Below are 72,089 nucleotides of genomic sequence, written 5' to 3' on the forward strand. Positions count from 1 at the left end.
CCTAAAGCAATAGCAGTCACTGTTTTCAGAACAACTTTAGTTCATTTTAACTGTGCAGGCTCACCAAGCCAGTCTCCCACGCCCATGTCATAAATCAGAACCTTTATTTTTCTTTGTTTCTTACATTTGGGATAATTCTTTAGTAACCAAATCCTCATATTCAACCTTCCATAACAAACGTTCCACAAGCGTATACGTATACGGAGAATTGGGACTATAGGGAGTTGTAACTTACTTTATCTCCTTAAGCAAGGTACACAATCAACAAGAAGACAACTGCTTCATTCCACTCCTCGTGTCCCATAATAATGGAAAAACATCCTAAAGAGTCCCCCTTTAGGCTTGTTTTACAGCAGCAGAAAAACCCACAGAATTTTTAAACCATTTTCAGGAGGTTTTGGGGGATGCACTGATATAAACCAGTCACACACTCACACACACTTGGAGGTTGAACCAAGGCTCCAACAAGCTCCAACAACTTGATGTTTTGCACTTAACCTTTTGTATACCACCTAAGACAAAACTTCTTTATGTAAAAAAAAAAGATTACCTCATAGCCACAAGTTACATATTCTCCAAAACAACCACAGCAAAACATTCTTTAAGAATTCTTTAATTATTTTTCATTACACAAAAGAAAATTAAACAGGATGACTGATTATATATTTGTCATTTGAAGCTCATACCTAACTAAATATTTTCCATCTATCTTTCTCTCCACAAAGCAATGATTCTTTTGTCACTGATTAACATAACATTAACACGTATCCAGCATCACCATGCTAGATGTATGAGCAATATTATGGGACTGTAAAAGGTTAAGCTAAGGCTAGAAATCCCAGGGACCCTGAAGGGATGGTAAGAGTTTTGCCTAATTTCTGGGTACCAGGTTCCTGTCACTAGCCACAACCTCCCATATATTTGTGGCCATCAGTTATGTAAGAGCAGTGCCCCAATCTCTCCATGAATAGAGGATGTGACCTGTGGTCATGTAGGTCCAAGACAGATCTCCATTTTAATGAGGTAACTAAAGGCTGGAAGGGTTTTTCCAATAAACTTTCCTTCATAGACATTCCTCCCTGAGAAGGGTATTTAACCTTAAGCCCACCCTGAGAAGTGGGTATTATAGTGGTAAATATTAGAAAAAGCATCCACCGGTTCCATTGCTCTATGACACACTACCTCCTGCTCCTCTCTGTCCCTGGCAGCAGCTGCCCTCCTGTGACTCACTGCCTCCAGCAGTGGCAGCCCTTTTGACTGTGACTTGCTGCTCACATTTCCAGCATATTCCTCCTGTTGCTGTTGTCACAGTCCCCAATAGCCCAACAAAATCAAAACTCCAGACGTCTGTAACTTACCAATAAGATTTTTATTAGTAAATTCTCACCCCACAAAAACGCTCACACAATAAACTTAGAGCCTATTGATATTGATACAAACTGCCTACCTAGAGAAGGCAGACTATCCTATAATAATCCATTCCTTATAAGATATTTAGAGCTACCTGTGGCTATTTAAAGCACGGGGGGGGGGTGGGTCATCTTCTTCCTCCTCCATATTGACTTCTTCCTCTCCTCACCTATCTCTTCACCTTTCTGAAACGCTTCCCAAACCTATCTTTCTCACTGCCTAATCCCAAGCCTTGCCTCATCTTGTGCCTGCCCTCACTTACATAACAGCCACAGGGTATGATTCTACACATCCACTTTCCACCATGACAATAAATGCCCTAAAACCATGACTGCCTCTTTTCATCAAGATCCACCATGGGGAACCATGCAGCAGGCTTCCCCGAGCTCACAGCCACAGACACCACCAAAGCCCAAACCCATCACTGTCAATCCAATGACTGCCCCCTTAACCCCCACTGCAGGACAGCCCAGACTAGATCCAGCATTCAGAAGAACCTGGGTGTCTGAGAGTCTGAGAACCAGATGGCCCCAGCCTTTTTGCAGGAGTTTGGGCTATCCTCACCTCAGACTGTGTTTCCTCAACCCTGAGCGATGTTCTGGGGATTCCCTACAGCCTAATATGCACTCGGGGATGTCCTGCCTCCCGGAGTGGCCATGCCTTTTGGAGTAGCAGACACAGGACTCCAATAACCCTCCAAATATAATAATGACAAACATGAGAAGGCACAGCGGCAGCAAGAAGCAATCCAGCGACAAGCCTCCAGGGCTGTGCATTCACCTCAGCTGTGCATAAATGTAGGCTGTCTCCAGGACACTCAATTGCTCATCACAGTTTCTTCTACATGGTATCTGCCAAAATAGGAGCTTGGAGGATGGTTCAGTGATTAAAAATGCTTGTCCCTATTACAGAGGACAAGAGTTCAGTTCCCAGGCAGCCACATCAAGCAGCCCACAACCTCTTGTAACTCTAGCTCTGAAGAATGTGATGCCGCCTTCTGGCCTCTGGTCACCCACACACATGCACAGACTTACACATAAATTAAAACTAAATTAAATTCTCTTTTAATTTTCTACTATTCCAGTTAGATGATAACCCGAGCACTGGAGTTTTCTGGATCTAGGTCTTCAGGACATACTTTTAACAGAGTCTCCAGATATAATTCAGTTTTCCCACCTCAGTTAGCCTTCCTCACTAGGAATCCTCCAGACCTGAAGGCAAGGTACCAAGGTCCTGTTGAGAAGCTGTAGCACAGCTGCAATTTCCATTTCTGTATTGGCACCAAGAGCCCACATCTGTACCTGGGCTTCACCACTGACTCCCAAACTAACCAAATGTGAGATGTGTTGCAAAAAAATTTGCTCTCCCCTCATCCCCTACCAAAAGTTTCTTGGGAGTAGGGAGTAAGAAGGTAGAGAATCAACAACAGATTCACGGAGCCAGGTGAGGAGAAGAAGCAGAATCATTTGTTGTAATAGTGAGAAATACCTTTATAGTCTCTGCCATGCCCCTTCGGTTCGTAACTGTTGGTCCAACACAGCTGGCACCAGCTGAGTCAGGCAGGTTCTGGAGTTAGTGACCGAGGAAGTGCCTGTTATGCATGCATGGGCCATTGCAGTCAGAACATGCAGATTCACTTCTCCTGCCATGATGGATATCACACCTTCTCCTTTGGAACTTGGATGCCAGTCTCTTCCTGCTTTCTTCTTGCAAAGGGCTCAGTGTTGGATGCCCTATCCTAGTTTCTTTTCCCTAGTAACTTTTATATCTTGAATGTTCCCTAGGGTCTTCTTTGAGCTTTTCTCTGTGGCCTTTCTTTCTGGAACACCACCATTCATTTATTCTTATATTTGCTACCCTTTTCTTTCAGATCAATAGTGTTACACTGGAGAAATCTGATGTCCGCTGCCTCAGCCATGGGAGTAAAGTTAACGTCAACAGTGAAGTCTGAGAAGATAAGCATGATGCCCAACCCTACAAACAAAGTGCATGCACACCTTTCCTCCCAGGAGCCACATTTTATCACCCACATATGCGTATAAGGCCTCATGCTGGTTAACCTTCTTAACTCATCTGTATCTTCCTCTATGTCTACAGAGTGCAGGTGGCTTCATAGCAGTTCTCCAAGGGATAAAATGCAAAGAGCATCTCTCTCTCTCTCTCTCTCTCTCTCTCTCTCTCTCTCTCTCTCTCTCTCTCTCTCTCTCTCTCTCTCTCCTGCACCCGCATCACACCATACATAGTTACAATGTTTTTCCTCAAATTCACTCACACAACTACCTTCCAATAACCTCTTATTAGTTCAAATAAGGGCAGTAATACATGGTTAAAAGCATGTACACTAATTAGTTACATCCTTGAGCTTGTGACATTTCATCTTTCTGTTTGTATATCCACATATACACATTGTGAGTGCATATGCACACGTAGATGTATATGCACACATAGGTTGCCACCATATAAGAATGTCCCGATGCAACACCACAAAGCTCAAGACAGCATTTGCTTTTTTACAACTCTCATGCATTGTTGTAGTTTTACCATCAATTACCCAGTAGGTGGTAGCAAAGTATCTTGGAACAGAGCAGCAATTTCTACGTTATGAATAAAAGGGAATAGAAAACTAGAGGTGTGAGTGTTCATAGGAATAAGATGGGACACGGGCAAAAAGCTCTGTTCATTCCATCTCAGGTTCAAGGACAATAATCAACAGAAATTTGTGCTAACACTAAGACACGTTAAGGAAGAGGTAAAGTCTGCTCCTGAGACGATTAGAATAAAGAATATTTTCCTCATCCTCGCCCTCCTCCTCCTCTTTCTTCTTTTATGAAAGGAGTCTGCTATTACCAGTATTGTTGAGAATCACCTACATATGAATGTTAAAAGGCAGGTGACTTGTTTCAAATTTCTGCAAACAGTGCTGACCCTTACTTCTGTAACTAGAGGGAAAAGTCACACATTCTTTGTTCTTAGTAATCAGGGAGATGGCAATTTATAAAAAGCAACCTCATTCACTCAAAAAAAAAAAAAAAGATAATCACAAAAGAAATAACCAAAATATTTTTTTTCTGCATCCACCTATAACAGAATTAAATGATTAAGAGACTGAGATTAGGACTGAAATAAGGACTTCATTAGAAACAGGAGGGTTTTGAGAATGCTCTAGAATTTCCCTAGAAGAAACTTTTCACCTGGCCTGGTGACAGATCTCTATAATCCCAGCATTCAGAAGCTGAGGCAGGAGAATTTCTGAAAGTTCAAAGTCAGTCTGTGCCATACAAAGACTTTATCTCAAACAAAAATGAGAAAAGTGTTGAGAATGTATATGAGTTTTCTTTCTCCTGCCACCATAGAAAAACTCTCTTCAACACCAGCTCTGAGACAGAGGCTATAGTGGGAACTGTATGAGTCTGTCCCTGTTTATGGAAATGGTACAATTTTGTCCAACACACTCTGAAGAACAAAAGAAACTCAGGATCAGGGTCTTCTGCTCTTTGATCCATGTGTTTCTTTATTGCTATATAGTAAATAATCACCAGAGAGATGTTTAACATATCAATTCTCATATGGTCACTATGACCTCATACTCTAAACATGGCCAGATGGATTCCTAGCTTTGGGGCCTAATTGAGCTGAGATCACAATGCTTAGAGATCTCAGATCTAATCTTATGCCAGCCTTGGGAAATCCTACTTGAGTCTTCTGCAATTTCAGCAGTCACTCTTAACTGTTGATTCACTTTTCCGTGTGTGTGTGTGTGTGTGTGTGTGTGTGTGTGTGTGTGTGTGTGTGTGTGTGTGTAAGAGAGAAAGAAGAGAGAGGACAACTTAGAGGAGTCAGAGTTCTCCTTCCATCATCTGGATCATGAAGAGCCAACACAGGTCATTAGACTTGACAACACTTTACCAACTGAGCAACCTGAATGGTCCTGTTGTTTGAACATTTTCTTTGTTTGTTTTGGGTTTAATTTTTATATTTTGAGAATTTTACATGATTACAGTGTATTTTGGCTACCTCCACCTCTTTCTCCTGTTTTAATGCCTTTCACATTCCCTCGGAATCCTTTCCTCATATTAATGCCCCATGTTTTTTTCATACTTAGTATTATGACAAATATATGTGTGTTTGCAAATTAAACCTACTAACTCTAATTAGTGTTTCCCATATACACAGGGGTGTAGGGATGACGACTTTGTCAGGAGCTCATCAATGAAGAAGATTGACTCATTTATCCTCAGGAGCCTTTGACTTCCTATAGCTCCTAAACTAGGAGTGGAGCCTGTCCCCATCCATCCTGGCATGTTGACTGGTGTTCTCTTGTGCAGACAGCCATTGATATTGAAGGCTCGTGGGTACACTGTCCCTGTCATTTCCAGAAGACACTAATTTACAGCAGTCCTCCAGATCCTCTGGCTTTTACAATCATCCTGCCTCTTCTTCTGAGATGTTCCTTGAGCCTTGGGTGAAGGAGTTATTGTAGTGACATTTTTTAATTTTGGAATTTTTAAATATAAGAATTTGTTTTCATTTTAATCCCAGGCATAGGGATGTGGTGCTACTTTGGACATGATTTACCTCTAGCAGAGGCATTGTTTTTCCAGCTACAGATAGTTTCTGCAATTGTGTGATGTTTGGAATTTTGGGAACTTTTCTGAGGGTGTATAAATGCTAGGGTCTTAAGAGGTGAGGTTGATGGCTGGTGGTCATTTGGGGTGGTTCGTTGCCATTTGTTAGTAGTCACACTTGAAGGAGAAACAAAAAAAAATTAGATTCAAGAATATCTCTCCTCCCTATATCCTCCCTTCCCAATTAGTGATAAGAGGTGAAACTGGGGGAATACAAGATGGGACAAAGTCGCAAATAAATGTGCTAGTATATTTATTAGTACAAGTGTTGCATGTAAATTTGGTATTTTAAAATGTATTCATGTATGTGGTAAACATTTACCTTCAAAAAATTGACCTCAATGCAGAATGTACCTCAGTAAAATTTATTTTATACTTCAATCTCACTGTACCCTGTTCAATTTGCTGAGCTGAAGCCGAAAAATACATTTTGGACAATACACTTGTTTCAAATAGCTCATTTGGGCTCTCCAGTGGACTAGCTTTTATTCTGTAGTTGGCATGTAGTCTGAAGCATCTTTCTTTTCCTATATTTTATTATTCTTTGAGAATTTTAGAGCATGTGTTTTGACTGTAGTCACCTTCCTCCAATCTTTCAAGATCCCCGCAAACTCCCGTCCTCCCAAATTTTGTGTCCTCTGCATTCTTTTATTACTCTTTTCCTCAACAAATCCAATTTGTGCAGTCCAAACATTCTTCAATGAGTGCCCTTTTACTGGAGCATGGGTGACTTATGGAAGACACTTTTAGAGGAAACTGAGGTATGGCAAAATGTTAAGGATTTTATTGGAGTCATAACTTGAGAAGTTCCAAATGAGAAATGGTAAAAGTGTCATTGAAGAAACACCAAGGAGCTAGCTAGGCTTTCGCAACAGTCACTAAAATGTTGAGCAGAGAAACATTTGGTTCTACTTATACAGTTGCCTTATGTGTTATTAGAAAGTCTCTATTCTGTAAATGTAAGTTGGTTATATGTGTAAGGTACACTGAGCTCACTCCTCCCCTACATGATTCTCAGATATATGTCACAATTTGAAGTGGGTATCTCAAACTACATGGCTCTGTACCATATACCCTAGGCTTTTCTCCTATACATACATAGAACATTTATAATATGCTGTGGTTAACTTGAATTCTTGGTATGTATGTATGTATGTATGTATGTATGTATGTATGTATGTATGTATTCATGTATGTATACATGTCTGCCGGCCTGCCTGCCTGCCTACCTGTCACATTTATGGTACAATTTCACCACACTTCACATATTAGAAACTTAAAACTAGTAAATATTTGTTTTTACAATTACCCATGAACATGGTAATTTTAAACCATGGTGAACTGTGGATACTGAAACAACAGAAAGCAAGACAACAGATAAAGGGTGAGTGGTACCACATGGAATTAAAAATAAACAAATCAGATTAATTTATGCTTAGGTTTGCAACAAAGTCATGCTTACAGCACACATAAAACCTGAACATTGGTGGTTTGTATGATCAGAACTTCTAGGGGCCATGCTAATTTATGACATTAATTTTAGCTTCAAGTACACTAGTAGTGTATGAACATCTCCATGCACTGGGACCTCCATCATTCTATTCATCTCTACAGTATTCTTCTTCTGCTTCCTTCTGTCATTTTATAGGCCATCCTTTTTTAGACTTATGTATTAGATGTGGGTTGGATTTCTGCTTATTTTTGTTTTTAACTTATTTTGGAGATATTTTAAGACATGCATCTTTTTATTAAAAATATTTTATTGAAAATAAAAATTTGCTTTTTTACAGTATATTCTAATCACTGTTTTTTCTCCCTCTTTTCTTCCCAGGTGTCCTCTACCTCCTCACCCTTCCAGTTCCATATCTTTTTCTCCTTAGAAAACAAACAGGCCAGTAAACAAACAAACCAGAATAAAACAAAGAAAAGAGGAAAATAACGTAAATAAAAAGTAAAATCACAGAAAACACATACACAGGCAGAGATGTGCATACACAACCCCATAAAACCACAAAATCAGATGCCCCAGGACAAGCAAAATACAAGTAAGGTTAAAAACAACAGTGACCAAACAATGAATTATGAGATAAAACATCTCTAAAATACCTTTGAGTTCACTTTGACCATCTACTTCCTTAAGTGTGGTTTGTGTATTCACTGAGACTCTATTAGAAGAAACAAATATTTTCCTTGTGAGCAGTTATTGAGGTTTACTTTATAAAAGTGGTTTCCAACCACCTAGAAATTGTCTCTATGTCAGTAAGCCCTTTCAAATCTAACTGTTCTCAAATCCAGTCACTTTAATTTTCATAAACTTCTTACTTCCTTTCTCACTCATTCTGCACCAGCCAGAGGGAAAATTATTAATATCTTTCATTCCAAAGATAAGGAGACAGACTTAATGCAACCATGTAGAAATGCAAGGAATCATTCCCTACTCGACCACATCTGTATTGTGAGATGATTTTATTTTGTGCCATTTTGTTTAAACCTCAAACTTAAGAAAGGGGAAGCAGAGCAGCTTTTTGTTTTCCAACTGCTTGTAATCACTGCAAATTCACATCCTGTGTATTCATGAATGCTTCTGGGGAAAGTACACAAAATGCCTGAGTGTCAAAGGCACACAGTGAAACTTCTGGAGGGAACAGCTGGTGAGAGGTTGAGTCTGAGTTCTCCCAGAACAGAGTGAGGAGGCCCAGGAGCTACAGCACACAGGACAGGGCTGTGAGGTCAGGTAAGAATCTTGGGTTGGATTCGAACCACTGGAGGAGGTTGTGCTCTAAACCGACAGCCAGGGAAATGGATTCTCATCCTCTTTTCTGTTAACCACTTGCATAAGTTGGTGCATCACGTACCCATTTGGAGCCTTGGTTTACTTGTCAAAAAGGAATGCACCCTTGGGATCGATTGAGGTTTGAAGTTATAACCTTCTACAGTTCCCTTCATTTCCCCACTGTTGACACTCAGTCTTATAAAACATGTTCTCAAGGAAGACTGGGATTTGAAAAATTGTTGAATTTGAAAACTATAGTCCTAATCTAATATTGCATTGTGTGCAGAGGTGTTTGCCTGAATAGCAGAGACTTTGGAGCCTTTTTGGAAGGTGAGGGCCATTCCCACTTCGTGAGGACATGATGAACGCTGAAGAAAAACACATAGTTGGATTGGGAGGTGATGATGTCAGTTGCCAGACACAATATAAAATTTAAGAAACTTCATTATGTAGAGATCCAAAATGGATGCAAATTTAAGAATAGCTTAAATTCTGTAAATACACCTCTACATGCTATACTAAATAAATAACTGAATATATAAAATAAGCCTAAGTTCTATGTGCTCTAAAGTGCACAGGTGTTTCTTACAACATTGTTCATAGTGATTAAATAATAGAAGGAACCAAAATTGTCATAAATATGAAATACATTCATTTAAATTTACCATTTGGATTTTTAATTACAGTTTAAAATCTAATTACATAATTGTGACATTCTAACTATTGGTAGTGTGTGGTTTGGTGGCGTTAGGCTCATTCATGTGTTGACACCCTCAAGACTATCCATTAAACAGCTGCTCTTCAGCCCTGCCCCAGCCCTTGGAAGCCACCATTTTTCTTCAAAACTGAGTAGTTAGGGTACCTCACAAGTAGAACCACACAGCATCTGACTTTTTTATACTTCACTTAGGATTTTGTTTATGAGGTTGATCAATGTTCATGGCATATGTCAGAATATAGCATTTGACTTTTATACTTACAGCTGTTATATTAATTAGTCAAAGATTAATAGGGATTCTACATTGTTGGAACGGCCATTTGTTTGTTTGTTTTTTCTTATGTTTGTGTTTTTTTTTTTACACTCCAGATTTTATTCCCAGTCCAACCTCCAACTGTTCCACATCCCATACCTCCTCTCCAGACCCCTGCCCCACCCCTGTCTCCATAAAGACATCCCCACCACATCCATCCCACCAGACCTCTAAACCCCCTGAGACCTCCAGTCTCTTGAGGGTTAAGTGCATCTTCTCTGACTGAACCCCAACCATGTAGTGCTCTGCTATATATGTGTTGGGGTCCTCATATTAGCTGCTGTGTGCTGTCTGGTTGGCAATCCAGTGTCTGAGAGGACTTGGGGGTCCAGGTTAATTGAAATTGTTGGTCCTCCGACAGGATCACCCCTTCCTCAGCTTCCTCCAGTTTTTCCCTAATTCAACCACAGGGGTCAGCAGCTTCTGTTGACTGGTTGTGTGAAAAATCTGCATTTGACTCTTTCAGCTGCTTTCAGAGGGCCATCATGATAAGTCCCTTTCTAATGAGTGTTCTATAGCCTCAGTAATGGTTTCAGGCCTTGAGGACTCCCCTTGACCTGGATGCCCCTTTGGGCCTGTCACTGGACATTCCTTTTCTCAGGTTCTTCTCCATTTCCATCCCTGCAGTTCTTTCATACAGGAACAATTGTAGGTCAGAGTTTTGACTATGGGATAGCAACCCCATTCCTAACTGGATGCCCTGTCTGCTGCAGGTGGGCTCTACAGGTTCCCTCTCCCCACCATAGGCATTTCATCTAGGGCTGCCCCTTTGAGTCCTGAGGACCTCTCACCTCTCAGGTCTCTGGTACATTCTGGAACCTTCTACCTCTTGAGGTCTCCTGTTTCCATTCATTCTGCTGGCCCTTAGGGCTTCAGCCTTTTCTCCAACCCAATACCAGTTCATGTTCCCCTCTTCCCCCACTCCATCCCCCTTTCCTCCCAGTTCCCTCCCTTCCCCCTTGTGGTTGATTTCTTCTCCCTTCCAAGTGATACTGGGGTATCCTGACTTGGGCTCTTCAGCTTGTTGACCATTTTGAGTTCTGTGAACAGTATCTTGGGTATTCTGCACCTTTTGGGGGGGTCTAATATCCACTTGTTAGTGAGTACATACCATATATGTCCTTCTGGGTCTGAGTTACCTTGCTCAGGATGATATTTTTCTAGTTCCATCCATTTGCCTGCAAACTCAGGATATCTTCATTCTTAATGGCTTGGTAGTATTCCATTATGTAAATGAACCACATTTCTGTATCCATTCTTCTATCACAAACAAGGCCCCTTTGAATGTGGTGGAACATGTGCCCCTGTGTCATCATGAGGTATCTTTAGGGTATATTTCCAAGAGTGGTATTACTAGGTCTTTAGATACATCTATTTCCAATTTTCTGAGAAATCTCCAGATTGATTTCCAGAGTGGTTGTACCAGTTTGCAATCCCACCAGCAATGGAGAGTGTTCCTCTTTTTCCAAATTCTCACCAACATGTGTTATCACCTGAGGTTTTTTGATCTTAGCCATTCTGCTTGGTGAAAGATGGAATCTCAGGGTCATTTTGACTTGCTTTTTTTTTTTTTTTTTTTTTTTTTTTTTTTTTTTTGATCACTAAGGACTTTGAACATTTCTTTAGGTGCTTCTCAGCCATTTGAGATTCCTTGGATGTGAATTCTCAGTTTAGTTCTATACCCCAGTTTTTGATTGGTTTATTTGGGGTTTATTTGATAATTAGCTTCTTGAGTTCTATTTGTGAAGCATTATAATTTGTGTGGAATCATACACGAGGAGAGTTCTTTTTAACAAATGGTCGATTTAAAAATAACAACAGTAAATAAATGCATGTGATGTTAACAGGCTAGAGAGCACCAAATTGGCAGCCAGTTCCTAACATGGAGCTTAAAATAAAGTATGCAATATAGTCCTCGGATATGAGACCTGGAATATCCAAGAAAAAAAGAGAGAACCTGAGGGGATACTTAGCAACAAAGATCAAGTCAAAATCCAGGTGTCCCAATATGGGAGCAGTTATGGAAAGAGACTGAATTACCACACTTCCCCAGGATCACAGCCATTCCTAGGGGTAGACTTTGAACTCATGAATGACAGCAAATTCTTCAGATTCAACCAACAATTCAGCTTCCATTGCAGTGCCATCCCCATCTTCCCCACTAGTAACAAGAACCTGGGGTACGTTTTGTCTGTTGACCTGGTAGAGCACTGTTTGTTTCTTTGAGTGGAGCTGTTAATATTATTGGAAAGAAAGAAAAGGCAACTGAGGAGAATTAATGTCACGTAGATAAGAATATTGCAAGATCTTCAGCCCAGAAGACATAGCTCATGCACCTGCAAGTTCTGCAAATATAGACTAGCAATAATCACATTTGCTACTGTGTATTGAACACATGCAATGCAGCAGGTGTGTGCTTTCTGAAGTGTTCAGTTAATGAAATGAACTTATTAGTTCTGGATTGCTAATATATGAAATGAACCAAATAACACCTAGGACGTAAGACCCTTTGAAGGATTAAGACCTTTGATTTTCTAGTGCCTGAAATGCAATGAGACTCAAGTGTTTATATAGTTATGAAGCTGGTAGAAGGAAAGGGCATGTTATGGATTAGATATGTTCCTTTTATAATCTGGAGAGCACTTACTCAATAATTTAATGGGGATAAAAATGAAGAGTGGAGGACTGCACAGCATAAACATAGCTTCAGAGTCATGTGATAAAGGATTGCATGGTAGGAGAAGCTGAGGTACAAGAGGAAGAGAAATGGAGCTGAAAGTAAAGGCTTTGGGGGTCAGGCAGTGAGGTGGAAACACTCTGCTGCGGGCAAATTCTGTTTGGATTACTAATCTCCTTACTGTAGAGTTTCTGCAAATGTTTGCAATTTTCCCCAGTGTTTCTTGCTCATCGGGAATAGGGTGCAGCAAGCAGTCTTGAAAGCACACATCAGTTTTGTTTGTAAAACAAGCCAGACCATGGTTATCCCACCCCGAATATACTCAATTCTTTTTTTTTTTTTAATAAATAAAAACCAAGTCATTCACAGATTTATTTTGTTCAAGGTAAAATGCCAAAACAGTTATCATAAGAAAACAAACAAAACTCCACAGAGCAGTGTCTATAGAAAATTAAAATGTTTCCACCTAATAAATTTTTATCAGCAAATAGCCATATAACCTATGAAAAAGACATGTAAAAAGAAGTATCATATTATCTAATATTTAATTGAAAACAATAATATTTACAGCCAGCAAAAACAAAATGGGAAGTAATATCAGAAAATCAAGACATGCCGGAAAGGCGGCTCCAGCCAGAAAGGCGGCTCGTACAGGCTGAGCTACTGAGACCTGGAACAGATCTTAGGAACTTCTGTTCCCACCCGGAGAGGACTTCAGGTCGCAGAGCAGAGCCTGGCCCAACCACCAGCTGGAAAGGCGGCTCCAGCCAGAAAGGCGGCTCGTACAGGCTGAGCAACTGGTGAGTGGGAGACCTAGGCTGCGGGGGAGCAGAGGGACCTCTGCGGAGTGCACACGAAAGGGCACCCCCTGCCCTGATCTGCCCTGTCCTCCCCGATCCAGTAACCGGGAAAAGATCTTGGGAACTTCTGTTCCCACCCGGAGAGGACTTCAGGTCGCAGAGCAGAGCCTGGCCCAACCACCAGCCAGAAAGGGGGCTCCAGCCAGAAAGGCGGCTCGTACAGGCTGAGCTACTGAGACCTGGAACAGATCTTAGGAACTTCTGTTCCCACCCGGAGAGGACTTCAGGTCGCAGAGCAGAGCCTGGCCCAACCACCAGCCGGAAAGGGGGCTCCAGCCAGAAAGGCGGCTCGTACAGGCTGAGCTACTGAGACCTGGAACAGATCTTAGGAACTTCTGTTCCCACCCGGAGAGGACTTCAGGTCGCAGAGCAGAGCCTGGCCCAACCACCAGCCGGAAAGGCGGCTCAAGCCAGAAAGGCGGCTCATACAGGCTGAGCAACTGGTGAGTGGGAGACCTAGGCTGCGGGGGAGCAGAGGGATCTCTGCGGAGTGCACACGGAAAGGGCACCCCCTGCCCTGACCTGCCCTGTCCTCCCCGATCCAGTAACCGTGAACAGATCTAAGGAACTTCTGTTCCCATCCGGAGACGACTTCAGGTCGCAGAGCAGAGCCTGGCCCAACCACCAGCCTGAAAGGCAGCTCGTACAGGCTGAGCTACTGTGACCAGGAACAAATCTTAGGAACATCTGTTCCCACCCGGAGGTGACTTCAGTACGCAGAGCAGAGCCTGGCCCAGCTGCCACCCGGAACCTGGGCTGCTGGGGAGTAGAGAGATCTCTGAGGAGTGCACACGGAAAGTGTACCAGGGACACAGACCAGATACAAGGGAAAGGCAAGAACATATCACTGACAACAAAATGGCAAGAGGAAAGAGAAAGAGTATATCCCAAAAAAACCAAGACAATCTAGCAACACCAGAACCCAGATCTCCGATAGTAGCAAACATAGGAATTCCAAACACTCCAGAGAAAGAAGACACAGACCTGAAAACATGCCTCAAGACGCTGATAGAGTTACTTAAACAAGAAAGGGAGGAAAAGCAAAAAGATTCAGAAGCTTTTAAAGAAGAAACAAGAAAAACACTCAAAGAACTCAAAGAACGAGACGAAAACAGAACCAAAAAAATAAAAAAAATGGAAGAGGGAAATTAAAACAGAAATTGACACAATAAAAAAAAGCACTAAAAGAGATAACCCTAGAGTCAGAACACCAAAAAAAGAAATCAGGAGTCACAGAAGCAAGCATTTCCAACAGATTACAAGAGATCGAGGAGAGAATCTCGGGGGCAGAAGACAACATTGCAAACATAGACAAAACAGCCAGAGAAGATGCAAAAAACAAAAAGCTCCTAACCCAAAATGTCCAGGAAATACAAGACACAATGAGAAGACCGAACCTAAGGATAATAGGAATAGAAGAGGGAGAAGAGTATCAACTAAGAGGCACAGTAAATATCTTCAACAAAATCATAGAAGAAAACTTCCCTACCCTCAAGAATGAGATGACCACGAGCATAAAAGAAGCCTTCAGAACTCCAAATAGGTTGGACCAGAAAAGAAATACCTCCCGACACATAATAGTAAAAACATCAAGTGCCCAAAGTAAAGAAAGAATACTAAAAGCAGTAAGGGAAAAAGGTCAGGTAACTTATAAAGGCAGACCAATCAGACTCACACCCGATTTCTCAGCAGAGACTATGAAAGCTAGAAGAGCCTGGACAGACATCATGCACTCCTTAAGAGAGCACAAGTGCCAGCCCAAGCTGCTATACCCAGCAAAACTATCAATCACCATCAATAGAGAGACAAAGATATTTCAAGACAAATCAAAATTCACACAATATATGACCACAAACCCAGCACTACAACGAATTACAGGTGGAAAACCCAATACAAGGAGGGAAAATACAGCCTAGTAAAAACAAGAAAACTCCTAAACAAGAAAACTAAAAAAAGAAAAAAAACACGGACACAACTCAACCCAAAAAAGCAAAAATGGCAGGATACAGAAGCAATTATTCCTTGATATCTATTAACATAAATGGGCTCAACTCCCAAATAAAGAGACACAGACTATCAGACAGGATACATAAACAAAATCCAGCCTTTTGCTGCATACAGGAAACTCATCTCAGAGACAGAGACAGACACTATCTCACAGTAAAAGGGTGGGAAAAAAACTTCCAAGCATACAGCTCCAAGAAGAAAGCTGGAGTGGCTATTCTAATATCGAATAAAGTAAATTTCCAACCAAAAGTTATCAAAAAAGATAAAGAAGGACACTTTTTACTCATTACCGGGGAAATCTGTCAGGAGGAACTCTCAATCCTTAACATATATGCTCCAAATAAAAAATCACCCACATTCATAAAAGAAACTCTACTAAAGCTTTAAAAATACATTTCACCCCACACAATAATAGTGGGAGACTTTAACACCCCACTCTCACCAATGGACAGATCAGGGAAACAAAAACTGAACAAGGACACTGCAAAACTAGCAGAGACTTTGAACCAACTAGAATTAATAGATATATACAGAACATACTATCCTAAAGTAAAAGAATACACCTTCTTCTCACCACCCCATGGCACCTTCTCGAAAATTGACCACATAATTGGACACAGAACGAGCCTTCATCGATATAAGAAGATTGAAATACTCCCATGCATCCTCTCAGATCACCATGGTCTACGGCTGGTCTTTAACAACAACAAAGACAACAAAATGCCCACATACACATGGAAACTAAACAACACTCTGCTAAAGGATAGCAGGGTCAAAGAAGAAATAAAGAAAGAAATTAAGGATTTTCTAGAATTCAACGAAAACGAAAACACAACATACCCAAACCTATGGGATGCAATGAAAGCAGTATTGAGAGGAAAACTCATTGCTCTAAGTGCTTCCAAGAAGAAACTGGAGAGAGCTCACATCAGCAACCTGACAGCACAGCTAAAAGCCCTAGAACAAAAGGAAGCAGATTTACCCAAGAAGAGTAGACGGCAAGAAATAATCAAAATTAGGGCAGAAATAGACCAAATAGAAACAAAAAAAACCATTGAAAAAATCAACAAAACAAAGAGTTGGTTCTTTGAGAAAATCAACAAGATTGATAAACCCCTAGCCAGACTAACTAAAGGGCAAAGAGAGAGTATCCAAATTAACAAAATCAGAAAGGAAAGTGGTGACATAACAACTGAAACTAAGGAAATTCAAGAAATCATCAGATCCTACTACAAAAACTTATACTCCACAAAATTGGAAAATCTGGAGGAAATGGACGAATTCCTAGACAGATACAAGGTACCAAAGTTGAACCAGGACCAAGTAAACCATCTAAATAACCCTATAACACCTAAAGAAATAGAAGAAGTCATCAAAAGCCTCCCAACCAAAAAAAGCCCAGGTCCAGACGGGTTCAGTGCAGAATTTTATCAGACATTTATTGGGGATATAACACCAATATTCACCAAGCTATTCCAAAAGATAGAATCAGATGGAATATTACCCAACTCATTTTTTGAGGCTACAATAACCCTCGTACCTAAGCCACACAAAGACCCTACAAGGAAAGAGAACTTCAGACCAATCTCACTTATGAACACTGATGCAAAAATACTCAACAAAATCCTTGCAAACCGAATCCAAGAACACATCAAAACCATCATTCATCATGACCAAGTAGGCTTCATCCCTGGGATGCAGGGATGGTTTAACATAAGGAAATCCATCAATGTAATTCACCATATAAACAAACTTAAAGACCAAAATCACATGGTCATCTCACTAGACGCTGAGAAAGCATTCGACAAAATCCAACACCCCTTCATGTTAAAAGTCCTGGAAAGAACAGGAATCCAAGGCCCATATTTAAACATAATAAAAGCAATATACAGCAAACCAACAGCCAACATCAAACTTAATGGCGAGAAACTTGAAGCAATCCCACTAAAATCAGGGACTCGACAAGGCTGCCCACTCTCTCCCTACCTATTCAACATAGTACTGGAAGTCCTGGCTGGAGCAATTAGACAGCAAAAGGAGATCAAGGGGATACAAATCGGAAAGGAAGAGATAAAAACATCACTCTTTGCCGATGCCATGATAGTGTACTTGAGTGACCCCAAAAATTCCACCAGAGAACTCCTACAGCTGATAAACAAGTTCAGCAAAGTGGCCGGATACAAAATTAACTCAAACAAATCAGTAGCATTCCTATACTCAAAAAACAAACATGTGGAGAAAGAAATTGGGGAAAAGGTACCCTTCAAAAATAGTTACAAAAGCCATGAAATACCTTGGTGTGACTCTAACTAAGGAAGTGAAGGACCTGTATGACAAGAACTTCAAACCTCTGAAGAAAGAAATTGAGGAGGATCTCAGAAAATGGAAAGATCTCCCATGCTCATGGATTGGAAAGATCAACATCTTAAAAATGGCCATCCTACCAAAAGCAATCTACAGATTCAATGCAATCCCCATCAAAATTCCAACCCAGTTCTTCATGGAATTGGAAAGATCAATGTGCAATTTCATCTGGAATAACAAAAGACCTAGAATAGCGAAAACCATCCTCAACAACAAAAAAACATCAGCGGGAATCACTATCCCTGACCTCAAGCTATATTACAAGGCAATTGTGCTGAAAACTGCATGGTACTGGTACAGAAATAGGCAAGTGGATCAATGGAATAGAATAGAAGATTCAGAAATGAGCCCTCATGTATATGGTCACCTGATTTTTGACAAAGGAGCAGTAAACATTCAATGGAAAAAGGACAGCCTATTCAACAAATGGTGCTGGTCCAACTGGCACTCAACATGCAAAAGAATGAAAATAGACCTGTTCTTATCTCCTTGTACAAATCTCAAGTGTAAGTGGATTAAAGATCTCCACATTAAACCTGATACACTGAAATTATTAGATGAGAAAGTAGGGAAAACCTTAGAACACATAGGCACAGGAGAAAATTTCCTAAACAAAACACCAATGGCTCAAGCTCTAAGGTCAAAGATTAACAAATGGGACTTAATGAGATTGCAAAGTTTCTGTAAGGCTAAGGACATCGTCAAGAAAACAAAACGGCAACCAACAGAATGGGAAAAGATCTTCACCAACACCACATCAGATAGAGGCCTAATATCTAAGGTGTACAAGGAACTCAAAAAGCTCGACACCAGAGAATCAAATAACCCTATTAAAAAATGGGGTACAGAGCTAAACAAATCTTTTTCAGTTGAGGAACTCCGAATGGCCGAAAAACATCTGAGGAAGTGCTCGACATCCTTAGCCATCAGGGAAATGCAAATCAAAACAACCCTAAGATTCCACCTCACTCCAGTCAGATTGGCCAAGATCCAAAACTCAGATGACAGCAGATGCTGGCGAGGCTGCGGAGAAATAGGAACACTTCTCCACTGTTGGTGGGGTTGCAAGCTAATACAACCACTCTGGAAATCGGTCTGGCGATACCTCAGAAAATTGGATATAGTACTACCTGAAGACCCAGCTATTCCACTTCTGGGCATATACCCCAGAGACACTTTAATACACAACTAAGATATATGCACCACAATGTTCATAGCGGCTCTATTTATAATAGCCAGAAGCTGGAAGGAACCCAGATGTCCTTCAGAAGACGAATGGATACAAAAATTGTGGTACATATACACAATGGAATACTACTCAGCCACCAGAAACAATGACTTAACCAAATTCTTAAGAAAATGGCTGCATCTAGAGAAGATCATCCTGAGTGAGATAACCCAGTCACAAAAGAACAGACATAATATGCAGTCACTGATAGTGGGATGCTGACCCCAGAGGCTTGCACTCCCCCAGAAACAACTCACAGACTGTATGAAGTCCAAGAAATAAAGAAAACAAAAACTATACATATATTCACAAAACAAGAAGACTTTGACTATTTCCATGTTGCGTTTTGTTTTGCATGTACTTTACGCTTATTGCAACTAGTACGTTTTCAATGCATACTGTCAAGCCCTTGAAAAAAATCAAGTACCGACTAAAAAACATATTCACATGGTTTTATGTAAAATTTATTTTAATGTCTGAAAAAACAGTACTGACAAAAATGTATAATTTTAAGCAAAAAATGTTTAAAATCTTTACATCTATCTTTGTTTTGAAAAATAAAATCGTTTAAAAAAAAATAATACATTGCTATATATTGAGGAAAATACATGAAAATATTTTAAATGCTACCCCCAACATTAAAGTGTTAAACTCTATTAATAAATTTTATTCTTCAGGGTGTATTTTTCTTGCCTCAATCACAAGATCATACTCAACTTGTCAAAAGTGATTGTTGCAATAATGGATATGAAATACAGAAGGAGGAAGAAGAAATCTAGTGTTCTCGGTAGAGCACAGTGCAATTTTCCTGGAGTCTCAGCCTTTGTAGATCCTAATAAACATCTGAAGAAAACCTTTCCTGTCATACTTTCAATATGAGTCACTTCATTTCTACTGAAAACCATTTCCTAAAGTCCAAGTCAGCAAAATTCCCTCAGTCCACATTCCGTAATGACCACAAACTTTATCAACTTCTCCAAACAGAGTGAACAGTGTTGTTAGATGTGAAAGCATGTGCTCTTTCAGGGTGGAAACTCACAGGGTCATGTGGTAAAGTTTTCTCTGCACATTTACCTGCACATTCCTTTGCTTAAATATTAGACATTATGCATTCCAAGAGTGTTTGAGATCCTTTGAACGTATGACGGCCTGTACAAGCTCCGGGTTTGATACCCCAGCAACAAAAAATAATAATAACTCACAAGCAAGCATTATGGTTCATGCCTGTAATCCCAGTATTTGAGAGGCTGAAGCAGACTAGCATGAGTTCAAAGCCAACCTTAGTACAGAGTGAGACCAGGTTTTTTAAAAAAATGACTTACTTTATCTCACTTAATAATTTTAATATATATTGAAGTCAAACACACACACACACACAAGGAGATTGAATTAAGGATTTTACACACACCAAGAATGTGCTCTACTACTGAGGTACATCCTCAGCACAGGGGCTTCGTTTTTCTTTATATTCGAAGACTAAACTTAATCATGGTATACTCTCTCATCTAAATAGTAGACTAAGATATTGGACATGTAAAAGCAATAGCAACTTAGTTGCTAGACTGTAAAAACTAAACATTGCTTACTCAAGAAAGGGAGCTTCTAATGTTGCTCCCCATAGAGATATGTGTAACTGAAAAATATATGTAAGTTGAAAAAATATGGTATGGTATTGCAGTGGTACATAGATTAGTTCCCAGCATGTGTGTACATGCATGTGACTCCAGAGGTGTCAGCTGCCCCTTATAGGAAATTATGAGCCAGTAGATATCAGTGCTGGAAACTGAAATCCAGCCCTTTGAAAAAGCAGTACATACTCTTTAATTTTCCTTTCATCATCATCACCTTATTATCTTATACATTTTAATTAAAATATAATGACATTACTTGTCTCCTACCTTTTCTCCCTGGAGCCCCTCCCAATTCCTCTCCATTGAACTCCTTCCATGTCTCCTCCTCCCAGATTAATAGCCTCTTCCTTCCTGATTATTATTGTTTCATATGTATATGTGAATATATAGCACATATATATTCACAACTATGCACAAATATATTAACATGACCTAGTGAGTCCATATTTGTTGTATGCATACGGTTTCAGGGATGAACCCTTTTTATTGGACAAGCAATTAGGGGACTGTGGCAGAATCTTCCCCTAAGGAATAAAGATTACAGGGGACCGATGACTGGGTGAGATCAGAGAGGGGAAGAGAGGAGGCAGGAAAAGGTTGTGGCTTTTGGACCAGGAGAGCTTGGAGGAAAGATGTAGCTAGCAAGAACAACCCCCCACACCCTCATTTAGATGGCAGATCTGTCAAGATTCACCACCAGAGAAGTTTAATTTAGAACGGCTTACAAGATTAGGATGCTAGTTTTTGTGCCCAGCGATTGTGTTACCTGTTGATTCTAAATTAAGTTTGTGTGGTGTTTTCCTTCACAAGGCAACTCATCTGGGTTCCAGGGAGAAAGGTACAGCAGCAAAGTGTGGGTTTGTGAGAAGTGAATTTGGATGCGTGAGGTTGGTGTAGCAGCAACTCGCCATGGGAACTTAGACGGTCAGGTGGAGCTCCAGGTCAGAGAGTCTGCTGAGATAAGAATAAACCAGGCCTGCCGGTGCCCTAAGGCAGTATCGTGGATGTTATTATTATTATTATTATTATTATTATTATTATTATTATTATTATTATTATTACTATTTCGCAGAACAGGAGAGGCTAACTCTTCCTATCTAAGCAGTCATTGGTGGTCAATACTTCCTTGTGTGGTTTGTCCCTCATCCCTTCTCCTTTTGTATTAACCACCCATCCAACGTTCAAATTGCAGTCCCTTCCCATTTTTCCCTTTGCTGCTTCATATTATTTCCATGGCAAGGCTCCTCACTATGGTACCTTTATACTTTCTTGGTTTCTGCAGTTACTCCATATTCTGTACCCACATAGAATTGAAGCTAAGAACCACAGATGATATAGAACATGTGGCAATTAGACTTTCTGAGCCTGAGTTCCTTCGCTCAATATAATCTTTTCTAGGCCCATCCATTTGTCCACATAATTCGTGTTTTCACTTTTCTTTAAAACTGAGAAACATTCTATCTTGTATATGTAGCATATTTTAACCATTTCTTCTAAAGTTCATTTGGGTTGTTTCCATGTCTAGGCTATTGTGAATAGGACAGCAGTAAAGATGACTGAGAAGTTTGGAATAGGATGTCAACTCCTTTGAGCATATGCCAAGCAATTTTTAGTTTTATTGTTGGGATTCTTTATACTGATTTCCAGATATGTTGCACTAATTTGCATTTGCAACAGTGAAATCTCAAAATTCTTTTAATTTTCATTCCTCTCATTGCTCAGAATATTGTATACTTTTTGAGCTATGCCTTAGCTACTCTTATTTCTTTTATTTATAACTCTTGCTCATTTATAATTGGACCAATTGCTTTCTTGACTGTTTTTGTTTGTTTGTGTGTTTGTTATTTCCTTAAAAGGCTGGAAAACATAGGCACAATTTGCTATTTATTTTTATACTATGAGGGATATTGTTAAACAATAGCATTTTTTCTAGAAGAAGGAAATTTCATTTGCAAAAGGAGGAAATATGATTAAACAGTAAAAACATATCTTGGAGACAGAAGGACTGGATCCTTCACCTATCCCTTGTATTTATCCTTTGGCAATTTGGCCCTTATGTTCTTTAATTCAAGTACTGAATATTCTCAAATGTGCCAATGTAATGCACGTTGAAACAAACCAAGCCCCTTTCTCAGGACCTGGGGCATACCAGATATGCCAAAGGCTTAGCTCCTTTAGGTTTCATGAGCAAGTTCATGAAAAATTCAAGAGAAATAGTATGTCCAAACACAAGCATGAAAAAGTTAAGAAACGCTGGCATTTGTGATTGTTGCCGTCTAGGAAATATCTAACTTGCATATATTATGTCTGGTCTTATTAAACTGTTTACCTTAGTGATCTGGCAGTTAAAATTACAACAAACAAATGGATTATAAAGATTAGCCCAAAAAACAAAATCCTAAACCATGTGTAGTTATAATTAGTATCTAGTAGAGGAGTATCAGAGCATAATGGTGAAATATATGTGTGTGTATGTGTGCATGTGTGTATGTGTGTGTTTATGTGTGTATATGTGTAGGCATGCATATATGTTAATGCAGATTCAGGCACTCCTTTTGTGTGTGCCATTTATCTAGTTTTATGTTTACAACATGCTTTTCAAGCAATCAGATACTAGAGAAAGCTTTCCTCTGTAAGAATCAAGAGGGCTGGCACACTCTAGAACTTTCATATTCTATGACTCAATGACTGAGATTCTGAGATTCTAGTCCTGTGTAACTGCTAAGAGCTCATTGCGGAGGACTCAATGGGGCCCTAGGGAAGAAATACATCATGATTATTGCTACAATATCCTTTCACTCCTCTCCTAACAAAGCTCTGCCACTGAATCATGGAGTCACCATCTGAGGAGAAGAGAAGAAACCATGCCATCACTATAAACCCAGACGAAACTATCTTGACTGCCTATCCATATAGACCACAAAGTTCTCTGCTGGATTTCCTTAAGGGAGAGCCAAAACTTTTAGGGGTGAGTTCTGCCTTATCATGGGTCACCCAGAGAAGAGAGAAGGAGTTGTATTTCCATGTTTGTCTACAGAGGTGGCTTTGTGCAATAACATTCAAAGAATTAGTCTCTCTGGTCTTTCTTCTGCAATATATCCTTCCTACAGTGAAGGAAAATCACAAATCTCTGCCTTCCTGGAGGAATATCCACAGATAGTGGTTGCTGGTGGGGGCGGTGGATCAGTAATTTTCTTTACTAGTGTAGCTACTGGTAACTTTTGACCATACTCCAATAAATAACCCAGTAAATTTGCCCAAGCTTCTATAAACCACGAAATAAGCACCTCTAATTAAAGTCAGTGAGTCTCTCTCTCTCTCTCTCTCTCTCTCTCTCTCTCTCTCTCTCTCTCTCTCTCTCTCTCTCTCTCTCTCTCACACACACACACACACACACACACACACACAAAAGAGGAGTTGGAAAGAAGAAAAGGTCAACATGGATGGGAGGGGGTAAGAGAAGGTAATGGGATAAATGTGGTAACATTGAATACATATACAAAATTTTTTAAAAATATAAGAACAGCACATCTAAGTCAGTTTTTGTGCAAGAAAACTGTATCCATAGAGAAGAGTCACAATGAGCCACAAAAGACCTCTTTAGAAGTGCAATGTACAGTGTGTCTTGGGTCTATATGTTACCTCTCAGCTGTCAATGCAGAAATGCTTCTGAGGTGATGGATTAAGTAACTCTCAGCAGTGAATGTTCTAATAACTCACCCGACTCCAGGGAGGCCCTGGGGATGTTTCACTGTGCGCTGTGAGGGCTAGTTCTGGTTTTTGATTTTAACACAAGGAAGCAGGAAGCTATGTAATTTTTCTAAATACCTTCTTGAAGAAGTGACCCCAGGATGTAGCAATATCTCTCACAGAATTAAGAAGCCAGTAAAACTGAAGTCAAACTCCATCAGTGAAGTCTAGGTCTAAAGGATGCATAACCACAGGCTCAACCAACATGGAAACATGGAGTTAAAAAAAAAGGCTCGCCTGTACTGAACATGTACAGTTAGTTTTCTTGTAACCATTCCACAGACAGTACAATAAACTACTTCCTGCTTTTACATTCTCTTAAGTATTGTATTCACTTGTAGGCAGATGACGCTTAAAAGTGTCTGATGCTTGTGTGTATGGCACATTACACACTACCATCCTAAAAGGCTATTGAAAGTACACAGGAGGGGTACAGTATGGTGACATAAGCCTGCCATCCCAGCTTTGAATATAAGAGCTGAATATTGTACAAAGAATATATATAGAATATCTACTAATATTATAACACCTTTAATACGAAAGACTTAAACTTCCTCAGAATTTAATCATGGAACCAAGTCTCCCACCCACTTTCTCGTGCAAACCAAGGAATGACTGCACTTACCATTGAAAATGTGGAGGCTAATTATAGGCTGTCAGTGAGACAGAAGAGGAAGGGGTATAGAAGAATGGCTTGTAGGGCCTGTCCTCAAGAAGTTTATAATCATTTACACAACTCGGTTTAATCACGCAGTAATTCAAATATGTGTGCTGCAGGATATACTGGTAATTCTGGGAAACAGTAGAGGAAGAGAGTGGAGAATTAAAATTCGGAGAAACTAAAGCGTGGTGGAGACATGGGATGTCTTTAGACTGGGGTAGTAGGCTGCCAGAGGTGTGTCTGGTGCAGCCCACAGTCCTGGGCTCTGGTCACCTCATGTTTATTTTCTCTTTCCAGGCTATCCAGGTTCTTCTTTCTCTGGTCATTGTAGGCCTTGGAATTATATTAGCACTTAATTTTATCTTTTCGTCCAAAAAAATTCCTCTCGTGATTCTCACAGGATATCCATTCTGGGGAGCAGTTATTGTAAGTACCATCTGCTAAGTCAGAAATTGCTATAAAGTCTAATATAATTAGATGTATCTCTATGACAATAAATCTTACAAATGTGTTACTTCCAGGACACCAAACAGGCAGTCCACTCCATGGCAAAGAGAGAGAGAGAGAGAGAGAGAGAGAGAGAGAGAGAGAGAGAACCATATTATCATATTATTCCACTAGCCATTTTCTACCACCCTTATAGTAACAACTATCCCTAGGCAGGGAGCAGTTTTCCAAAGCCCATGGGTATGGTACATCCTGCAGCAGCAATCTGGGAGATGAAATGAATAGATGGCCTTCTTTATCCTGTGTGAATAAGTGAGTTTGAATACAAGTAACTGGAACATGTATAGGAAGGACTCACAGACTCAGACTCAGTGAGAAAGGAAACTTTAGGATCACTGTAGCCCAGAACCCTCCTTAGCCCCAGAGGGTTTTTATGACAGTAACTCATGGGTGATCATGGAGTCATTACACTTTCTTAGTATACAATGCTAGTTCCACAGAACCATAAGGCCTTAGTTCCTAAACCTGTGCCGAATATTTAAGGGTAAACTCATTAGAACATCTCAAGTCAAAACATACAAGAGGGCAAGAATGGGTCTGTTTTACTTGCTTTTATGCTCTCAGAAATTAGAATCATGCCTGAGATACGAGGTGTGTGAATGAAGGTATGTCAATCGCTCGATAAGCACCCTATTAAACCCAGCACTGGTGTTCGATAAGCATTCCATGTCTTTCCCACAGTTTAAATTTCAAAAACAACTGGTAACATTTTTCACTTTTCTAATAAATTAATTACATTGATTTCTCAACTATACTCGCTCTAGTGAATTACACTCTAACCCTAACCTCCTCACTCTTCAACAGTATGATTTTTGAGATCCACGGGTGTAAATTTTAATAAGGTTTTAGTCACTGATTTTGGAAAATCCACTCTCCAAGGGGAAGGCACTCACTAAACGCATAAGTACATCTGTTTGGTAATGTCCCGGATCTGTGCGTACTATTATTTCTTTCTGAGAAATGTGGCAGATGTTTTTATAATTACGTTGAGTGTTCCAAGGAACTGTCTGAGGGTTTAGCTGAGGACCTATCTGGTGCCAGCAATGGAGGAGTGCTTCATATAGAGGTTGTCATTAGTTGACGTAGAAAGGATGTACGCTATGACAGAAAGCACAAGAGAAGTGTGTGTCATGGGAAAGAACCAGGGAAGAAAACTGCATGGTTACACATGCAGTGAAACCACTCATTTACAGTCTGTTCATTATCTGATGGGCATCTAAGTTGATTCTATTTCTTAGCTACTGTGAATCCAGTAACAATGAACATGCATTTGTGTCGCTCCAGTATAAAAGCAAAAGTTACCTACTGGTGATTTTGAAGCAAAGTACTTTTGTTGAAAGGTCTGTTCTTATTAGAGTATAGTGTGGGTTTTTAAGTGGAAAATTAATTCAAGGATGACAGACATCCTGGGAAAATCAATTGGGAAGAAATTGCAACTACCCAAAAAAAGGATGGTGACACTGTGAGGCCCCAAGAGAGAGAAGCTTTGAAGAGTGACTTGGAGGTAAATAGGCCAGGTGAAGCAGAGGAAGATACCAACAGTAACTCCCCACTCTGTACAGAAGCATAAGGATTCCAGGTACCAATACCAACTCCTACAGATGGAATTGCAACAAGGGCCCTTCTCCCCAACACTCAGGCTCCAGGGTGGGACTGGGGGTTGTTACAAGCAGTTTGAAAACCCAATGAAGATTGTGCTGTAGACAGGTTAAATGTAGCATTTGTTAACTATCACCTCTTGTCTTCTGAGCAGTTTTTTCTGACGGGATTTGTCACAAGGTCCCATGATAAACCAAGTCACTCTCTGGTAAGTCACTTTGATGGATCCTGGTTTAAAATGTATTTGCTTTCTGACAGCTTTGGCCTTAAGCTTTAATGTTTCTTTATGTATCAAATCTCTAGTTGAAACCCAACCTTTAGTGATTTATCCCTGCATTCTTTTTCTTGATCCTACTTCCCTGGTCAAGCAAAATAAATGCTATTCATTGGGAATCATTCTGCATTGCTGTAATTAAATGATTTTTAAATAAAATTTTCTGCTTCTTCTCTTTCCCTGGGGAAATACTTCACCGTGTTCAAAGATATTTTTTGATTGTAATAACTATAAAGGGTATATATTGGCAGCTACAGTGTCATTTCTAAGCATCCATTTTCTTTTTAGATATGTAGGAGTGCTTTCCCTGTTTCCATGTATGTGACCCATATATATGTGTGGTTCCCACAGAGGTCAGAAGAGGGTGTCAGAGACCCTGAAACTAAAATGACAGATATTTGTAAGCCAACATACAGAACTGAACTTGAATCCTCTGAAAGAGCAGTCAGTGCTGTTAACCACTGAGCATCTCGTTAGCTTCCTCTAAATATTCTTTAAACAAAGGAAGCACAAGAAGATGTCCTACAACGCAAAAAACATCTGACTGAAATGTCTACAGTCTCAAAGTTGAGAAGTCCCACCTCAGCCAAAACCCATGCCAGTGCCCAGTAACCCAACCCCACCTTGAGCACCAACGGAGGCTTAGCTCAGAGGCCTGCCTGATGATCAGACTAAAATGTGGGACTGTAAGTGTGAGTCCGAGCTGTCTGGCTCTCATTGCTCTGTCAACTCAAATGGAGATTGGTTCTCAGAGCTACTCTAAAGATTAAGATATTACTCACAAAAGGACACCGTGATGTTTAAATGTTCCTATTCTCATCTAATCATTGTTGAAAACTTGAGAGCTATGGGTGTCCTCTCAAAGTTACTCGATCTGTTTGTACTAACCCCTGCTAGTTTCATCAGGGACTGTTATAAACTCTAGGGAGGTCCCAGGGTGAGGAATGAATGTCCCCATATGCTCCCCTCTGTAGACCAGTGATGACAGTCCTTTGTTGCCTTCTCCAGAGCTATGACTGAGACATGCTCAAAGGTCATCCATGCCTCATGGAGAGCTTTACAGGTGAAAGAAGGTTTGACATGACACATGGGGGTGGGAGTGCAGAAGACCTGGTTTCCACCACTGCTTTTCCACCAAGCATGGGATGGCTCAATCACTCAGTGTCTAAATCCAATACCTCTCTAAAGCATGGGTAGCAAGTGTCTTCCTGATATCACAATCGTGTAATAAGGACAAGATGAGAAAAGAGCTTGACAGATTTGCATGCTCCTTGCATGCTTCTTGTTTTTGTTTGTTTGTTTATTTGTTTGGTCAGTTAGTTGTTTTGGTTTGGTTTGGTTTGCCAAACCCACTTGCTTTCAGTAAGATCTCAGTGTAGGATAAACAGTCATAAGTGTACTTCCCAGTCTTGCCACACTAGGCTACACATAGCTCCAGAAAAGATGGGCTGTGTAAATGCATAGCTTCATTTCCAATTTTAGCAAACCTAATACAACCAACAAAGCACAGTACATACAGGCTGAAATAACACTTCCTTTCTAAGAAGAAAAATGTAATATAAAAAAAATAGTATGATCACACACACACACACACACACACACACACACACACACACATCTTTCCTGTAAGAAGCCCTGATACACATACCTCTCCCTTTAAACATACTGGGAATAGATAAAAGGAGTTAAGCGGAGGGTATCCAGCATCAACTGATATATCTACAATGCAACCCCTACACTGAAGGCTCAAGGAACATAATGGAAGATGGAGCAAAAAGACTGTAAGTGTCAGAGAACCAGGAAAACTACTTCAAGACTGAATCTTCTGCATATGACAGGGAATCTGTACCCATGATCTCAACAATATGGTTACTGAAAAATAACATCAACTGGAGTGCCAACATGAATGAAAAACGTCATAAGGACCCACCATTAGATAAAGAACTATGAAAAACTAACTGCCGCTAAATAAGAAAAATAGGTGGTCTATTCCAGGAACGGGGCCCCAATAGATGATACAAGCCAAAGTGTTTAGCACTAAACAAACACAAATGAGCAACAGTAAATTAACTCAGTAGGTAGTATTTATAAACTTTATGTGATATAAGTAAAAAGTAATCATTAACTCACAAGAGGCCATGAATTTGAAAAATGAGGGGGGACACAGGACAAGTTAGAGGGAAGAGAATGTTATAAAAACAAAAATCACATAGAAAATTCTTTAAAAATACTTTTAATTAAAGGAAATTAAGTAGAGCAATCAACATTCTTTTGCCTCCCATGTTGAAGTACTGAGATTATAATAAGGAATCTTTAACTCCTAGTCCAAGTCTTACCATCTTTAACCATATTCATAATGATTTTGTTAATGACCATTTGATCTTCATGGGGAAGATAAGTGAGCCATGTGATGGTGGGTTGTCAAGTCCCACAAAATCTTTATATATTTGGGTCTAATGTGGTACACTGTTTAGGAAATAAATACTGCACTAAACTCATTCTCCGTTTTAAAGGTAGAAACTGAGACTCAGAGAGCTTAAATGTTTGGTACAAGTTCTAATAAGAGACAGACTCCAAATCATGTCTAATTTCTAAGTTGAGATATACCAGATCTTTCCAGGTTATGAAAGACAGTTTTCTACCGAGATGAAATGAACATTTTCAGTAACATTAACTACAGGTTATTGTTCCCCCATTCTATAGTTTACTTTGCCTTTTGACAAGACCAGTCAGAACTAAACTTGTCAAGCTTTCCATTCACATGAGGCCTCTAGAAACAGAAAACTTCTGAAAATTTCATACAAGGTATATTTACCTTTAGTTTTTACTTGTTTTATCATGTCATGTCATCTGTTTTTCAGAAGCAAGACATCACACTCATGAATATCCTCAGCTCATTGGCGGCATTAGCTGGAATTGCTCTGATCCTCCTCAGCTTTGCACAGCAGCACAAAATCTGCCAGACATCCTCCCTTGAAGGACCATGTGTTGTGGGCAGAACACTTCTCCTTGTGAGTTATCTAATTTCAAATGAGGAATCTGAGTAACTTTATCCAGCCTTGTCCACAACACAATGATAAGTTGATTCTTAATACTGACTTCATGGATTATGGTGTTATGTGATTATAGATGGTTCTAGAAACACAAGCTCTTGATTTTTAATCTTACTTTTAGCTCCAGAAAGCTTGGGACCTTGGCCTACATTGCAGGGTCTCTACATCTTAATTTTCCTCCTATAAAAAAATTAAAATATTATTATATGTGTCACAGAGCTATGCTAAAAATTACTTCAAATAATACCCACCAAAATACTAATACCCAATAGCTTTAGCTAATATAACTATAATCACATTGATTGTATTAAATTTTACCTTTTTGGTGATTAAAAAATTGTTACATTGGCATGAAACTAAATACAGTCCAAGGAAGTATTTAAGTGAGCTATTTAATTCATTTTAAAATGCAAATTATTTTATATAATTATATAATTTTTGAATCAGTAGGGTAAATGATATATTCCTTTACCAGGAAATACAATTATACATAAATTTTTATTTTACTTTTTATGTATGTGAGTGCTTTGCCTGAATGTGGGACTGTGCGCTATATACATGTCTAATGTTCTCTGGGGCTATAAGATAGCATTGCAATAATCTGGGACTGAAGTTACAGATGTTTATGAGCCACTATGTTGGTTCTGGGAATTGAACCTAGGTTCTTCTGGAGAAAGCCAGCATTCAAAATTGCTGAGTCATCTCTCTCGTCCCTAATTATAGTTAAGATTTTAAGAATCTATCTCATTATATAAGTAATACATGACATTATAATTATATTTAATATTTTACAGTAATTTACTTGAGGTGTGTGTGGTTCATAATGTCATAGCTTATATATGGACATCAGAGAAAATCTGGCAAGGATTGATTCTTTTCTTCAAAAATGTGGATCTTGGGGCTCAAACTCATATTGTCAGGCTTGGTAGCAAATGCTCATACATGCAGAGTCATCAGGCCAGCCCTGACATCATTTTCAATCATGGCAAAGATTCCAACAGACCTTTCCTCTGATCCCAAAGTGAAGTCTAAGGTTTAGTCTATGTCTGATAGAGACATATTGAAAATTTGAATCTTAGAATTTGAAAATGTGAACCAATAGGACAAAAGTGAAGTAGAATCATGGGAGATTATCTCCTATAATTTAATCCATCTAATCATCCATTGGAGTGAACTATAGAATATTTTTGTGTGTGCTGAGACAAATTCCAGAGTTAGACTTGAGTTCCTAAGAAAAGTCTGTTATAAACAATTATAAGAGAATGAAGTCCTAAGCTACTTTGTCTAAATGCATATGATGGAAGTTTTCCAGGGATTGGGGCCAATTCTCTCTGGTTAGAAGTCAGAAGCCAGGAAACTCCACACAGCAGGGTATACACACTGCAGCTTTATCAACAAGTGAGTTATTTAAGCTTCTGTATGTGTTCAGAGGAAACTGAGATTCAGAGAGCCTTAGTCACTTTCCCAGCACAGGTATGACCTTGGGCCCAATTGTACCCAGTTTTGCTGGTAAAAATTTAGTATTTATACCTTTTGAATACCATACTGCACCATCTTGCCTCTCAATCAAAACATTACCTTAAAATAGTGCTTACAAAATGCCAACCTATGTACTAGATCCATCTTGAATGGTTGTTTTATTTGACTAACACAGCTGAGTACATAGCTGAAACTTTCCCTTCAAATAATATGCATATCCAGCTTCCTTGGGCAAGAAAAAAAGAGACATTTGGGTTACTATACCCCCAAACAGAAACAATTCATTATAATTTAGTGGCAGATGCTTATGGGAATGCTACTGCACTCCACTATGCCCCTTCTTTCACTCTAGAAACTATTGTAACCCTATAGACATGGGAGTTTGTTAACTTCTCCTTGCTAAAAAGACATGAAAATGATGCAATATTTAATAGCTACAGAACAACATAAATAAGAGTTCCCACAAACTCAGCCATAAGGTATAAAAATGCTCTCAGCTTCTGTTTTTAAAATGATGTCGCTTTTATCCTAAATATAATTTTTTCTCTTCCTTATTTACAGGGAATTTTGTCAGTTTTATTAATCATCACCATAGTAGAATTCAGCATCTCTGTGACTATTTTATCCTTAAAAAGCAGATGCTGGATCAGTCCAAGAGAGGTGAGGCCAAGGTTGTCATAAGAACTGAATGTGTGTGTGTGTGTGTGTGTGTGTGTGTGTGTCTGTGTGTGTGTGTCTGTGTGTGTGTGTGTCTGTGTGTGTGTCTGTGTGTATGTCTGTGTGTGTGAGCAAGCATGCTCGACTGTGTATGTGTGGAAGATGGGGGGCAGGCATCCTCATGCCACAAAGTAAGGCTAGAGGCCAGAGGATCCCCTCAGATGCTGGTCTTCACCTTGTCCCTTGTTTGAAAAAAGGTCTCCCCTGCTGTTCATTGCTGAACACTGCAGGCCTTTCTGCCCACAAACTTCCAGCAATCCTGATTTTCTTGTCTTCTTCCACCTCTAGTACAAACAGTACAGAAGTGTATACTATTGCATCCACACTGAGATCATCACCCCACACTATACAGAGACAGTGTCCTAAGATACCACACTGAAACTCCTAAATTTAGGAAGGTCAGAGGAAGCTGAGATTAAAATTGATGTTCACTCTACTCTTTAAGAGTATCTTTTTTTCCTATTTTATATCTGTTCATATATAATTATTTTACTGAAAAAAATAAAAAGGGAAATACAGGACTTTGTAGAAAACCCATAGTAATGTAAAGCAGGAATTTTACACCTTTATTGATTGTTTATAATGTTAAATATGATTGTAATCACTGGGTGACAACTTAGTTAATACCCATATTAATACTATTTCAATGCCCCCCTTGTACTTTTTACATTAGAACTGACTAAAACTTAAGAGAAAGATTAATTAATTAATACCTTCAATATTACAGAATACCAGGGATTCTGAGTGGTATGGGGCAGCTCCTAACTTTGCTTTCTAACACCAGTCTACGGTGTGCTAGGTGGAGTGTTTGGTTGTTTCCTTGCTTGCTTTTAACTTTAAACAACCAAATGCACCCATTCTAAGTATGCCATGCAGTAAGTTTTGACTAAATATATACATCTATTTATCTGCTATCAAGACATGGTTCATTCCCATCATTCCTGCAAAGGTCAATTTGGATTTTCCTTATGGTGCTGTACCTATTTTCAGGAATAGATCTTCTTTGAACAATAATTTTTATAGACCCATGCCTATTTCTTATTTAGACTATTTATTGTTTTGTTCTTCAATTATAGTGTTTTCATATATGTAATTTTCTTTTTGTTTATTGGATATATTTTATTTACATTTTAAATTTTATCCCCTTTACCAACTCTCCTCCATAAGTCCCCTACCCCATTCCCCCTTCCCCTGCTTCTATTTAGTGCTCTCTCTCTCTCTCTCTCTCACACACACACACACACACACACACACACACACACACATCCTTTACCTCCCCACCCTGACATTCCCCTACCCTGGGGCATTGAGCCTTGGGAGGACTCACCTCCCACTGAGGCCCAAAAGGGCTACCCTCTGCTACATGTGCAACTGGAGCCATGGGTAACTTCACATGCACTCTTTGAATAGTGGTTTAGTCCCCATGAGCTCTGGTTGGTTAGTATTGGTTTTTTTATGGGGTTGAAAATCCTTTCAGCTCTTTCAATTCTTTCTCTATTTCCTCTATTGGGGATCCCCATTCTCAGTTCAATGATTGGCTGAGAGCATCTGCCTCTGTTTTTGTCATGATCTGGCAGAGCCTAAACAATTTCTTTTTTTTCCTTTTTTTTTATTTCTTTATTTATTTTTAATTGAACAACTTTATTTTTAAAAACAAAGATAAATGTACAGATTTGAAGCATTTTTGCATAAAAGTATACAAATACATTTTTGTCAGTACTTGATTTTTTTTTAAAGGTTTGAGAGTATGCATTAAAATCTTACTAGTTACAATGAGCATAAAGTACATGTAAAACAAGATGTAACCTGGAAATAGTCAGTTTTCTAGACATATGGTCTGTAAATATTTCATCCAACCCTGACCCTTCAGAGAATCATTATTTTTTTACCATTCTGAACAGCATCTTCAGCGTACAAAAGTCATACTTTTAGAAAATTTGATTTATGTATTCTTTTTCTTTCTGTTACATGTTTGTATTGTATGTGTGATATTGTGTGTGTGGTCTGTAAATATGAGTTTGCCTAGGCAAACTAAAGAAGGCCTCTGTGTTTGTCTATGAGTGTGTTTCTAGAAAGGAAAAGGAAAAATCTTTGCTGAATATGGGCAGTATCATTCTAGGATGCTAGAATTACAGATGAAAGGGGCCTACCAAATTGTACATTTTTGGCTTTTAAGTATGATGAATTGATGTTTATCTGTACTGGGTAAGAGCTCAGTCTAATTTTGTATGTGGTAATTCAGTTTTTCTAGTGCCAGCTGTTAAAAAAGACTGTCTTTTTACACAAACTGATCCTGGAATAATTTCTGAAACTTGAAGAACTATAGATTGATGTTTAGCTTTTGGGTTATCTACCTGTCTATCTTCCCACATTTCATAGAATTTCATTATTTTACAACGATTAATTTTCTGTTTAAATGATTTTGCTTATTCTAGGCTCCTTAATAGTCTATATAAATTTGAAATTTGTTTTTATATAACTGAGAGAGAAGTTATTTATATTTTAATATGGATATTATTTAATTTGTTTATTTTTGCACAGTGTTGATTTTTAATAAGTTTAAGCCTTATTATAAACAAACATGGAGAAGATCTCATTTTTCTAGTTCTTCTTAAAAATATTTTCAACAATATTCTGGAGGTTTTAGCATAGTAGCCTTTTAACTCTTTGTGTAGACATTTTTTTCTTGAATACATCATTCTTTTAAATGATACTGTAAATTAACTCTTCCTCAGAATATCATATCTACTTTAATAATAGGCATTTTGCTAATAATTTTATTATTATCTACTTGTATGTTTGTCTGAAAATAATTGCAAGCACTTTAAGGATAAAATCTGCTTATCTTTGATGACTAACATTCAGTCAAATATTAGACTTTTGTGTGTGACTATTAACCAGATACTTTGAATGTCTTGGAAAATTTAGTATTAATCAGTATCAGAGAAATCCTGAGGCAATTTTGATCAAATTCTGTGGTTCAATATCTAGTTTATAAGAATAGTGACTCAGACAAATTAATACTTATGAATAGATATGAAAGACAGGAGTGTTATTTGCTGTTTTATTTTTCATCTCCCTTCTACTTACATATGTACATGAAAGAAGAAAAATAATTAGAGAATACAGTAAAAAAAAAAAGACATGAAGACAATTCTTGCCTATTAACACTCTCCTTTCTCCTTAATACTATAGGCTGTGTTCTTCTTTCCTTCAGAAGCTCCTCAAAATATTGAACATCCTGCAACAGAAGAAAATAATACATTACAATTTGAGTTTCAAGAAAAATCTTCCAGAGATAATACAGCTCCAAGCACAAAGAGTGTTTTTTTAGGAGGTTATGCTTTCTTCAAGTTAAGAGTCTCAAGAAATCCTTCAGCTCCCAAATCTATCCCACAGAAAATTGATAAAAGTACATCTTCTATGCGTGTGCCAGAGGAACAGGAGGCTATTCCTCTAATCTCCCCAGAGCAAGAAACCAAACTGAATGCTCTACCTCCCCTATTAACACCACAGTCTTCAGAAAATGCTCCTTCTCAGAAAGACTCTAGAACTGATCACCTGACTGATGAGGATCTATCTTCTATTATACATCAAACTTCTGATATGCAATCCAATTTGCTTGACTATGAAAATGCATCAGTAAAACGTCTTAAAATTCAATCTTCACATAGTTTACTCCATTTTTCACCTGAAAATTTGTCATCCCAGTCATTAATGGCATCTCTGTCAACACAAGTCTTACAATCTAAACAGCCATCATTTCATATTTCACAGTCTTCTGATCTAATATCTGAAGATTTTCTCTCTGAAAACATACCATTTCAAGACAACCAATCCCAAGACATCTCTTCTCAATATACTCCATCCCAAGACATACAATTCCAAGATATACTAGCTCAAGACATATCATCCCAAGAGACTCCATCTCAAGAGACTCCATACCAAGAGCTATCATATCAAGATATTCTACCTAAAGATACACCACCCCAAGAGAATAACTACCGATATATAATGATGAAAGAAATACCATTACTGGAGACTCCTTTCCATGAGAATCCATCCAAAGCGACTCTGTCCCATGGCACTTCATCTCAAGAAACTCCACCCAAGGGGACTCCATCCGAAGGGACTCCATCTAAAGGGACTCCATCCCAAGGGGCTCTATCTCAAGGGACTCTATCTCAAGTGACTCCGTTCCAAGAGACCCCATTCCAAGGGACTCCACCTCAAATCACTCCAACCCAAGGGACTCCACCTCAAGTCACTCCATCCCAAGGGACTCCACCTCAAGTCACTCCATCCCAAGGGACTCCACCTCAAGTCACTCCATCCCAAGGGACCCCATCCCAAGGATCTCTACCTCAAGTCATTCCATCCCAAGGGACTCCACCTCAAATCACTCCATCCCAAGGGACCCCATCCCAAGGATCTCTACCTCAAGTCACTCCATCCCAAGGGACCCTATCCCAAGGATCTCTACCTCAAGTCACTCCATCCCAAGGGACTCCACCTCAAGTCACTCCATCCCAAGGGACTTCACCTCAAGTCACTCCATCCCAAAGGACCCCATCCCAAGGATCTCTACCTCAAGTCACTCCATCCCAAGGGACTCCACCTCAAGTCACTCCATCCCAAGGGACTCCACCTCAAGTCACTCCATCCCAAGGGACCCCATCCCAAGGGACCCCATCCCAAGGATCTCTACCTCAAGTCACTCCATCCCAAGGGACCCCATCCCAAGGATCTCTACCTCAAGTCACTCCATCCCAAGGGACTCCACCTCAAGTCACTCCATCCCAAGGAACCCCATCCCAAGGGTCTTTACCTCAAGTCACTCCATCCCAAGGGACTCCACCTCAAGTCACTCCATCCCAAGGGACCCCATCCCAAGGATCTCTACCTCAAGTCACTCCATCCCAAGGGACTCCACCTCAAGTCACTCCATCCCAAGGGACCCCATCCCAAGGGTCTTTACCTCAAGTCACTCCATCCCAAGAGACTCCACCTCAAGTCACTCCATCCCAAGGGACCCCATCCCAAGGATCTCTACCTCAAGTCACTCCATCCCAAGGGACTCCACCTCAAGTCACTCCATCCCAAGGATCTCTACCTCAAGTCACTCCATCCCAAGGGACTCCACCTCAAGTCACTCCATCCCAAGGGACCCCATCCCAAGGATCTCTACCTCAAGTCACTCCATCCCAAGGGACTCCACCTCAAGTCACTCCATCCCAAGGGACCCCATCCCAAGGGTCTTTACCTCAAGTCACTCCATCCCAAGGGACTCCACCTCAAGTCATTTCATCCCAAGGGACCCCATCCCAAGGATCTCTACCTCAAGTCACTCCATCCCAAGGGACTCCACCTCAAGTCACTCCATCCCAAGGGACTCTATCCCAAGGGACTCCATACCAAGGAACTCCACCCCAAGGGATACCACCTCAAGTTACTCCACCCCAAGGGACACCATACCAAGGAACTCCATCTCAAGGGACTCCACCCCAAGGGACTCCAACGAAAAGTACCCCATCCCAAGAGTTATCATTCCAAGATATTCTAACTAAAGACACATCATCTCAAGGGACTCCATACCAAGAAACTCCCCTCCAAGAAACACTAACTCAAAATACACCATCCCAAGAGATTCTGTCACAAGAAATTTCTTTCCAAGATACTCCATCCCAACATACTCCACCTCAGAATATGGAATATCAAGATCTATCTCAAGACAAAATATCCCAAAGTTCACAAAACCAAAATACAGTACCTCAAGAAATGCCATTCTCAGATCTTCAAATACTAAACACTCAAGGTCAAATCCAGCAATATCCAGAAGTATTTTATAGGGACATTCGAACAGAAGTAATGGAGTTGACTCAAGAATGGAAGTCTAATGAGGGCAAGAAAACCACGAGAAGACTTTCCTTATCCTTGCCAGGAAAACATGGACAATTCCGTCCCAAAAGATATTCTCTGGACCTGCAAGTCAAGAGTGAAAAACCAAGGAGATATTCTGAGGACTTACACAGTAAAACTACAAGACGGAAATCCATAGATCAGCAAATCAAAGCCTGGATATCCCCAAAGAAAAACACCACAGAGAAACAAGATGCACATACCCAAACACCAGAGCAATTCCTACAGCAGCAAGCTGAAGAGCAGCAAGCTGAAGAGCAGCAGGCCATAGTAGAGGAGGTCCCAGTACAATCCCAAAATGCACAAATCAAAGACCAAAAATCTGTAGAGGAGTTATTACCAGAAGAACATCTTAATAACAGAGAAGATGAAGATAAAAAGTCTGATAAAGAGCAACCTCCAGAAGAGCAAGCTCAAGTTCAACCAGCTGAAGACGAGCATCCTAAAGAGGAGAAAGTCCCAATGACCCAGCTCCAAAATTGGCAAGGAGGACAACAAATACTAGTAAAGAGAGCTCCAGTGCAGTTGTGTGATAACTGGGACTCCCAAAGCTATCAATACACAGAAAGGTCATGTTCATTCTGGTCAACTCAATCCTGGCAGCCTATTAGTCAGAGATCCCAAGACTGGATAAGTCAAGGTTGGAGAAACAAAGATTGGAAAGCACAAGAATGGCAGTTTGAAGTGCAGCCTTCCCTAGAATGGGAATCCCAAGAGCTATTAGAGAGAGAATCCTTAAGGCAAAGGGCACTATACCAACAAATCCAACCCCATACCACCATAGTTCGTCAGACCCCAGATCATCATTTCCAAAATTTTATATTTCAAGTAGGTCTGTGCCAAGATAATGGGGAACAAGACTCTGAATCTGGTGTTTTAATAGAAGATGTGAATGAAGATGATGTTCAATCAAGAGAAGGAGAACCAGGAAATACAGAAGATACATGCAAGAAACCATCAGACCAGCAGTCAGAAGACACGAGGCCAGCTAATTATCCTGTTTCTTGTCAGAGCCTGGTTCCATATACATATGTAACATGTTTATCCAACATAGCTTCAGAGCAAGAGGTGCAGAACAATACACCTTCCCCAGGTTCATCCAAAGATCTAAATCCCACTTCTTCCTCATTATATCAAAGAGACCAACAACAATCTGAAGACTCAGATTAACATGCACATCTAACCAAACATCACAGATGTCATATAATGGAATCAGATGAGGAGAAAGCAGTTGACTCTTCCCTAACCTGTGTTCTTGCCTGTGCTTGCTGTCTAAGTCATATACCACTGATGAAGGACACACAGGACCTTCAAAGAACTCGATCCATTTTAAATCAAAATGACAACAAGCTAAATGTTAACACTATATCAGAACCTTCTGGGGTTGAAGAAGTAAATCTCATGTAAACTGTAAGCTTTGTGTCATCATTTTTTTAAATTTGTGATCATCAGTTTATCTCACAGTTTACTACTTCATGGATCTATTCTCTCATAATACTATTTTTTCCAACATTTGTATTGAAGACATGTGCACAATGTTTGTCCAATACTTGGTGAAACAGGAAACATAGCTAGGGACAAAAGAGTAGAACACGGCATAGGTAGCCATGTGCATGTTATAATAGAAAACATGATAAACTGAACTTTATTGAAAGGAGGTCCACTTAGTTCTCTTTCACACATGCCTATTCTCGCTATTTGGTCAGCTTTAGGAGCCAATTTCACCTTCAGTGTTCAAAGCCAATCAGTTTCCAAATCCTCTTTCTGTTTGATGTCTTTCATAAGACCTTGCTTTAATGCTTTGTATTTACTTGACTACAGTGTTTTCTTTGCCATGAAATTGAGTTTGTTTTCTTACTTGCTTTCCAACTTCCTACTGTTTTTTTAAAAGCTGATCAACACAGTTTTCTATGCTGAATCCTCTTTGAGGGAGCCTCTACTAGAGATGCCTAAGCTCTCAAACTCCATTGCTGGCATACAGCTGCCATCCTGGACCCTACTGTCCATCATCCTAGGTGTCCAGAGGAGTCGCCTCTTGTTTTATATCTGTGAGCATAGCACTGTCCTCACAAATGTATCACCATATGTCACAGTTATGTCTTTGAAACTCTCCAAGCTGGGTGAATAGATCCTGACAAACATGTAATACTTTGAAAGCTTTTAATCCCTCAACATTAAGGCAAAACAGGTCTGGCAATTTCTGTTTACTGACATAAACCATATTTTGACCTGAATTGAACCAACCAGTGAATCCTTTTTAACTCTTTGTGCCATGAAAATTAAATGCAAAAGTTCTTTTTGATGAACATATATGAATATATATATACACGTATATACATACACGTATATGTATATGTGTATGTGTGTATGTATGTATGTATGTATTTATGTATATCTCCATGTCTGTTCTCTAGGCTTCTGTATTTATACAGTAGAAAGCTCAGGTACTTTGATGTAGTCTAACAAGAATCCTAAACCACATTTTCTACCATAAAGTTGGGGTCTGCAGTCAACTAAGTTCAGTTAAAGTACAGAAGCAGTGAGGGTGGGTAGAGATGTGCCATGACATGTAGTAGTATCATGACAGAGCAACTCCTTCAGAAGAGGCCATCACAGTCTCTTAAGGCAACAGGAATTATTAACACAGATAGTTAGGCCCTGCTGGGAAACATACTTCTTTTCTTGAAGATAGTAGACTCATTAGAATTCAGGGTTCAATTTTTTTCAGATTTGCAAAAATCTTACCATACTTAGCTATTCCAACTATCAAATCACATTTGTCCTTACCAAGGATCCCATTTTAATAGCAGTGATTCAAAGAACAGAGAATTCAACTCACATTGTAACCCAGCCAGTTGCTAAACGAGACCTTGTACTTTTCAGCAACATTAACTCTATACTACAGAAAAGAAGAGGATCCTTCAGAACATACAGTAGTGGACCATTTTTATTGTGCTTGATCTGGGAACTACAATCCCTGATCTCTTCCTCCTTTCTCCCTACTTTTCACAGGAAAAAAAAGGTAGCAGCAATCAACTTCATTTATGCACTCTGAAAAACATTTTCAAGTATCATGAGCACAAAATGTCACCCAGATTCTTGTCTATAAATGTTTAATTAGAAGTAGTAGGTTGGAAGAAAACATCTGCGGGAATCACTATCCCTGACCTCAAGCTATATTACAATGCAATTGTGCTGAAAACTGCATGGTACTGGTACAGAAATAGGCATGTGGATCAATGGAATAGAATAGAAGATCCAGAAATAAGCCCTCAGGTATATGGTCACCTGATTTTTGACAAAGGAGCCGTAAACATTCAATGGAAAAAAGACAGCCTATTCAACAAATGGTGCTGGTCCAACTGGCACTCAGCATGCAAAAGAATGAAAATAGACCCTTTCTTATCTCCTTGAACAAAGCTCAAGTGTAAGTGGATCAAAGATCTCCACATTAAACCAGATACACTGAAACTATTAGATGAGAAAGTAGGAAAAAACTTAGAACACATAGGCACAGGAGAAAATTTCCTGAACAAAACACCAATGGCTCAAGCTCTAAGGTCAAAGATTAACAAATGGGACTTAATGAGATTGCAAAGTTTCTGTAAGGCTAAGGACATTGTCAAGAAAACAAAACGGCAGCCAACAGAATGGGAAAAGATCTTTACCAACTCCACATCAGATAGAGGCCTAATATCCAAGGTATACAAAGAACTCAAAAAGCTAGACACCAGAGAATCAAATAACCCTATTCAAAAATGGGGTACAGAGCTAAACAAAACATTGTCAGTTGAGGAATATCAAATGACTGAGAAATATCTAAGGAAGTGTTCGACATCCTTAGCCATCAGGGAAATGCAAATCAAAACAACCCTGAGATTCCACCTCACACCAGTCAGATTGGCCAAGATCCAAAACTCATATGACAACAGATGCTGGCGAGGTTGCAGAGAAAGAGGAACACTTCTCCACTGTTGGCGGGGTTGCAAACTATTACAACCACTCTGGAAATCAGTCTGGCGATGCCTCAGAAAATTGGACATAGTACTACCTGAAGACCCAGCTATTCCACTTCTGGGCGTATACCCCAGAGACACTTTAATACACAACATAGATATATGCACCACAATGTTCATAGCAGCTCTATTTATAATAGCCAGAAGCTGGAAAGAACCCAGATGTCCTTCAGAAGATGAATGGATACAAAAATTGTGGTACATTTACACAATGGAATACTACTCAGCCACCAGAAACAATGACTTAACCAAATTCTTAAGAAAATTGCTGCATCTAGAGAATATCATCCTGAGTGAGATAACCCAGTCACAAAAGAACAGACATAATATGCAGTCACTGATAGTGGGATGCTAACCCCAGAGGATCGCACTGCCCCAGAAACAACTCACAGACTGTATGAAGTCCAAGAAAAAAAGAAAACAAAACAAAACAAAACAAAAAAATAGTCATGCTCAATCCTTACCCACCAAGAACACATTGACAAATTCCAGGTTGTACCCTATATTACATGTACTGTATGCTCATTGTAAAAAAAAAAAAAAAAAGAAAAAAAAGAAGCAGTAGGTTGGGAAGTTTACTAAGATTCCAAATCCAGGTCAAGTCATGAACTAACAGGCTCTAGGACTAAAGATAGACTCATTAGCATCTTTACATTTGATGTATTAAAGAGCTTATTTGGAAAACTTCAGAACAAATTGTAAGAGCTACTCTTTTTAAAATAGTGAATATCAGGAAAAGGAGGTTATTCTGTTCCACAGAAGCTTATCTTAGATAAAAAATCATATTAGTCATAGATGTCTGGATAAACAAATCATTATTATATGGGTAGATAGATTATAGATATATAGATAGACAGACAGACAGACAGACAGACAGACAGACAGACAGATAGATAGATAGATAGATGAATGGATGGATGGATGAATGGATAAATGGATGGATGGATAGATTTCAGAGAGAGGGTGGATGTTGCTTTATAGCATTAATCAAATTAATTATCTCTTTGCTTTGGATTGAAATATTTCAGCTCTAAATTTTAATGCAGAAGTCCTAATTCCTAATGTTATAGCATTATAAATGGGGCTTTGAAGATACGAGGTTCCAATGAAAATGCAAGAGTAGCGCCCTTAGTGGAACACTGCTGCAATTCCAAAACTCTAGAATCTGAAGAATTGTGAGTTCAAAGGTAGCCTGAACCAGTAAGCTTAAAGATAACTTAGACTACCTTAGACTACACTGTCATACACACAGACACACACACACACACACACACACACACACACACACACACACACACACATACAAACACACACAGAAAGAACCAGAGACAGAGAGAATATGCATAAAGACAGCAGAGATCTGAGGAAATATATAAATTCATCAGAGGAAATCAGCCAAAAAGAGAACCACCATAAAAACCTAAGTTTTCAGGTATAAGAGCAATTATTTATAGATTGTTGTTAGGGATTATGCTAGTTTAGTAAATTAGAGGTTGTAGATAATCTCCAATAGCTGAGATTTCACCAGTCTGAAAATTAGATTTCTAGTACCAAGAAAGGTTTCCCTCTTGTTGAATTGGTCTTATATATAATTAGCTTTTAGCTTTTGGTTTTTACCAAGATTTCTGAATTACTACTGTACATTTAGAATTACTGTGTCATACTTATTGTTGATGTGGTTCGTTGGCATCATAGCGTGTTTGGACTGTTGATTACCTCCCTCTTTTGGAAATTTACTTGGTACCTTCTGGATCCATGAAAGCTAGTCAGTCCTCAGGAAAGTGACATTCAAATCAGTTCCAGCTTACTGACAAGTGTAGTCTTCATAGCAAGGAAACTTCTCTTTGCAATAGATAGTCTCTGTCTACAGAAAACCATAATGAATCAAAGTGCAGATTTGTGTAGCACAATCTCAGGGGAAACATATACAAAACAAAACCATATAAGGCTCAGAGAATAATGTGGAAGAGTGGTTAGAATAATTGTAAAAAGCCACATAATTGAGGAGTTTGTTGTGAACTTGTTATATAGTAACATCAGAAGTTATAGTCACAAAGTCTTAGCTATATGATTACCAAACATGAACTGAATGAGGATGGTATCAACTGACATGCCAAACTGAATGAGGTAAGCCCATGATTCCTCAACTTTAAACCAAAAACTATAAGCAATTGAAGGAAGCTGGGAATGGAGGAAGGTCTTTCCCAGAGAAGAGGCACACCAAATGGTTGTCCAAAGATGAATGGTTAGCCTTAAAAACATACATACAAGTGACATTATACAGAACAAACTGGTTATATTTAGAAATATATTCACAATTAGTGAAAGGGGGTCATGAATATTAAGGAGAGCAAGGATAGATAAATATAAGGGAGAGATTAGAGGAAGCAAAGAGGGGGGAGCCATGTTGTGATTGCATTACAATCTAAGAAAATTAAAAATATGACATCCATATTTTGTAATTTCCATTCTCTAAAATTACAAATAAAACTGTGTTGTTTAAATCTTTCAGTCTCAGGTACTTAGATATGGCAGCCCAAACATACTAACGCAAGCCTTTTCATAGAAGGAAGACAGATCAAAGGCATAAAAACAACACTAATCTTTCCTTATAAATCAAATGCTAATTTGTCTTTGACAGCAAGCTCCCTGGTAGTCACAAATAAAGTACTGTACAGGGAGCATCTACATGGGTCTATGACTAGCCAGTGACTAAGGATTAGAAAGTGTTGGTCAGAAGACACAGCCACTGGGGAATCCCTAGTGCTTGCTCTTGGAGGTTCTATTTTTAAAAAAGTTGCCATTTTTATTTTAAAATAATCTATATAGTTTGAAATGCTGCAACATTACTACTTGAAGGTAATACGGCTTCATTCCAATGGCCAGCAGGACAGCACTGTAAAAAGTCCTCCGTAAAAGCAGCAGCTTAGGGTAAACAGAAACCCCAACCACTTTCTCCCTCTCATGTCCCCTTGCAGCTCTCCTAAAATAGCTGAACACATTGGGAGAAATAATGTATTTTTCACAGTCCTTTGTGAAATAAGATCTAGACTCACTGTTTGTGATTTAAAGAGACAGTGACACCCAGAAGATTTGGAGACCTCCAGGCAAAGTATACTTACCGCTGTCCTCTTCTCTGGGGGTTGGATATGGGTCTTTGGAAGAAGAGTATTTTTAATAGAAAGACAAGAAATTTTAAAACAAATAAAAGTAAGCTTCATCTATAGTATGACACAAATGAAAGAACATGGGAATCTTACAACCACCCAGCGAAGACATCAGAGATGAAGCCCTGAACTCAGTCTGACCACTTGCACCATCATAACTTCTCAAGATAGCAACAAAGATAAAAGTTTGATTTAGAAATATTAATGCCTAAAAAATAGTATTCCATCATTCATAAACCACTTTAAGATTAGAGGGCCTCTCGTGAAGAAAGATTCTGTAACATTAAAAAGTAAGATACATAGGTATATGTGAAGCTTTCTAAAGCTGAGCACAGTTATGCCATCCATGTGTGAACACACATAAGATATCTACTAGCAAGCAACCTCCTGTGGTAGGGAACCACTGGACAGTAACACTTGCAGAAACTCATTGTGATACTGTCAAGTTCTTATGGGTAAGCTCATAGATATATATAAGGCTGATAAAGAAGCAGCCTAAATGAACTTTGGAAACAAATCACGATAAAATATTTGAACATAAGAGGTAGGACAGAAATAATATAAGAAGTAGTGCTGACTAATAGCATTTTCTATTAATACTAACATTGACTTACAGACCAAGCACATTATAGTCCACATAATATAATGCCTTTATTATGTCAACAGTCCAAAGAAGACGTGACATGTTTCAATAAATATGTAAACATGAAGAGAGAAGTTAATGGGTAACTTTACCTTGAACCTATAAAAATAGCCATTGGATACATCTATGTAATTCTCAAAGAATAAGCATATTAACTTTTAAAACTGATTTAGGACTGATTCTGGATTTTCATGCTCATTGAGTCCTGTGGTGGAACATGAGAATTAGTTTGAATTAATTAAAACATAAATAAGTTATTTCTCTGTTTATCAGATAGTTATGAAAGTGTTTCCATGATGGAGAAAAAAATTTAAAAGGCCCACAGCAAAGCTGAATCATGGGTAATGAAGGTCATGCAGTGCTTTATAGAAAACATTGATGCAAATAATACTTAACTCAAAGGAAATGAAGCAAACAGCCAAGGATTTCAATGAAAGATGAGTTTTAGCATAGCTCTATGTCCATTTAACCAAATGTAAGAAACACACACTCAAGGAGACACTGACACATGGATGTCACTTTCAGCTAGCAAGAAGCTGGTCTTGACAGAAAATTTAATTAAAGAAGATGTGAGATCAGTAGACAATTATATGTATATGCATACACATATGGCCAACAACATATGGGACAGAGATAACTGTAGCTAGAAGCACTTGCTACTCTTATGTGGAACACACATTGGGCAGCTCAAAATTGCCTGAGACTAGCTTCAGGGGATCTGATGAACTCTTCTGGCCTCTGCATGTACCTTCACACAAATTGCATACATTAACAAAAACATCAGTGTGTGTGCACACACACACACACTTTAAAAAGTAATAAATTATTTCTTCTCATTTATGTTCTTTGGCAGTCAGATCCACTGATAAAGATGCATGACTGAGAATATCCTCACCTATCTAATTCTGTACAACCCACTAGTGGACCATATATGTGTGAGAAAATTTGGCATGGGTTAATAGAACAGTACTGGCCAGAAAAACTAGAAATGTAACTGCCAGAGTACCCACAAAATAAAACTATAGTTCTCTGAAGAACTATGCTTTGGGGTGTTATATAACATAAATCTGCTAAAATGAGATTGACAACAAAGCAGCAGAAGAACTTTTTAAGTGACAGGCAATATGAATAATATGACTGATTAGTTCTAAAGCCTGAAAGGTTTTGTCCTCTCAACATCGGAAATTGAAAAATTAAAGAGTTGGGAACTAAAAGATTTGACTAAAAGGTTAATATATATGAGGTAGTTCTAAGAATGAAGGAGTATGTGACTTGCTCAAGGACACAATATTTTCTGATTAAACCAAGACTACTTAGTCACTTCCTCCAAACCACTACACAGACATGGGCACTTTAATTCTTATCTTTAGGCTCTTGGCCATTCCTGAGATTCTATGACTCTGTGACTTTATGGTTCTATAATTCTAAGCCAGAGTACAACAATGCCAGTGCTCTAGACAGCTTCAGTACAGGAAATGAACATGGTCTAAATAGGAGTACCATCTATAACCTTTTCTTCCACTTAAAACCCAACTATACCATCATGGATTCAAATAATGTGCACAGTCCCATGTTCCTGGTGTTTCCTCCAGAGGTCACCACTCCAGAATACCAGACAAGAGAACACACGGCCATAGTCTACAATTACCAAAACCAAGTGGAAAAATTTCTTATTAGAAAATCGCAGATCTTAGGGGTAAGTACAATATGTCCCTATGTACAATATCTGATGGCACACAATGTCCAATAGGAATCAACTTCATATGTCATTGACACTCAATTCAGAAAGTATGGATTGTGCTTCTACATGAATTTGAACGAGATTCTGTGAATAGGAAAATACAAGATGAATAAATTCAATATTCCTGAACTCTTAAACCACAGCCTCCAAACTAATTCTTTGAAAATTTTCTAGTCAATCTCAGAGAACAGAAGGAAAAGGGACAGCTGAACAGAAGTTAGATTAGATTCTCTCTCTTAGCAAACTACAAAATACACTTTTATGTCTTCCCAGGCAGACCTCAGAACTCATAGTTTTACATGGTGTTCAGATATATGTTTATGCATATAAGTATAAATATTTTTAGAATAGCCTCTTTCATTTTTTTAAATTAAAAAAAAAAAAGTACATCATCATCCTCCAATTTCGCTCTTGGCCTCTCCCCAACTGCTCCCTCTTACACTTGTGGTCTCTTTTTCTTTGTTATTGTTTACATATGTGTGTAAATGCACAAATATATAAATACAACCTTCTGCATTTTGATTGTCAGTACAGTGTTGATGACCCTGTTGATGACTTAGATAATTGATTGGAGGGGGATTATTTCTAGAAAAGTTCAATTCTCCCTTTCTCAGAAATTCTTAGTTGCCTGGAGTCCTTTTTCTAGGGTTGGTTAGATTCTGGCAAACATTCTTTCTCTATTCATCAGCCTGTCATTCCACAAACTTTAATTTTATTTCCCAAACTTTCTTAGGATAATGGACAGGTAAGAAGTAATTCAATATGCTTGAGGTAATAATGTTGCACATGTCTTTGAAAATACTGTGCCCCTTGCCTAGTATCTCATAATGGAAAACAGAAAGTAATCCTTTTCAGGACAAAAAATAAAATAAAATGAAACCAGAAATAAAGACTATTCTGTGGCACATGGGAATAAAAACACTAATGCAATCTGATTCAGCATCTCTTCAAATTTGATAGACTTCAAGCTTGAATGAAAAAGTTTGCTTTAACAGAAACTGAACTTTGCAAGCAACATGCTGGATGCTGCTTTCACAGGGGAAAAAAAAGTTAGTTTTCTTTTTTTTCACTTAGGAAAATAAAGGTTTTATATGAAAATAATAATACCATGAAAATATTAAGAATTATATTTCAATGCAGTATCTAGAGAGATTTTAAATGGTGACAGTGTCATGGGAACCCCACAGTTAGAACAGGTATTCCAGTTAAAAGGAACAGACACATTCCACAATGAATTAGGCATTTCATATGGACTCTGGAGAAATCATGAAATTTCAACAAGTAGAAATAAAATGAGGACACAAAAGCACAAAAGATGCAGAAAGCTCTGGAAGCTAAGAATTGGAAGCATGGGTGGGGGGCGCGGTGGAGGGGAACCTCAAGAGGTCACTCTAGGCTTAAAAGATTTAAGAAGACTAATTAAAGAATCAACTTGCTTGACAAATTCATCACGTCACACCCATACAATAGAACAGTATTCTGTAGTAAAAGACATTAGCTAACAAGCCAAGAGGAAACGTGAAGAGTCTCAGAGTCTCCTGTGCTTATTGTTACATCAAAGAATCTGCGAGTGCTCTAGATGACGATAGGTGATGAGGAATATCCCTATGATATGTGATGAGGAATATCTATCTGTATGATAGGTGATGAGGAATATCTCTATGATATGTGATGAGGAATATCTCTATAATAGGTGATGAGGAATATCTCTATGATAGGTGATGAGGAATATCTCTATGATAGGTGATGGAGGAATATCTCTATGATATGTGATGGAGGAATATCTCTATGATAGGTGATGAGAAATATCTGTAGATAGGTGATGAGGAATATCTCTATGATAGGTGATGGAGGAATATCTCTATGATATGTGATGAGGAATATCTCTATGATAGGTGATGGAGGACTATCTATCTCTATGATAGGTGATAAGGAATATCTCTATGATAGGTGATGAGGAATATCTCTATGATAGATGATGAGCAATATCTCTATGATAGGTGATGGAGGAATATCTCTATGATATGTGATGGAGGAATATCTCCAGATAGGTGATAGAGGAATATCTGTAGATAGGTGATGGTGGAATATCTCTATGATAGGTGATGGAGAAATATCTCTATGATGGGTGATAGAGGAATATCTCTATGATAGGTGATAGAGGAATATCTCTATGATATGTGATGGAGGAATATCTCCAGATAGGTGATAGAGGAATATCTGTAGATCGGTGATGGTGGAATATCTCTATGATAGGTGATGGAGGAATATCTCTAGATAGGTGATGGAGGAATATCTCTAGATAGGTGATGGAGGAATATCTCCAGATAGGTGATAGAGGAATATCTGTAGATAGGTGATGGTGGAATATCTCTATGATAGGTGATGGAGAAATATCTCTATGATGGGTGATGGAGGAATATCTCTATGATAGGTGGTAGAGGAATATCTCTATGATATGTGATGGAGGAATATCTCTAGATAGGTGATAGAGGAATATTTGTAGATAGGTGATGGTGGAATATCTCTATGATAGGTGATGGAGGAATATCTCTATGATAGGTGATGGAGGAATATCTACATAACTACCGACATGTAGGAGAAACATGAAAGCTATGGAAGAAGTAGCCCAGTGTTTGTTACAGGAGGAAAAATGGATAAAAATCAAATATGTAGGTTTTTAATTCTTCTGCCAGATTGCTACTTCTATTTTTACATATATTTTTATTCATTTTTGTGTGTGTACACGGCCATGCACATGCTCAGCACATGTGTAGAGACAGAGATGAACTTCCATGAGTCCATTCTCACCTTTCAGCCATGTGGGTTCCAGGGACTGAACTCAGATTGTCAGGCAAGAACCTTTACTTGCTGAGTCATCCTGCTGGCTGAAGTGTGCATGGTTTCATGAAAAGAGATAATAGAAAAGGTGACGACTCTGGGATTGTTGCCATCGAGAAACTTCAAAAGAACAGATGACTCAAAGACTTAGGCCTAAAAGATGACAGCATCAACAACAGAGAAAAAGAAGTCAGGAAATCAGGCTAAAAGGGAGAGAGTGAACTCATTTTAAGACAAAACGAATGTAAGTTGATAGCGGTATAGGGATAGCAGTACAGTTATAGAGAGGGATAGTCAAGCAGATGTGATGAAAATGCACACAATACCTCTTAGGACGAAGCCACTAAATGTTAATACAGTAACAAAAGAGGTCACCAAGGAAGTGTACTGAAAAGGGTCACAGAGGACACAGCCCCTGGCCATAAGCCTTCTGCTCTTTTTGTCATTCCACCAGGCTTCTAGGACCCATCAACCCACTGCCTAGCATTAATCTCATGGGGAAAATGTGCCTTGCAAGCATAGCACAGGGAGAATAAAGCACAGCCCATGAAGGATGATGCTCTGTACCCGGCAATGCCGCACGGCTCCCAAAGGCTCAAAGGACCATTCACATTCAAGAGTGTTGGGTATAATTTTAAAAACACGCTACTTCCTTTCCAGGTGCTGCAGCCCCTAACCCTAATTCTCTCCTTATGCCCCTTGCTCCAATTGGACCGCAACCATCCACCAACCTGGGAAATCCAGGAGCTGCTGTCCGCACTCCACAGGTCCCTCTCAGCTGCTTCACCAAACCGCCACCTATCAACCCATCTTCTCTCTTTCCCCTCCCCACCTTAGTTCAGCAAAAGAAAAACAGTTTTATTATTTTAAAACTAGACACAAAACACAATTTCTGGGTGCTTGTCAGCTAACTTATTTCAGCCAAGCACAGGTGGCAGAGGCCGGTTCTGGTTACCCTAATGGTCCAAAGTCTGGCCGAAAACGAAAATCCTCTTCCTTCCCTGCATCCCTTCTCTTCCTCTCAGGACCTGGAAATTCCACCTTTTCTTCCCCCTGTTTGCCCAGTAATTAGCTTCTACCTTTATTGACACAACCAACAACCAACTAAGGAATCAGATTTTAGTATTAGCTCCTCCCCTGGTTTCCCTGGGTATCCAGTCGAGGCCAAGCAGATTTAGTAATGTAAGTCAGCGTTCACACGTATGTGCTGATTTTAATGCAACAAGAATAGGACCTGGCAGTTTTTGCTCTTGGCACGGCTGACCCTAAAGTTCGGAGTTAGACTCATTTTCCTCTTAGTAATTATCAGATAGGAGTGGGGCTAAGAAACTGTCAAGGTATATAGTAAAGATTCATTATTCTTCCCTTGGCTATAAAGAAGGTAACTGCCAAATCCTTGAACTAACAACTTAGGTAGAAATAGCCCCATCCCCATGAGTGCTGACTTTCCTCTCTATTTTCAGACCATCCAGATCCTGTTTGGAATCATGAACTTTTCATTTGGAGTTGTTTTCCTTTTCACCTTGGTAAACCCATACCCAAGGTTTCCTTTTATATTTATCTCAGGATATCCTTTCTGGGGCTCTGCTTTGGTGAGTATAATGTATTTAGTTCAATTAAAAGTATGTCAGCCAGGAAAGGTGTTAGTGAATGAACCCTTCGTTATGGAACAAGATAGCTCTGCGTGTGTGAGTCTACGGAAAATGCCACTAAGACATTAACCTCATAGCAGTTAAAGCAAACACTTTGCTCTGTTGAATCACCAGAGTTGGTGGTATCCCATCTTTGGGTCTTGAAATTTGGAGGGAATATTCCTTTGGATTTTATAGTGGTATCATAGTCCATTAATTCATCCGAAATTACTTGCAGCACATGATAGTAAACGGTATTCACAGAGCAAGACAATAAGGATCCAAATTTTAGTAGTGATTATCCTCCAGCAGGCATAATAGCCAATAAGGAAGCATGCCATAAGATCAGCATACTTCTTGCATCCAGGTAGTGTTGCTTCTGATACTGGTGAGCACTTTACTCTGCAGAAAGTGAAGGAGCAGGGATAGCTCCCAAGCGTCTGAGCATAAAGAGATGCTTGTTTAATTGTATGCAATTTCTATTAGCTTAGTACCTACTTAGCATCAGAGAATGGGCAGGGTGGGAGGATTCAGTAGAAGCCAGTTCCCTGTGGCAATTCCTCACAGGTTGTGAGAAATACTGACAGAGGACACAGAAGCTGCTTCCAGGGTCATATCCAGCTGGACCAAGTCTTAAAGAATGAAGAATTATCTAATTAGGTGGAAAGCATCTACAAAGGATAGGAACAAGGGGTGTCTGGGTAAAAAGGGAGGAAGGCTTCATTGTCACAGGGTCTGGGAGAGCATTCTCTATAATGAATCTGGAGGAAAAGGCAGGAAATTTAAACACAGCTGGGCTGAACTCAGATTTTGTTTCTGCTGGACAATGAGGCTGCCATATCTGACCCACCTTCATGAAAACTAGTGTGTGTGGTTTCTTTTCTTCTTGTTTTTTTAAACTATCAGTCTGCTGGCTGAAATTGTGCCTTAAGCTTTCGTCCAACAGAATAAACTGGTTGGTCTATGATAACTAAATGGCCTTAGTGCTCATAAACTGATGGCACTGGGCATTTGGAAGCTGAGTCATGATACCAATAACAGATCACCAGCAGGAAAATGGATAAGGATATGAAAGCAGTAAGACAGAAACATCCTTTTGTTCAAAGAGGTGGCTCAGCCTAAAGATGCAGCCTTTGTTCCACTGCTCTGTGAGGTGATTCACCCTTCTCATTTCCCTGGGGTCTCTGTGAGCCTAGAAGGAAGGCACAGGAAAGAAGTGGTCAGAGACCTGACGTGAAAGACCCTCAGCATCATCTTATAAAGTCCATCATTAGGATATTTATTCTTTATTCTTTTTTTTTTTTTTTTTTTTGGTAGTTCATTAACTCTGGGGCCTTTATGATTGCGCTGAGAAGAAAATCTACAGAGACTCTGGTGAGCCCTATGTCTACTTTATTAAAAATTGTAACTGTTGAATAATTTTCCTAGCTTTGAAAATCATCAGAATCAGAAGCCATTCATATTGGGACACTTTCACAGTGATCATGTCAGTCTTATGTTCTACATGAGGATATTGAAGCACAAAACTACAGAGTGACTCTGTCCTTGGTCCCCAGCTGTTAATGCAGAGTAGGTCTCAGTAATCTAGTCATGCATTCATTGATTCTTTTCGATGACTAGTAGTTTTGGTGACTACTGGGCACCTGTTTTAACAGTCTATTGCTTGCCTCACAGAAAAAGCACAGAATACACAATTTAATTAAATTACAAGCAGATTCCAGATGTAAAGACTACATTGCTGATCTATGTATAATTGTTAGAGTATCCTATCCTATGTGTTTGTCTTTATTTATTAGATATGTATATGAGGGTACATTTCCACGCACGGTGTACCTATGGAGATCAGAAGATAATTTAAGACATGTTTCTCTCCTACTATGTGACTCCTTTGGATAGAACTCAGGTTTTCCGGTGGTAGGTGCCTTTATCTGCTGAAACATCTCACCAGTTCTAAAAGTTTATAATTTTTAGAGAGGTGTAAAAGTGATGGAGAAATGTAGTGTTAAGTTAAACACAGTCTTTAAATGAGCATACTACCTCTATTTGAAGTTAACGCAGACACAGAATGAGTTGTTGATGTGGAAAATATATATGTATATGTGGTTTCTTGGCATTGTGAAAATCCATCTCTCTAGTCTTCCGTCCCTACTGATCTATCTGTGAAACAAGGCAGGCCTAAGTCTTTTGTTATTTTCTGATTCTGTTGCAGATGAAAATGAGCCAGGTGATGAATTTACTTAGTGCCCTGGGAGCAGCAGCTGGAATCATTCTCCTGATATTTGGTTTCCTTCTAGATGGAGAATTCATCTGTGGCTATTCTCCAGATGATATGCAGTGTGGTGCTGTTACCATTCTATTTGTTGTAAGTATCCTGTGCCATTTCTAGAGTGAGAAGCAGACCGTTTAAACAAAAAGGTTATCACCCAGTCAGCACCATCCAGACAATATTATAGAGACATGTGTATTTACTTTTGCTCATTCAAGAGCCCATTGTATTAAACCAGCATTATACCATGCATTGTATAATAGAACAATAAATGCTCAAAACTTATAAAAAGTATAAAACATCAAGTAACTAAGAATATTATAAATATAAAATGATTCTAAAAGACAAAGGCTTAGCAGCGTCCTCATGATTCATAGTTCCCAGTGTTCATTATAATTGTGCCTATGTTTTTTTCCTTACAACTTTATTTTTTTTAAAAAAGAGAGATACATGTACAAATTTTAAGAGCATTTTGAAATAAAACTATATGAATATATTTTTGTCGGTACTTGATTTATTTAAAGGTTTGATAGTATGCATTGAAATCTTACTAGTTACCATAAACATAAGGTACATGTTAAACAAAACATAACATGAAAATAGTCAAAGTTTTCTTGGTATGTATAGATTGAACATAATGATTTTTAAATAACAAAAATTGCCACAAGGCTATCTTGTTAGCTCTTGAGTTATTAATGATTTACAGTCTAGGTGTACCCCACTCTGAGTAGGTACTATACAATTGTTGTTGCTTTTTTTTCTAAGGACTGAGGTTTCCATTTTTTGTTCTTTTTTGAGTTTCATTAGATCTATGAGTTGTTATTTGAATATTTAGATCTTTCTGGGGCTAGTATACAATTATCAGTGACTGTGTATAATTTCTGCTCTTTTGTGACTGGGTTGGCTCACTCAGGATGATATTCTCTAGATGCATCCATTTTCCTAGGGATTTCATAAAGTCATTGTTTCTAATACCTGAGTAGTACTCCATTGTGCAAACATACCACAATTTATGTATCCATTCATCTACTGAAGGACATCTGGGTTCTTTCCAGCTTATGGCTATTATAAATAAAGCTTCTATGAACATGATGGAGCATGTGTGCTTATTGTATCTTAGAGCATCTTGGGGTATATGCCCAGGAGTAGAATAACTGGGTCTTCAGGTAGGACTATGTCCAATTTTCTGAGGAACTGCCATACTGATTTCCAGACTGGTTGTTCCAGCTTAAAACCCCACCAACCGTGGAGGAGTGTTCCTCTTTCTCCACATCTTGGCCAGCATCTGCTGTCATCTGAGTTTTTGATCTTAGCCATTCTAACTGGTGTGAGGTAGAATTTCAGGGTTGTTTTGATTTGCATTTCCCTGATGACTAGGAATATTGAGCAGTTCCTTAGATGCTTCTCAGCCATTTGATATTCCTCAATTGAGAATTCTTTGTTTAGCTCTGTACCCCCATTTTTTAAATAGGATTGTTTGATTCTTTGGAGTCTAACTTCTTGAGTTGTTTGTATATATTAGATATTAGACCTTTATCAGATGTGTGATTGGTAAAGATCTTTTCCAAATCTGTAGGCTGCTGATTTGTTTTCTTGACAGGGGCCATAATAAGCCTTACAGAAACTTTGCAATCTCATTAAGTCCTTTTTCTCAATCCTTGATCTTAGAGCACAAGCCATTGGTGTTCTGTTCAGTAAATTTTCCCCTGTGCCTATGTGTTCTAAGGTTTTCCCCACTTTCTCTTCTAATACTTTCAGTGTACCTGGCTTAATGTGGAGATCTTTGATCGACTTACACTTGAGCTTTGTACAAGGAGATAAGAAAGGGTATATTTTCATTCTTCTGCATGCTGACTCAAATTGAACCAACACCATTTGTTGAAGAGGCTATCCTTTTTCCACTGAATGTTTTCAGCTGCTTTGCCAAAAATAAAGTGAAAATATGTGTGAGAGTTCATTTATGGATCTTCTACTCTGTTCCATTGATCTACCTTCCTATCTCTAAACCAGTGCCATGCAGTTTTTAACAGAACTGTCTTGTAATATAGCTTAAGGTCAGAGATGGTGATTCCTGCAAATGTTTTCTTGTTGTTGAAAATAGATTTCACTATTCTAGGTTTTTTTGTTATTCCAGATAAATTTGCAAATTGTTCTTTCCAACTCTATGAAGAATTGAGTTGGAATTTCAATAGGGATTGCATTGAATCTGTACATTGCTTTTGGTAAGACGGTCATTTTTACAATGTTGATCCTTCCAATCGATGAGCATGGGAGATCTTTCCATTTTCTGAGATCTTATTTAATTTCCTTCTTGTATATTGCTTTTATTATGTTTAGGTATGGGCCTTGGATTCCTGCTCTTTCCAAGATGTTTAACATGAAGGGTGCTGAATTTTGTCACCATTTAGTGAGATGACCTTGTGCTTTTTTCTTTGAGTTTGTTTATATGGTGGATTACATTGAAGGATTTTCATATATTAAACCATCCCAGCATGCCAGGGATGAAGCCTACTTAATCATAATGAATGATCATTTTGATATGTTCTTGGATTCAGTTTACAAGAATTTTGTTGAATATTTTTGCACCAATGTTCATAAGGGAGATTGGTCTGGTGTTCTCTTTCTTTGTAGGGTCTTTGTGTGGTTTAGGAACAAAAGTTATTGTGGCTTCGAAGAATGAGTTGTGTAGTGTTCCATCTGACACTATTTTGTGGAATAGTTTGGAGAGTATTGGTATTAGGTTGTCAATAAATTTCTGATAGAATTCTGCACTAAACCCACCTGGTCCTGGGCATTTTTTGGTTCAGAGACTTTTGATGACTGCTTCTATTTCTTTAGGTGTTATCGGATTACTTAGATGGTTTATCTGGTCCTGATTTTACTTTGTTATCTGGTACCTGTCTAGGAATTCATCCATTTTCTCCAGATTTTCCAGTTTTGTTGAGTATAGGCTTTTGTAGTAGGATCTGATGATTTCTTGAATTTAATCAGTTTCAGTTGTTATGTCTCCACTTTCATTTCTGATCTTGTTAATTTGGATACTCCCTTTTTGCCCTCTAGTTAATCTGGCTAAGGGTTTATCAATCTTGTTAATTTTCTCAAAGAACTAGTTCTTGGTTTTGTTGATTCTTTGAATGGTTCTTTTTGTTTCTATTTGGTTAATTCCTGCTCTGAGTTTGATTATTTTCTCCCATCTAATCCTCTTGAGTGTATCTGCTTCTTTATGTTCTAGAGCTTACAATTGTGCTGTCAAGTTGCTAGTGTATAGTCTCTCCAGTTTCTTTTTGAAGGCACTCAGAGCTATGAGTTTTTCTCTCAGTGCTGCTTTCATTGAATCCCATAGGTTTGGGTATGTTGTGCTTCATTTTCATTAAATTCTAGAAAATCTTTCATTTCTTTCTTTATTTCTTCTTTGACCATGCTATTGTTGAGAGCATTGTTAAGCTTCTATGTGTATGTGGGCTTTTTGTTGGCTTTGTTGTTATTAAAGACTAAAAATAGTCCATGGTGATCTGATAGAATGCATGGGAGTATTTCAATCTTCTTATATTTATTAAGGATCGTTTTGTGACCAACTATATCATCAATTTTGAAAAAGGGTACCAGAAGATTCTGAGAAGAAAGTGTATTCTTTTGTTTTATGATGAAATGTTCTGTTGATATCTGTTAATTCCAATTGGTTCATAATCTCTACTAGTTTCACTCCATCTTTGTTCAGTTTATGCTTCCATAATTTCTCCATTGATAATGGGGTGAAGTCTCCCACTTTTATTGTGTGTGGTACAATGCATGTTTTGAGCTTTAGTAGGGTTTCTTTTATGAATATGGGTGCTCTTGTATTTGGAGCATATGTGTTAAGGATTGAGAATTCATCCTGACAAACTTTCCCTGTAATAAGTAAAAAGTGTCCTTCCTTATCTTTTTACATAACTTTTGGTTGAAATCTACTTTATTCGATATTAGAATGGCTTCTCCAGCTTGTTACTTGGGGCTTTTTGCTTAGAAGTTTTTTTTCCCACCCTTTTACTCTGAGATAGTGTCTGTCTTTGTCTCTGAGATAAGTTTCCTGTATGCAGCAAAATGCTGGATTCTGTTTATGTATCCAGTCTGATAGTCTATGTCTTTTTATTGGGGAATTGAGTACATTTATGTTAACAAATATTAAATATATTGTTGTTTCCTGCTATTTTTGCTGTTAGAGGTAGAATTATGTCTGTGTGTCTTTCTTCTTTTGGTTTCCTTGCTTAGTTATTTTCTTGCTTTTTCTAGGATGTAGTTTCCTTCCTTGTATTGGGTTTTCCATCTATTATTCTTTGTAGGGCTGGATTTGTGTTCAGATATTGTGTAAATTTAGTTTTTTTCTGGAATATCTTTGTCTCTCCATCTATGGTGATTGAGAGTTTTGCTGGATATAGTAACCTGGGCTGACATTTGTGTTCTTTTAGTGTCTGTATGATGTCCAGGATCTTCTAACTTTCCTAGTCTCTGTTATAAGTCAGGTATAATTCTGATTGGTCTTCCTTTATATGTTACATGTCCTTTTCCCCTTAGTGCTTTTAGTATTCTTTCTTTGTTTGAACACTTACTGTTTTGATTATTATATAATGGGAAGAGTTTCTGAACTGGTCCAATCTATTTGTGGTTCTGTAGGTTTCTTTTGTGCTCATGGTCATCTCATGATTATGTTGAAGATATTTACTGTGCCTTTTAGTTGATATTCCTCACCTTCTTCTATTCCTCTTATCCTTAAGTTTGGTCCTGGATCTACTGTACATTTTGGGTTAGGAGCTTTCTGGTTTTTGCATCTTCTCTGACTGTTTTGTCTATGTATTTTGTCTCAGCCTCGGAGATTCTCTCTTCCATCTCTTGTGGTCTGTTGGTGATGCTTGCATCTGTGACTCCTGATTTTTTTTTTTTTTTTTTAGGTTTTCTATCTCCAGGGTTTTCTCTTTTGTGTTTTCTTTATTGTTTCTATTTCCATTTTCAATTTTTTCATCTCTTTGGTTGTGTTTTCCTTTAGTTTTTTGAGGGATTTTTGTTTTTCCTCTTTAAAAGTTTCTACTTGTTTATGTGTGTCCTCCTGTGATTGTTTAAGGGAGTCTATTCACATGCTTCTCAAAAATCTCTATCATCACCATGAAGTATGATTTCAAGTCTGAGTCTTTTTTTTCTGGAGTGTTTGTCAATCCACTGCTTGCTGTGGTGGGAGAGCTGGGTTCTGATGTTGCCAGGTGGTTTTGGTTTCCATTGCTTAAGATCTTTTGTTTTCCTCTTGCCATCTTGTTATCTGTGATTATACGTGGTCTTGTTGTCAGTGACTGGCACCTTTCTCTCCTTTAGATCTGAAGGCCCATGGCCTCAGGAAGAAAATTGCTTCTGAGTGTTCAGTTTTTTGTGGGCAAGCAGAGAGTTCTGGCGGCAGTGACTCACTCTGTCTTTGCAGGCTCAGGTGTGGGAGCTCTCATGAGGCTGTTCTAGGTGACCTCTGCCCACAGGTCCTGAGTACTACTGGCAGGTACCTGGCTCTTTCTCTAGGCCAAAACAGACCCTTTTCCAGATAGCACAGTACTCTCTGTTCCCTGAGAATTTTGCTTTCCCTGGGCCTATGTGCCAGGCTTCCCTCTGGTCCAGGTGTAAGAGGGCCTGTAGATCTGATGATCTTCAAGCATTGCCTGTCCTGGGCAGATCCTGATTTCCACTGACAATGGCCTGGGCCTTACTGTGAGCTGGAAAGGAACCTTTTCCACAAGCACTGCCAAGCACTCTCGGTGCTCTAGTTACTCACAGCCTAATCTCACCAGGCCTGTGCCCCCAGGTCTCTGTTGGTCCAGATGGAAAAGAGCCTGTGCGTTTAGTCGGTGAGCACAGGTTTTCCGAGCGGATCCCAAGTCCCCCTGACAGAGGCCCAGCCCTTACTGTGGGCCAGAGGGGCACCTTTTCCGCCAGCACAGCCTAGCCCTCTCTACGCTTTGGTTACTCACAGTGCAATCTCACCAGGTCTGTGTCCCCAGATCTCTGCTGGTCCAGGTGGAAAAGGGCCTGTGCATTTAGTCCTGTCTATGGTTTTTATTTCGTTTTAATATATAGGTTTAATTTCTGTTAAAAAATATGGTAGATTGAAATTAGACATTTCTGTTCTGTCCAAAATACTATGATCATTGGTGTGAAATAATGTAAGATAGTATGAATAAATCAATATATAAAAATGACAGTCAAGTAGGCATAGTAAAGATTGGTAACACAACATACAGATACTGACATCCAAACATTGGACTGAGGTCAGAGACCCCTATGGAAGAGTTAAGGGAAGGATTTAAGGAGCTAAAGGAGATGGTAACCCCATAAGAAAACCAACAGTGTCAACAAACCTGCACGCCTGGGAGCTCCCAGAGACTAAGCCATGAACCAAAGAGTACACACAGTTTTGTCTGAGGTCCCTGGCAACATGTAGTAGAGGACTGCCTTGTTGGTCCTCAGTGGGAGAAGGTGTGCCTAATCCTGTAGAGACTTGATACGCCATTGAATGGGGTGCCTGGAATTGGGGCACCATCTCAGAGGCAAAGGGGTGGGGAGATAGAGAAGAACTCTGGGAAGGGAACCATTATTTGGGATATAAATAAATTCATTTTTAAAATTTAGTTCATCTCCCTGTGCCCCCAACAAAATGTTTCAACTTGCTTTCTCTCTATCAAGAGTCTGGGAATTTATTAATCAATGTAATCAGCATTCATTAGGATTCAGTCAGAAGCTTCCAGGCTGCATTCAAGGATTAACGAGGAAGTGAGATAGCAGGGAGGAGCATGGCAAAACTACATCATAATCTTAGAGGAACAACATCCATGAACATAAAAGGCACACAGAGATCTCAGCCTAATATTATCTCCACCGCACTTAAATTACCTGTATAAATACATGTATTATGAGAACACTGCTGCAGCATTACTCACAGCCAAACAAAAACAACAGGAAAGAAAACCACAGAAAAGTTAAGGAAATAAATCAGTTCCTGTAACAGAAGTGTAAAGTATAAAATTACACCATGACATACATAATCTCAAATATCATTAAGGTACAATAGACAAATATAGCAAAGAACAGACTGTTGATCACATGAACTTTTGCAATGGCAATAAAAGGATCTGTTCCTAGAAGCCACACTTTTACTGGCCAGATGTACATGGCTGGGTATGTGTGCTTTTAGCCACTGGTGCTACTGGTACTTTAAAAGTCTTCTGCACCACTGGAAAGAACTGAATGTTGCCTTTAGCCTCAGTTTCTTTTTGTGTCCCTTGTTCTCTGTGTTGCTCTTTTTATGGAGTAGCAGTTTCCTTTCTTCCCTCATTTTTCTTTCTTTTCCTATTTTTGTCCTTGCCATTTTCCTATCTCTTGACTTTCTTCTTTGTCCTTCAAGAGACTACCTTTCTGGTATGCATTCCTACATGTAGGCTGTAGCTATGAAATGGAGAACTTCTTACATATAACTTAGCAAAAGACCTGTCTGATTTTTCTTAAACAATTTGCAATGCTATGCTACCCTAGTATATGCTATCTTTCCTATGCTGTCCTCTACTGTGCTCCCCTGACCTGTCCTGTGCTGTCCTCACCTGTCCTGTGCTGTGCTGTCCTGTCCTGTCCTGTGCTGTCCTGTCCTGTCCTGTGCTGTCCTGTGCTGTCCTGTCCTGTCCTGTGTTGTCCTGTGCTGTGCTGTCCTGTTCTGTCCTGTGCTGCCCTATCCTGTCCTGTGCTGTGCTGTGCTGTCCTGTGCTGTCCTGTGCTGTGTTGTCCTGTGCTGTCCTGTGCTGTGCTGTCCAGTGCTGTCCTGTCCTGTCCTGTGCTGTCCTGTGCTGTGCTGTCCTGTCCTGTGCTGTCCTGTGCTGTGCTGTCCTGTGCTGTCCTGTCCTGTGCTGTCCTGTCCTGTCCTGTGCTGTCCTGTCCTGCCCTGTGCTGTCCTGTCCTATGCTGTCCTGTGCTGTCCTGTGCTGTCCTGTGCTGTCCTGTCCTGCCCTGTGCTGTCCTGTGCTGTCCTGTCCTGTCCTGTCCTGTGCTGTCCTGTCCTGTGCTGTCCTGTCCTGTCCTGTGCTGTGCTGTCCTGTCCTGTCCTGTGCTATGCTGTCCTGTCCTGTGCTGTCCTGTCCTGTCCTGTGCTGTCCTGTGCTGGCCTGTCCTGTGCTGTCCTGTGCTGTCCTGTCCTGTCCTGTGCTGTCCTGTCCTGCCCTGTCCTGTGCTGTCCTGTCCTGTGCTGTCCTGTGCTGTCCTGTGCTGGCCTGTCCTGTGCTGTCCTGTGCTGTCCTGTCCTGTCCTGTGCTGTCCTGTCCTGTCCTGTCCTGTGCTGTCCTGTCCTGTGCTGTCCTGTCCTGTCCTGTGCTGTCCTGTGCTGTCCTGTCCTGTGCTGTCCTGTCCTGTGCTGTCCTGTCCTGTCCTGTGCTGTCCTGTGTTGTGCTGTCCTGTGCTGTCCTGTCCTGTCCTGTGCTGTGCTGTCCTGTGTTGTGCTGTGTGTGCTGTGCTGTGTTGGTTCTTCTTATATTCCCATTACCTTTCACTTTGAGAGGTGAAAGTTTATAATGTGGTAATGGTGTGATGACTTCATGATGATCAGAAAATCCATCACTGTCCTGATCTAATGACTTTGTTGTTTCTCTCTGTTGCAGGGGATTTTGATTATGTTGATGATCCTCAGCATTGCTGAACTGTTCATCTCCCTCCTTTCCTCACTTTTGGGATGCTTCTCAGAAGAAAGTGAGGGATGCTGTTGAATAGCACTGTACAAGTAAAAATGCAAAATGATACAACTCAGAGGCCAGTCCTGCTTATGAGACAGAGGCAACACACATACACACTTAAAGTTTACAATTATTTAAAGCAAAATGGGTTGGAGTGATTCATAGGGCACCATTTTGGCTGGTGAAACCCATTCTGCTCCCCAATAGTGGCATTTCTTCCTTCAATAGAATGATTACCTTAGTGTAATCACCCCCTCTTGCTCATTGTAGCATGGCCACTTTATAAGCAAAGATATGAACCAAAGCTCAGGGGTGACCAATGTATATGGCTTTGCTACTCGTGACAGTCTCCTGATGAGTCTTCTAAGAGACTCTATACAAGGGTTCCTGCCCCATGAAGCAGGAAGATGAGTTAGAAAAAAAAATGGGTTGGTCAGCAAATTGTGCTTTGAAGTCACAAGATCATCAAATGTTATGAACCAGACTACAAATGTAACTGTACCCATTACTGGCTAGTTTTTAATCTTTAACTTGACACTAACTAGAGTTTCCTGGGAAGAAGAATTGCCCATAAAAATGGCCTGTGCTCATGTTTTTGGGGCACTGTGATGTTTGGTGTGGGAGGGCCCATGTCACTGTGGGTGGTGTCATCCCCAGGCAGGTTGAGGGGTTGCTATATAAAAAAAATGCTAGCTGGTTATATGGATGCCTTAGTTTGTGTTTCTATTGCTGTGTAGAGTCATCATGACCATGACAACTCATAAAGTGAAGCATTTCATTGAGGCTGTCTCACAGTTCGAGAGGTTTGATCATCCATTATCATGGTGGGAAGCATGGCAGAATGAGCTGAGAGACATACTTCCTCCAAAAAGGCTACACATACTCCCAACAAGGCCCACCTCCTAATAGTGCCATTCTTTATGAACCCTTGGGGGCTATTTTAATTCAAATTACCACAGTGGGTAACAGACCAAGTAAGCAGGTAAACAGCACTCTTTCCTGGTTTTTGTTCCAGATTCCTCCTTTGAGTCTCTGACCTGACTCTCCTTAGGGATGAACTGTTATTTGAAAGTATAAGTCAAATAACTCCTTTTTTCCCCTAAATTTCTTTTTGCTGTAGTATTTACCATAGCAACAGAGAAGCAAACTAAAGTAAAAACTCAAATCAATCATCAATGATGGCAAATATTGGTGGAATCACTATACCTCAGACTTTGTGCTAAACTATACCGCTGCTGCTTATTTGGCCCCACAAAAAATCCTGAGGCTAACTGTATTGTTATATTCAATCAAGAAAGCTGATGTGCAGAAAGGATAAGATCTGTTCAAGGTCGCAGGCTTATAGTGATAGGTCCACAGCAACAGGTAGTTCACAGCCTTCGAGACCTCACTCCTTATCTAGCAATATCTATCTCACAAGCTCTTTTGTGCCTCTGAACTCACCCCTTTACACCCTTCAAACTTAAGAGTCATTACATGTTGACAGAAATGATGTTTCCCCCGCTCCCAAACAACTATATTTTCTAGAGTAGCATGGAGAAGGGCAATGGTTTTATTTCCAAAACCACTTAATGAGACGGATCACAGACTTGGTTGTACATTCACATCATCTGAGGAACTTCCGGAATCCCCAGTGTACCGAGGGCACACATCAATTACATCCAAGTGTGGTGGGAGCAGTGCACTTGATCAGTTTTCAGGGATTCCATTGCATAGGATGTCTGGGAGACACTGCTTTAAGACAGCATCATGGGAAATAGGGGCAAATAGATACTTTGGAGGACTCTCACCTGTAGTTGGTCTGTTATGTCTCATGCTCTGTAACCTGTGGAATGTACCAGTATGATCCAGTGAAAGAGCTAAATAAGATCTTAATGTGGGAGCTGGAAAGATGGCTCAAGATAAGATTATCTCCTGTGTTCCATAGTTTGGTTCACAGCATTCACATTGGACAAAACACACCTACCTCTAATTTCAGTTCCAGGGTCTCTTACACCCTCTTCAGGCTCCCCTGGGCACCTGCATGGTTGTGGTGCACATATGCCCATGCAGCAGGCAGACAAACAGACAGACAGACAGACAGACAGACAGACACACACACACACACACACACACACACACACACAGACACACACACACACACACCAATTTTTTAGGTCCATGTGTTGTATTGAAAACACTTGTGCACTATGGGTCCCAAAAAGGGTCTTGAGGACCTAAGAAGTTTTCCAGTTCTCACTCTGAGAACCACTACATTGCACAGCATTGTGCTGGCTACTGTTAAGCACTGAGGGACTTCCTGTGTCGTTTCAACTGTGTGGCTGGCCACTGAGGGAGGTGTACCTTTGGTCACAGACATGAAAGTGAAACCCAAAGCTTTTCTAAGAGCACAAAGGGCTGTTCTGATTTGCATTTCCCTGATGGCTAAGGATGTCGAACACTTCCTCAGATGTTTCTCGGCCATTCGGTGTTCCTCAACTGAAAACGTTTTGTTTAGCTCTGTACCCCATTTTTGAATAGGGTTATTTGATTCTCTGGTGTCTAGCTTTTTGAGTTCCTTGTACACCTTGGATATTAGGCCTCTATCTGATGTGGAGTTGGTAAAGATCTTTTCCCATTCTGTTGGCTGCCGTTTTGTTTTCTTGACAATGTCTTTAGCCTTACAGAAACTTTGCAATCTCATTAAGTCCCATTTGTTAATCTTTGACCTTAGAGCTTGAGCCATTGGTGTTTTGTTCAGGAAATTTTCTCCTGTGCCTATGTGTTCTAAGTTTTTTCCTACTTTCTCATCTAATAGTTTCAGTGTATCTGGTTTAATGTGGAGATCTTTGATCCACTTACACTTGAGCTTTGTACAAGGAGATAAGAAAGGGTCTATTTTCATTCTTTTGCATGCTGAGTTCCACCTCACACCAGTCAGATTGGCCAAGATCCAAAACTCAGATGACAGCAGATGCTGGCGAGGCTGCGGAGAAAGAGGAACACTTCTCCACTGTTGGTGGGGTTGCAAGCTAATACAACCACTCTGGAAGTCTGTCTGGTGATACCTCAGAAAATTGGATATAGTACTACCTGAAGACCCAGCTATTCCACTTCTGGGCATATACACCAGAGACACTTCAATACACAACAAAGATATATGCACCACAATGTTCATAGTGGCTCTATTTATAATAGCCAGAAGCTGGAAGGAACCCAGATGTCCCTCAGAAGATGAATGGATACAAAAATTGTGGTACATATACACAATGGAATACTACTCAACCACCAGAAACAATGACTTAACCAAATTCTTAAGAAAATGGCTGCATCTAGAGAATATCATCCTGAGTGAGATAACCCAGCCACAAAAGAACAGACATAATATGCAGTCACTGATAGTGGGATGCTAACCCCAGAGGCTTGCACTCTCCCAGAAACATAAAGAAAACAAAACAAAACAAAAAAAATATTTACAAAACAAGAAAACTTTAACTATTTTCATGTTACATTTTGTTTTACATGTACTTTAGCTCATTGTAACTATTAAGTTTTCAAGGCATACAATCAAACCTTGAAAAAAATCAAGTACTGACTAAAAAATATATTCATATAGTTTTATGTAAAAATTATGTTAAAATCTGAAAAAAAAGTACTGACAAAAATGTATAATTTTAAGCAAAAAATGTTTAAAATCTGTACATTTATCCTTGTTTTGTAAAATAAAGTTGTTTTATAAAAAAAAGAGAACATACATTGTTTTTAATATATCATAACTATTTACTTATGGCTCAAACTGATCCCACTTTGTTATTATTATTGTTATTATTATTAATAATAATAATAATAATATATTGCTGAACAACTAATAAAGCTTATGACAAAGCTGTAAAAAAAATACATTCCTAATTCTCCATACATTTATATCTACATGCACTTAGAATGTAATACTCCATGACTTAATATCTTCATGTGCATAGTCCAGTAAGAAAAAGTGTTTTTTATATATTCCATGCAAGACCACAATATACACTTCCTGTTTACTATATGCTGGATGTCACATACTCTACTATATGCCTCTTCGTCCCATAATATGTTAAACCAATGGTGATCTAGCCAATAAATTTTATTTGAATTAATTTTCAAAAAAAAAAAAAGAGCACAAAGGGCAACTCATTTTAAAAAAAGGATTTGAATTAAGATCACCACATGCAAGTCTTACAGTTCTTGCTGCCTTGGGTATAGGCAGAATCATGCACTGTTCAAATGAGGAAACTAACAAGCCTTCCTAGGTTTCTGCTCTAAGCTGGAAGGAGCTGATGTGTGCTCTAAGCTGAAGATGTGTGTACACGTTTTTATTTCCCATGGAGTGAGGTTCTGGTGAAAAAATATTTGGTAACTGAGCGAGTGATATCCAGATACATGAGGCTTTACAAGTATTTAAAACCTGACACATGGCAGTAAGGACTGGTCATTTCAACAGAATATTAAATGTCATTTTATCTTTCAGACACAGTCACATGACTAGAACATATTTCAACACTACAGGTTTGAAATCCCTAGGCTGAAATTCAGTAACACTGACCTAGTTCTGTGAGCAATGAGCCCTTAGCATTTAAAGTCACTAAATAAATAGTATACGGGCTTGTAATCAAGACTGTCTTGCTTTTAAAACATTATTTTGTTGATTTCTAGCAGTGCATTTGGGGACCAGTTTCTCCATTTCCAAAGCATTGGTTTCTCTAATCACAAAAAAATCAGAGCACAAAGAACTAAAATAAAAAGTTAAATATTTAAACTTACAATATAGGTACAACATTGTATCTTTGGGCCTGTAGCCAGATTCTATTATATTCGAAACAGAGCCTCAGTTCTGGGGAACCTGCTTCTCCCTTCCCAATGCACTGAAACAAAATCACACTGGAGGCAGATTGTCCTGGGTCAGGGCTGTGCTGAGGAGTTGGCAACATGCCATCCCTTCACTTCAGAATTCTGAGCTTCCTGCTAGTCATCTGTATGGGAGAAAGAGCCAAGCAGAACTTTTAGGTCACATCACATTGCAGAAAGCACAAGAGCCAGAAAAGCCTAACCTTGCTTTTAGAGAATGTGGAGCCCAAAGGCTGAGTAAAGAGAGACACAAATAATCATGATGTAGAATGTGCTTTTCAGAAGAGGGAAACATGGCACTGAGAGACGGTGTGCGTGATGGGTCTGCAAACACTAACTGGATAAGAGTTGTTACACTTTTGTGGACACTGTCAAACAACTTTTCAAAATTGGAGCCACAGAATAATAAAAAGAATATACTTCAAAGGAAAATGCTAAGTGTATTATAGAATCAACAAAATGTCAAACAGAAAACAGGAAAAGGTGTAGCATCAAAGGCAGTGACAAGTCCTAATTGTGGTGGGCTTTGAGCACACTGAATCCAAATCAGCAAAGACATGTTGACCATATAAACTGAATTCAGGATAATTTGGGATGCATTCACATTGAGCCTAAGTCACCTCACTGGCTAGAAAGACTAGAAGAACAAACAGCCTAAGCCTGCAGGAAAATGGGACTTGGATGTGAAGTTCGGGAAATACATATGGGATCAGGACTCTCAAAGGCCCTGCATTTCCGGGCCTTATCCTGTTCCCACAGGCAGTGCACAAAAGGTTCATATCTCCAGCCCACCCACCATGTCTGCATATGAGTCTCCTCTACAGCCTAGGCCTAGAAAGCTCTGGTTTGAATACTTTCCTAAATAGCTTAGATCAAAAAAGTTAATTCCCAGTGTGACAGGGTTGAAAAGTGGGTCTTAAGATTAGATTAGTTCTAATCATAAAACTAGATCTCAGTATCTTCTTAATATTGATTTTCTTGACTTTGTAAAGTGCTATATTGCTGGCACAACATTAAAATCTGCACAGTGCTCACTCTTTCTCTAACAAAAGCTACTAACTTATTAAGGATGCATGGTCCAAATGTAAGAAGCAAAAGCAAAATTAAGATGACCCACTAATGAGGAGATTAAAGTGGCCATCCCTTGGAGATCTGTTAAACCATCCCTCAAACCATCCTTGTTGTTGTTCTCTGTCTCTTTTCCTTTTGTCTAGTCTTTCTCTCAGCTTACTCAGAGAGTCTTTAATCACTCCTGAATGATCTACGTAAAAGCAACATTCTTTTCCTAAGGCAGCACAAGGCCACCCCTCCTTATGGAACAGTAAGTCTAGTCCCCTTCTGTTTTTGCAAAACTACCTCAGAGAGTGAGGTCAGTGACTCTTCAAACTTAGATATGGATTGTTCTAGGGCTTGAAAATCTTTAACTATTGTGGATCTTAATGAGTGAAAATATCGAGGGGTCTGTATTAGTGCTGCTGTGCCTGTTTCCACACCTGCGGCTACTCCAAGTCCCAACATGACTGCTAACGTCAACGAAATGGGTTCCCTTTGGAACAACTGTCTTGAGTGCCCGTCAAATTCATCTTCAGGGGTACCTGTAGGGTGATAATACACCCGAGGGACTAACTGTACAAGTATACAAGGAGTTAATCCCAAACCATATGCCCACCATTTATCAAGTATGGGTACCAAGAATCTGTTAGTAGATGTCTGTGGGCTCTCAAGGGTCTCATTACAAAGATGTCCATAAGTAGCTGCTGGGTTCCCTATGCAGGTCCCTTTTCCTGAGACCTCTGTAAGGGTTAACTTGTTCTTACTGTTCCAGACACAGGTGTCATGGTTGGTGGTGGTATTAAAGGTCCCAGACACCACAATGCCTTCATAATAAGGGGGTCCTGAGGAGAGGCAAAGCCAACAGGATTCAGTAAACTTTCTAAGCCTCCGCAACATTGAGCGGTGGCCCAGTCTCGGCCATCTCAGGGGCAAATGTAAAATCCTAGTCTCCCCAAGTGGCACCTTGCCTCTAGATTCCCACACCCAAACTTGCCTCTGGGTGAAAATCTTTTAGGGACTTCTAGGGGCATATTCTGAGGATCTGTGTCAGGAATGTCCCAGGAGTCCAGCCCAGCTACCAACTGACAGAAGTCAGGAGTGAGCATATGCCACCACGTGTGTGGTGGGGCCACTTTGGATGAACCATATCACCTCCCCAGTCTGAGGAAACTTGCCAAGTCAGTTTTTGAAGGACATGGGGGTTTTTACCCACTACCAGTGAGACACCTGTGGTGCAGATGCAACTTCAGAGGATCAGCAGTCTTTTCCAATTTCCATTCATCTTGGGATGGTCCCGGGGTGCTCTTTTGACGTAAGATGCATGGATCCAAGCTGAAGTGCCTTCAACCGTAACCAGTGTAAGAGTTGTCAAAAGCACCAGATATGGCCCCTTCCAGAGAGGTTCTAGGTTTCCCACTCAATAAAGTCAGACCAGGACAGTGTCTCCGACCTGGAACTGATGGGGTACGTCTGAACTCCCAGTTTCATAGGCCTCCTTCAGCTGTTTCCAGGTTTCACATCTCACTACCTCTAGAGCTTTTAGGTGGGCAAACAGGGGTTTAGAAAGAACAGCATCAGGATCATGCACTCCTCCCGACTCAGTAAGTGGTGCCCCCCTCACGCACAGAATTTTGTAAGGGGTGAGTTTAAATCGTCCAGGGGTGTTCCAAACTCGGAACAGTTCAAAGGGAAGGAGAGCTGTTCAGTTATTCCTGCCGATCTCTAAGGCCAATTTTGGTCTCTTTTAGGGTTCTATTTATCCTCTCTACCTGACCTGAGCTCTGGGGTCTATAAGCACAATGGAATTTCCAATTGGTCCCCAAGAAACAAGCTAATATCTGACTTACCTGGGCAACACAAGCTGGCCCATTGTCTGATCCAATTACCTTAGGGATGCCAAACCTAGGGAATATCTCTTCTAGAATCTTCTTAGCTATGACCACTGCCACCGTTTCTCCCTTTGTGGGGAGGCTTTCACCCACCCAGAAAAGGTATCTATAAAGACTAACAGATATTTATGTCTATATCTTCCTGGCTTAGTTTCTGTAAAATCCACTTCTCAGTAAACCTAAGGTCAATCTTCTCTCCTCCCAGCCTTCTACATACATTTGCTTTCTGGCATGGCACACAGTTATCTACTCAAATCTGGAACAAAAGAATCTGACCTTAAGACAGTCTTTACAAGTTTGTCTACTTCTAGATGAGTCCATTGATGTGTTTTCTTCAAGCCCAGTACTGCATACCAGGTTCTGAATGTGGCAATGAGCTCAACAGGTTATAGGGGTTAAGTAGCATGAGGTGGAGTTCCGCCATGCATTTGTTTACCTCTCAGAGATCTTGAACTGTCTGGCAGTCATTAGTTCCATGTTTCTGCACCAGTAGGAGAGGCACGCTTCAGGCTGATCGACACTTATGCAGAACCCCAAGTTGAAGTAACTGGACGATGTGTGTCTTGATACCGTCTCATGCCTCCTTTGACATGGGGTACTGAGGTACCACTAACCTGGACTTTCATCTCCATATGGGTGGGGGCTGATTCTTAGCCTCCCCCATTCCTGCACTGTCCGCCCAGGCCTGTGG

The 72,089-nt window shown here is 39.5% G+C and overlaps 2 protein-coding genes across 2 annotated transcripts; both read left to right on the forward strand.

The window, feature by feature from the left end:
- Positions 1-23,436: 23,436 nt before the first annotated feature.
- Positions 23,437-39,735, forward strand: MS4A14 (membrane spanning 4-domains A14; the record flags this gene model as incomplete). Its single annotated transcript, XM_080913334.1, has 8 exons — positions 23,437-23,574; positions 25,315-25,443; positions 27,278-27,331; positions 30,259-30,408; positions 32,491-32,589; positions 35,842-36,610; positions 37,031-37,944; positions 38,188-39,735. 8 exons carry the CDS (start codon positions 23,437-23,439, stop codon positions 39,733-39,735), a joined length of 3,801 nt encoding a protein of 1,266 aa, XP_080769460.1.
- An 8,199-nt stretch (positions 39,736-47,934) lies between these two features.
- Positions 47,935-63,623, forward strand: LOC308417572 (membrane-spanning 4-domains subfamily A member 5-like; the record flags this gene model as incomplete). Its single annotated transcript, XM_080912939.1, has 5 exons — positions 47,935-48,087; positions 52,437-52,565; positions 53,922-53,978; positions 54,814-54,966; positions 63,519-63,623. The coding sequence occupies 5 exons, from the start codon at positions 47,935-47,937 to the stop codon at positions 63,621-63,623; spliced, it is 597 nt and encodes a 198-aa protein (XP_080769065.1).
- Between the last annotated feature and the right edge of the window lie 8,466 nt (positions 63,624-72,089).

This window comes from Micromys minutus, assembly GCF_963924665.1.
Source record: "Micromys minutus genome assembly, chromosome: 2".
Lineage (NCBI taxonomy): Eukaryota > Metazoa > Chordata > Mammalia > Rodentia > Muridae > Micromys > Micromys minutus.